The sequence below is a fragment of the Anastrepha obliqua genome, chromosome 6 (assembly GCF_027943255.1).
Source record: "Anastrepha obliqua isolate idAnaObli1 chromosome 6, idAnaObli1_1.0, whole genome shotgun sequence".
Taxonomy (NCBI): Eukaryota; Metazoa; Arthropoda; class Insecta; order Diptera; family Tephritidae; genus Anastrepha; species Anastrepha obliqua.
Window position 1 is genome coordinate 65,061,158 of NC_072897.1, and position 72,089 is coordinate 65,133,246.

General features: G+C 40.9%; 1 protein-coding gene across 2 annotated transcripts; it reads right to left on the minus strand.

Moving 5' to 3' along the window:
• Positions 1-5,569: 5,569 nt before the first annotated feature.
• LOC129249850 (slo-interacting protein 1) lies at positions 5,570-45,564 on the minus strand. Of its 2 annotated transcripts, XM_054889520.1 has the most exons (8): positions 45,437-45,564; positions 45,197-45,314; positions 44,688-45,140; positions 44,303-44,617; positions 40,484-40,649; positions 39,641-40,405; positions 39,237-39,469; positions 5,570-6,554 (listed from the first exon to the last, which is right to left on the minus strand). In XM_054889520.1, the coding sequence occupies exons 2-8, from the start codon at positions 45,245-45,247 to the stop codon at positions 5,688-5,690; spliced, it is 2,850 nt and encodes a 949-aa protein (XP_054745495.1). In that variant the 5' UTR covers positions 45,248-45,314; positions 45,437-45,564; the 3' UTR covers positions 5,570-5,687. The 2 variants fall into 2 exon arrangements, with proteins under 2 accessions (XP_054745495.1, XP_054745494.1); XM_054889519.1 differs by having other exon boundaries at positions 39,641-40,649.
• Between the last annotated feature and the right edge of the window lie 26,525 nt (positions 45,565-72,089).

The window sequence follows — 72,089 nt, forward strand, 5'->3', positions numbered from 1 at the left end:
TCATGAAAGATATGTTCAATTTCGATTGTGCATCAGACGTTAATAAGTCAACAACACTAAGAGGCAACATCACCGATTTGCCTTTTTCAAGACACATTACACTCGAAACGCCCCCTTTTATATACTGCTTTTCCTATCATCGTCCTATTCTTAACAGAGAAATGGTTCATTACCATGCACACAGGAAGGAGGCATATGCAAATGCAAATATGTGAATTTATATACATACTATATGCGCATATATATATAATATATATAATTGGCGCGTACATCCTTTTTGGGTGTTTCGCCGAGCTCCTCCCTATTTGTGGTGTGTGTCTTGATGTTGTTCCACAAATGGAGGGACCTACAGTTTCAAGCCGACTCCGATACACGGCAGATATTTTTATGAGGAGCTTTTTCATGGCAGAAATATACTCGGAGGTTTGCCATTACCTGCCGAGGGGCGACCGCTATCAGAAAAATGTTTTACTTAATTTTGGTGTTTCACCGAGATTCGAACCAACGTTCTCTCTGTGAATTCCGTATAGTAATCACCCACCAACCCATTCAGCTACGGCGGCCGGACATATGCGCATACTCGTATACATACATATGCTTATATGCTCACTCAAGTAGGAGAGAGCCAGATGTCGTTCGTTCCGCGCTCTCGCTTGCAGTTCAAGCAACGTCCATTAGCTTACATTTGCTTACGAACAGAATAGATTCGTAGGAACATTTGATTAGAGGTGTAAAAGTAACGAAAAAAAGCAAACCCGCATATGTTCGTTACTATAACGATGAGTACCCGTTACTTTCGTATCGTTACGTTACTCGTTCCTTTGATACCTTATCCATAACGCAATGAATCGAATATGTTGTATCGGTATGGTACGCGTACAGTGTGACGTTGCGATGTCACAAATGAAGAATTGGCAGAATCTCCTAAATTATAATTGAAAAGCAACAAATAGGTGTCAAAAATTATTTATTGACAATAACATTTAAACAACAAAAATCTTTCATTCCTGAACTGAATTTAAACATTAAATAAAAACATATTTCAGGCAAAACAAAAAATATTTTTGATAAACTAAATTATTAATATATTAAATAAAATTATTGCTAGAATCTTTGGTTCATATTTAAAAATAAAATTTTTTCCATTCTCTTTGGCTGAATAGAGCTGCGCTCCTCGCTTAATATTTGGCCCGATTTCGAAAAAGTCCTTTCAGATGGTACACAAGAAGCCATAACTGATAAATATTTATCAGCCAAGTTCGAGAGCTCCGGGTATAGAATTGCCCGTGCTTGCCACCATTTCAAAGGGCACTCATTTCGAGATATAATTCTTTCCTCTAAATATTGCCTCATAGTTATAATACTGCTGCTAACTACAGAGTTTGAAGCTGACACTGACGTCGCCACAGCGTTATCACGTGAAAACCTGAAAATACTCAAGATATGGTCTCAATGGTTAACATAATATTTTGCCGCTGATACCAGCAATGGAAATATATATAAATTCATCGCCACGAGTCGACTTCGTGCTAGTTTCGTCACACTACTGTGGTTGTACCCATTCGCATAAATTAGTCTATTTTTCACAGCAAACATTCGCGACAAAAAATACGCCGTTCATCGTGCTTATATATGTATATACACTTTGTCAAGAATATCTTTGCATAGTGGAGAAAAATTTAAAATTTTAGCTTTGATCGAGAATTCTAACAACAAATAAAAAAGCAAACCAAAAATTTATACACACATTCCATTACTGTACTTGTCTTCACCTATTAGGCGCCAACAGTTATTAAATAAACACACACATTACAAAAACAACAACAAAAAAAGATGTTTACTCTATTTAAAAAGTGTCAAAAAAATCTTTGCATAACTGATGAAAACAACAAAAAATATAGATATTTTCTACGAATTTCATTCATTTGGGTTTTTTTTACAAATGGTATGGATTGAGAAAGGGGTAAGAATTTATTTAGTTATAAAGTGATTGTCTTCAGTGCTACAAGTGATCTCAGATTTATAAAAAAAGTGCCAGAAAAACGAGTTTCAAAAAATATTTTTCAATTAGTGTATTTCAATCACTACAAAGGCAAATCAGCCAGAGAAATTGTCGATAGGTTCTCCCTCAAAATTAGAACTGTATATAATATAATAAACCGTGCTGAAAATAAAGAAAGGCTCGAGTTGAAAGGATCTACAGGTGGACCAAAAAAAATTACACAGCGAATTGAACGTAAAATTATTAAAACTATTTATAATAGCTCGCAAAGCAGTACAAGAGGATTAGCTCTTGAAGTGGAAAAAGACTACGGGTTAAGAGTTTCTCATGAAACTGTTCGAAGTGTTGCAAAAACACAAAATTCTTCAAGAGTGGTTAGGAAAAAAACCCCGATGTCAGCACAAAACGTTGATAAAAGATGGCGATTTGCCACCGAGCACATATCACTTCCCACAGAGTACTGCGATGACGTTTTTTTTCAGATGAGACGAAAATGATGACCCCAGAGTTTGGCGTAAACCTCTCACAGCACTACAAAACAAAAATATTATCCCTACCGTAAAGTTTGGAAATGTAATGGTTTGGGGTTGTTTTTCAACAATGGGAGTGGGTAAAATCAAATTTTTGGTCGAAATAATGACCAAGGAAGCATATCATGATATTTAAAATAAAATATAGCTTAAAAAAACTAAAAAAAACGCTTTTATTGCTAATCGAACTAAAAAGTAGAAAATAAATTTTAATGACAAAGGGACCTATAATGAAGTAATAGCAAATCGAAGGATCAGTCATAGTCAACTACCTCAGAACAGAATTGTAACAAAAATTAAGATACAAATAGAGTAATTCAAATTAGAGTTAAAAGCGTGGGGTGCTTGATATAGTAAATATTACAATCATTCTATTGGCAACTACCAATGTACAGAGGGTTATGAAAGTGAAGCAAAATGCATCCCACGCTTTTAACTCTAATTTGAATTACTCTATTTGTATCTTAATTTTGTTATAATTCTGTTCTGAGGTAGTAGACTATGACTGATCCTTCGCTTTGCTATTACTTCATTATAGGTCCCTTTGTCATTAAAATTTATTTTCTACTTTTTAGTTCGATTAGCAATAAAAGCGTGTTTTTTAGTTTTTTTAAGCTATATTTTATTTTCTACTTTTTAGTTCGATTAGCAATAAAAGCGTGTTTTTTAGTTTTTTTTTAACTATTTTTTATTTTTAGTAATATATATGTAGGTGTTTACGAGTAATATACTATTACACAACCGCACACTAAATACTAACCTCAATGGTGGTGTGGAAACTAAAAATTCCCAATTTTTGTTTAAAAAAATACGCAATTCATGTTTCTACCGGTATGGCAATATTGGCAAATGTTAATATATATTATAAAAAATGCACATTTTTCAGCGCTCTCACGAGAAAAAGAGTTTCCCATCTAGACATCTATGTTGTGTGTTCCGAGTCGATCAGATTTTTAGAAGCCAGTGAAAATTAAGCTCAAAGATTCCGTTACAGTCATTCATATATACAACCCGAGCTAATAAAAGTGTGTTAAAAAAATAAAATATTAATCCTGGCAATCCTAATAAGGATAATGGAAAATTTATCTCGCATGTCTCACACTGCACTCGTTCTTCGTGACTACTTCGCCAAAAATTCCACGCATATCGTTCCGTAACCACCGTATTCGCCTGATTTGGCTCCGTGTGACTTCTGGCTATTCCCAAAACTCAAGAGACCACTACCGGAAATGGACTATTTGGCATGTTTCGGGGATTGGAAATCTCGTTGGCATAAGTGTATTTCATCGAGAGGGCATTATTTTGAAGGGGATGAAATTGATTTACAAGAATAAATGACGATGTTTCATTTTACAACCAAATTCACCTTTTGCCCACAGGTAAAAAAAGAAAATATTAATCCTGGCAATCCCAATAAGGATAATGGAAATTTTTTATCAAATTATTGCATTGTCATCGGTCCTTGATAGGTGAGCAAAATTTCAAGTCGATCAGATGTTTAGAAGCCAGTGAAAATTAAGCTCAAAGATTCCGTTACATACATACATACATACAACCCGTCCTAATAAAAGTGTGTTAAAAACGAATTGACTTCCAGTATTAGAAAATTCGGCTTTGTTGACCCGGAAAATTCGAACAAATTTAAATACAAATACTGTCAAGATAATGATCCCAAACATAAATCTTATATGTATATGCAGGTCCTGGTTACTCTACAACTGCACCAAAGTTATTGATACTCCCGCCGAAAGTCCCGACATTAACCCAATCCAAAATTTGTGGGTTCATTTAAAAATAAAAGTAAGAAAAAGATCGCCAACTTATAAAAGTGAATTAATAAGATTCGTCTGAGAAGAGTGGGAAAAATTCCAATGGAATATGATATTCCGAAACTAATTAAATCAATGCAAAATCGTCTTCAAGCAGTAATTGATGCCCAAGGAGGACATACAAAATATTAATCCCCAAAAGACTGAATTTTTTGTTGTTTTCATCAGTTATGCAAAAATTTTTTTGACACTTTTTAAATAGAGTAAACATCTTTTTTGTTGTTGTTTTTGTAATGTGTGTGTTTATTTAATAACTAATGGCGCCTAATAGGCGTAGACAAGTACAGTAATGAAATGTGTATATAAATTTTTTGTTTGCTTTTTTATTTGTTGTTAGAATTCTCGATCAATCTAAAATTTTAAATTTTTCTGCACTATGCAAAGATATTCTTGACAAACGTATATATAGATGGAGCGTACACCCTTTTTGGGTATTTGGCCGAGTTACTCCTCCTATTTATGGCGAACGCCTTGATGTTGTTCCAAAAATGGGGGGACCTACAGTTTTAAATCGACTCCGAACGGCGGAAATATTTTTATGAGGAGCTTTTTCATGGCAGAAATGCACTCGGAGGATTGTCATTGGCTGCCGAGGGACGGCCACTATTATAAACAAATTTTCCTTCATTTTGGAGATTCGAACCTACGTCCTCCAAATGGTAAGTACGCACCAACCCGTTCAACTACGGCGGCCATTCGTCGTATTTAGAATGGTACGTTTTTCAGCTGTAAAAAGGCAAAAAAAAAAAGAATTTCTTTTCGACTTACAAGTTTTAAATATTATTACTCACCAAGTTTGTACTAGCCGCTCTATATACGATATGTTCGAATAATAAGGCGAGTTTTCAAATTTTTCGGGATACGTACATTCAACTTTCGATTAATATTATTTTTATGTTTGTACACTCGTCTCGAAGATATGTTAACGGTTTTAGCAATATAGCATGTTTAGTTTGTTTGTGAGAGGCATAAATAAGACAAGTGTTTGGGGTGTTCGGCGATTTTCTGCTAATAGAAAGTCGAATGCACGTAGCCCGCGAAATTTGAATATTCCCCTCGTATTTCCCTCTCATTTTCATAATTGCCTAATATTTAGCGGAAGATTACAAGCACTTACATACCTTTCAGAATCCTAGGAACATCTCCATCCTCGCGCTTACCAAATTTGTTGCAAGATTTAGGCCAGAAAAATATATAACCAATATGACTTCAGAATAGTATATTATTTATTTTTTTCATCATTTCGTTTTAAATGATGTAAAAACAACAGATTTAAATAAAAATGGAATGAAAGACCTCTGTCTCGCAAAATATATCAATAATACTCTAGATGGTTGTAATAGAGAGACAGTTTTGCAATTCACACCCTTCAGCGGAAACTGGGAATGTGGAAGTATTTTTAACAGAAGCAGCAGCTTGTAGTTCCGACACAACTAATGAGCTAGGAAGTCCACCGCAGCTAGATTTGTCAATCATTGGTATGATCTCCTCTATTTGAGTTGATATTCCACATGGTTCAATTTCACTAGCTTCAAGCGTTGGCTCTTTCGTTAATATTAACTGCTTTTCATTGTATAAAACACCAGAAACGCAGCTAGTTCCATTATAATCACATCGTCCGACTATTCTAGTTTGTTTTTGTTGCTGTATCTTTGATGAGTTGAATTGCAGTTGGTAATGTTGTTGCAAAGATGTAGAGATGTTTCGCTGTTGAATTTGGTTACCCGAATACTCTGTGAACCTTTGCTGACTCGACCGCTGTTGTTGTGTTAACCCATATTTTTGTTGAGGCAGTTTTAAAGAAAATTGTTCTTTCACACACATTTTAGATGCATTAGTAACGTCAATAATTTGCTGTTGTTGCTGATGTTGTTGTTTTCGTTCTCGGGCCCGCTCAAGGTGCTTTCTTCGATCCTCTTTTGACCAATACCGCCCAACTTTGATTTCTGATATATTATCCTCTTCAGTGGTAGTTGAAATGTCTCTATTACGAACTGTTGCGGTATTAATGCATATAGAGCGGTCTCGTAGAAGACAGCGATTACGAGCAGGGCGCCGTACAATATATCTAGTGCCATCTTGACGACGTTTTACTTTCCACACCATATTTTCTTCTTTCGAGAGCGTTTTGTGATTAGCAACTTCAGCAGCGCGAGGAGATACAGCCATTACTTGCTGAGTTCCTGTTCTTACCTAATGCGCACCAAAATATAATAAGTTCACAAAACATTATAATCGTATTGGTAACATAAAACATTAAAACGCACTATACTAAAGATCACAAAACTTCACATGCAATCGTTCCATCTATTTACTCATGCTCGTGAAAAAAGTATGTACAATGCCATACAATATGGAGTTTTGAAAAAAGTTCCGTTACGCATTACATAAGTTTGGCAAAAGAGCAAGTTGAAAAAATTTAGTATTCCGAAAAAGTTTTTTAACCACACGATATCGTCGTTTTTCCCAAACGTCTGAAGTGACAGATAGAAAAAGAAATGGTCGTCCTCGCGTGGTTCGAACCAGTGCACCCATAAAAGCCGTTCGGGGAAATTCGCAGAAATTCCCTTAGAAAGCAGAAAATCATGTCCAGGGAAATAAATGTATCGACCAGACCCATATTAAGACTAACTAGAAATGATTTCCACATGAAAGCCTTCCGTTGTTCAACTAGTCATCTTTTGACATCGCGCTTGAAGAAAATTGGCGTTTTACTAGCAGCCTATACCGCCTCCACTTCGGACACTGCGCCGGCACCTTCGTTAAGAGCCACCTATTGGTACTTGGTGACTTTAGCATTCACACTTACCACATGATTAGCAAAGCAGATAGAGGATTTGATATTCAGCATAGTAAACGACGACGCATCCACGGCAATAGGTTCTACCTCACTCCAGCAACGCGCCCGGTACATGAATGGGGAACGTTTCCGCTGCCACAACAACAACGCCCCTACAAGGATAGTGTGTAACTGCAGCAGCTCACCAGACCAAACAATTATTGACTGACGCTGATCTAATAGCATAATTATTGCGTGTAGCCTTCTATAGTTTGCTCTTCTTCGGGGCTGAGTAGGTGGCTAGTGTCGTGTTGGAAGAAGTTTAACATTCTACATTATCCTGAACGTAATGGAAATTCTGGAATGAACGGATTGTGGCCAATGAAATAGCTACGACAATAAGATTGAAGTGGCGATGAACAGCTTCGATCCACTTAAACCGGATACTGGATGATGGTGTCTACTATGCATTACTCAAAAAAGGCATAGCCGTACTTCTAAATCACACTTGAATACCAAAGATATGGAGAAGGGCAAAAGTACACTGAACATTAAAAGTGATAGAAAACATAGTATGAACCTCTGAAGCAAAATAAAGCCTATCGACAGGGAAATAAAAGCCGTTAGAATAATAAGAGTGAGAGCGATATTGGTCGAGCTAGTTAAAGATATCACATTAAGCCCACGTTCTGTGAGACTTTAAAAACCACACTACAGATATGAGACTTAGATTTCTTTACTACCAAGCCGGAAGGGGTAGAAAATTTAAAAACGATTCTCACCATAGCCGGGGTGTAGGGCAGATCGCCTCCGCGTGGTGCACCTTGGGTAACGCCAAATGATCTGCGGCCTTAACGGCCTTAAACCTGAACGGTGACGACCCTGCATTCTTTTGGCATTCTCTATACTCTCTGGACTTGAGCTTCGTTTCCTGAGCTGGTGGTTGCGGCATTCTGCCACCTGAGTACGCTGGGGTGAAACTCAACCGAAACGGCTGGTGGGCAAATGTCGTGACTGCCCCCGTCCCGTTAAAACCCTGGCAGGCCTCGGAGTACGTTCCAAACTCGTCGTCATTGGGTTGGTGGTGTAGGTGCGCTTGAGATGACTCTCGCTTTGCGTCCGATCTGGCTCTGAACGCATGCCTCATAAGGGTATGCGTCAACCCTAGCACGGCCTCCCTGCTTCGGCACAGATAACCGTGGGATGACGACTGCACTTTCGAGTCATGGATAGCGGCTCCGAGTGGGGACCCAATAAAATAAACATGAATAACAACAACAACAACAAAAACAAAACCAAAAGCAAAAACCCGAAGAATTTAGGCGGCAGTGGGGATTCGAAGCCGAACCCCGAGGTCTCCTCACTTAAGGAAAGAGGGGCGGAACCACCTTCTCTAACCAGCCCTCACCGAGTGGCAGCCCCGGGGGACAAAACCAGTAGGGGCAGAAGGGTGTCGGAGTCGACGCTCGAAGCGTTATCTGGGTGGGGCTCTGGGGGGAAGTCGGAATCGACTTCGAGCACCATCCCAGGGGGGGTGACCGGGAACCCGCTTCACGTAGGTAGACGGTCGCTTGACGAACCGCCTGCGACCCGTAGTGAGGTAGGACTGGAGGAGATGGCCAGTACCAGTAAGGGGTTTTCCCCAAGCTTTCCGGGGTTTCTGGGATTTCTTTTCAGGGGTCCCTTGCTAGGCCTTAACGGCAGCCAGGACAGAGCAGGAAAGCCTTCTCTGACCAACGCATAGCCGCTAAAATCCTGGAACGCTACGGCGTCCAAAATGCTTCGCAGGTACCTGAGAAGTATTTAAGGACGCTTGAGTGGGCCAGGATGGTACTTAGTGGGGCAGAGAAAGGCCGAGTGGAAAGGGTGAGTGCGGTAGCACCACCAGTAGAATCGGCAGTGAAGCGGCTACGCTCTCAAAAGGAGGAAATTCTCCGGCCGAAGAAACCGAGGACTGGGGGCGGTCCGCCGAAATCTTTTAGCGAAGTCGCTAAGCAGGCGGGATCCATCACTCTGGGGGTGGTTGACAACAGCAGGGAAGATGGCGCCATATCCAGGGACGAGTGGAAAATAGTGGCATCGGCCATCTCTCCGGTGTTTATGAAGGTGGTAAGGGAAAACCCTGGACCTCCACCGTGCTGGGTGGCACCACGGCCCCTTTAAGCGAATTGTGTATGCCGATGAGCGGTCGGCCACAATGTACAGGGCAGCAGTAGCTCTGGTGGGGGAGATCTGGAAGGGAGCCAAGCTGGAAGCTGTGGACAAAAAGGACCTACCTCTTCGTCCGCGCGCCCAGGTCTGGCTTCCCTCAGAGCCCTCTGCTCCAGAGGATATGGAGGAAATCCTCCGTTGCTGTAACCCCAAACTTCCCACGCACAACTGGAAGGTAGTCAAGGTGGAGAAGTCCGAAGGACATTTTCGGCAAGCGCTGATTCTGCTAAATGCAGAGTCCCTCGGGCCTCTCGCTGAAACTAAAGGGATCATCACCTATAGTTTCGAGAAGGTAGTCATGAAGGTTTACCAGACCGATGCCAGGGGTGATGTCTCTGCAACTCCGGTAATGCTGGGAGGGGATAGGCCTACGGTAGAGGAAGCTCCCGTGGAGATGGATGTGGAATCTGTCATGTCGGATGGGGGCAGTGCTGACGACGCCCGCTCTCTAGCGGGGTCAGTCTTCAGTATCGGGCAACTGTTCGACAGGGCGGAGGAGGAGGGGCGTCTGGCCTCGGATAGTGGGGAGGCTGACCTCAGCATGTTGGAGAAGATTATCGAAGATGAAGATTCTTCAAATAAATCTCCAGCACTCTAAGGCAGCTTCCGCTAACTTACTAATGCACCTTGAGCAAGGTGGAGCTGACGTAGTCCTGATCCAGGAGCCGTGGCTGAGCAGTAGCGGTATCTCTGGAATTAGGTTGAAAAACTATTTACTGATGGTTCACAGTGGTGCAGGTAAACCAAGATCCTGCATACTCATCAGAAAAGAACTAAAAGCATTCATTTTGCCTAATTTCAGCAATGAGGACATTGTCTCTATAAGCCTGGAGAGCACCACCGAGAGACTCTGGCTGATCTCAGCCTATGTGGCGCACGATGACGAGGTGGAGCCACCTCCGTTGCTGCCTAGCCGAGGCGAGGCGGAGAGAAATCGACGCCATTATTAGAACCGATGCAAATTCCCATCACACTAGCTGGGGAAGATGGGATATCAACTCAACTTTTTGATTTTATTTTAAGTGAAGACTTGGTTATTTACAATAGAGGTAAGGATCCAACCTTCATTACGGCAGTTAGCGAAGAGGTGCTTGACCTCACCTTAGCCTCTTCTACACTAAGGTATCGGATATCTGATTGGAGGGTGCTCTGCGCTCATTCCTTTTCGGATCACAGATACATCCAGTTTTCTCTGAATGAAACCAAACCGAATAGATCCTCCTACAGGAACCTTAGGAGCAAGGACTGGGACCTATACTGCGGAAACCTGCAGGTTTTCCTTTCGGAAGCACTGCAAGAAAACACGGATCTCTCGGAAGAATCTATAGATGTATTGGTGGAGACATTCACCGCTGCGTGCAACAGAGCCCTCGAGAGCGCTTGTTCACTAAGACCGCCCCCCAAAAAGGAAAAGCCGCCTTGGTGGACAACCGAGCTCACAGAAATCAGGGCTTCATGTAGGCTGCTCTTTAATAGAGCCAGAAGACTTAAGTCTCCCTCGGGATTGGAACTGTACAAAGTAGGACTGGGAATTTACAAGTCCGAAATCAGGAAAGCGAAGCGAGACTCATGGCGGAGATTCTGCGAAAGCGTGGAGGGCTGTCATGAGTCCGCGAGATTCAGACGTATTCTCTCGAGCAATTCCACACCTATGGGGTACCTGAAAGACAGCTCGGGGTGCTGGACCATGAGCAGCGAGGAGTCACTCCGGTTACTCCTTGACGCCCCTTCTTCCGACAAATCCGGACTCGCTTAATATCGGCTGGGATAAGACGCATAGCACTCCACGCACCCACCACCGCTGGCTGAATAAGCGACGCCTGGTTTGGGCGATTGACTCTTTCAAGCCCTTCAAGTCACCTGGGCCCGATGGCATTATACCGGCTCAACTGCAGAAATCTGCTGAGGTATCTTGTCATTGGCTTCTTCCTATCTACGTGAGCTGCATAGATAGGGGCTACATACCCAGATCTTGGAGGGCTGTGAGAGTAACTTTCATACCCAAGGCAGGTAAGATTTCACATGTATCCCCTAAGGATTTCAGACCAATCAGTCTCTCCTCGTTCTTCCTAAAAACCCTGGAGAGGCTGATTGATCTGCACATAAGGAGTGAAATTCCTCGGGGGCGTTTATCGTACGCTCAACATGCTTACTGTAAAGGCAGATCGGTAGAGTCTGCTTTGCATACAATTGTTAAGGACATCGAGGTGTCCCTCCACCAGAAGGAGTTCACTGTGGGGCCTTCCTCGACATTGAGGGGGCTTTTAATAATGTCCTCCCGGAGGCAATCACCAGGTCGCTAGGTAAACTAGGAGTCGAAACCGAACTTATAAGGCTTATCCACACGATGCTTACCGATAGAACGGTCGTGGCAGAATGGGATGACACCTCTCTCCGCCGGCAAGTGAACAGAGGCACTCCGCAAGGCGGTGTTCTCTCGCCACTACTCTGGGTTGCCGTACTTAACGGTCTGTTGGAGGAGCTGGAGGGGAGAGGCTGTAAGGTGATTGCCTACGCAGATGACGTGGCACTTATTGTCAGAGGCAAGTTTCTAGATACTCTGATGGAACTGATGCAGGGTTATCTGAATCTAGTTATAAATTGGACCGCAAATTACGGCCTATCGATAAATCCTCTGAAGACGGAGCTCGTCTTATTTACGAGGAAATACAAAATACCAAAAGTGTTTCTCCCCTCAATATCGGGCGCTCGGTTGGTGCTCTCTGGCAAGGTGAAGTACCTGGGACCTTTTTCTACTCACATTCCCTCAAGGGATGAGTGGGCGGGGTGCAACATTCGGCGGCAAGGCATGGCAAACATGTTCACGGATGGCTCGAAGTTGGACGGAAGGGTTGGTGGGGGAGTATTCTGTAAGGAGCCCCCCATCAAACTTAAATTTAGGCTCCCGGACCACTGTAGTGTTTTCCAAGCGGAGGTATCCGCAATTAAGGAAGCGGTGGACTGGCTGCTCAATTCGGTAATTACCGTTAAGGAAGTAAATATCTACTCCGATAGCCAATCGGCAATTAGGGCTTTGGGCTCGCTGTTTGTGCGCTCGAGATTGGTCGGGGAATGTCTGACTTCTCTCTCGATTGCATCCGAATACTTCATCATCAGGCTCATTTGGGTTCCCGGGCACAGCGGCATAGAAGGAAACTGCTGGGCTGATAAGCTGGCTAGACAGGGAACTTTGGAGACGGTCTCGTCGCGAAATGAGAGAATTGGGGTTCCCCTGAGAACCTGTGGTCTGCTCCTGGAAAGATGGGCCTCGAGTCAACTCAGCGAGCGCTGGGCTAGTGCGCAAACGTGCAAGGTCGCGAGATCCTTCTGGCCACGGGTAGATCGGAGACGCTCAAGGGAACTCCTAAGGCTAACAAAGCCCCAGCTCTCAAATTTGGTGGGCATCCTTATCGGACATTGTCCGTTAGGTGTTCACGCCGTAAGACTTGGGATTGCCTCAAGTCCATTCTGCAGAAACTGTCTGGAGGACGAGGTGGAATCATCTCAACACCTTCTTCTCGTCTGGCAAAGACTTAGAAATCTGGGCTCTCACTTTCTCGCTACGCCTGCGGATATAGCCGGTGTAGATATCATAAATTTGGTGAAGTTCATTAGTAGTTTGTTACGGCTAACTACGAACGCAAATCAGCCCCCGTCGGCGCCGTCGTAAAAATGTGTGGTCATCATCGTTTCTAATCCCAAGGCTCCTTATTCCTTCCCATCTCCTTCCTCCTCTCCCATGTATGGCACCACAACGGACGAATTTAATAACATTTGTCCAAGTGAGCCCTTTAGCTAGGGCAGCCATTTAACCTAAGCTCACCATAGCAACGGAAGAAATAGGCGTAAACATGTCAGCAGAGAGCAGGTACATGCTTACGTGACACTAACACAGGAGAAAGCTGGAACTCCTCTCGATAATTCACGCATTATTATCGGCTGCTAAATGCGATTTCAGCTAAATATCAAGCGCTGCTATAAGTGCTTGGATCCACCAAGCTGCTTTCATTGCCTCCACTGGCCGCAGGTGTACATAACCCTGAAGAATTGTATACAATGCAACTCAGGTGCATACATCTTGTCTCCTTAGATGCAAAGAACGCATTCAATAGTGTAAGATGGCTGGTTATGCTAGCCGCTTTGGAGTATTTATTGCATATAAAAGTAAAATGTACGAAATTTGATAATTACTTATTCTAGCACTAAGAAAAAAAATATTTACAATAATTTAACGACAATGTCAAAAGCCGTTTGTGGATATATTTTCCGTGCAAAACAATTATTCGGTTTACGGGTTTTAAAACCAGTTAAACTCTTTCATTACGTAATCTTTGTATCTAAAGGCATATTTAATTAAACGAAAAAGTTTATCGCAATGATCATTTTCCCCAGAGTTGTGAATTGTTTAATGTAAATTTTCCGGAAGAGTTTTAAATATTCTCTTGATAATGAGCTGCGCGGCAGGAAATGTGTTATGTCACTTCTAGGCCTCATTATCCACATGCTTGATTCTAAGTCATATTTTTTTAAATTAACCAGACTTTTTAACTAATCTAATTCCTTATCTATCCTACTTGTACTTAAGGCTTTTGGTATGTACACATTCATCCTTGCTTGCTTGTGGTTTGTTAAAAGCAATTTTGCATCTTCTTTCCAGATAATGTGGCAGCCGATTTTGTGAACAGTTCTAAAGTGCACAAATGATTTTCTGGCATGGCGCTTTCAAAAATGTATGTATGCATATGTGACCGGAGCTTCAGAATTCGCTTTGCAAAATACTTTTGCAGTACATCTACTTCTTCAAACCACCCACACCTGTACTGCGTATGACTGTATTGAACGACAAACTAGAAGAAAAAGTTGCCATTTAGCTTCAATTGAAATTTCTTTCTTTTTTAAAAGACCCGCCCACGGCAGCATTAATACCATTTTTTGCTGCAGCTTTTCTGTTTTCAACATGTTTTTTAAATTCATCTGAGGTGTTATTTCCACTCTTAAGTAAATACAACGTTTTTCAATAGGTGCGCTTCAACTTTTTTCCGATAGGGAGGGCGAACGACGCAATATTTTTTATTTTTCGCTTGTCATTTGTAAACTTCATTAGTATACATTTCATCATGGAACGCTACACACTTGAGCAACGATTGCAAATCGTGCAAATTTTTTATGAAAATAATCGTTCTGTTGCTGTTGATGTTTTTCCAAAAAATCATCTTCAGTGATGAAGCTCACTTTTGGCTCAATGGCTTTGTCAACAAGCAAAATATGCGTTACTGGGCGATTATTTTTGGCCGCAATTGAATGGTATGGACTTAGACGACATGTGGTTTCAACAGGACGGGGCCACAAGCCACACAGCACACGCTACAATTGATTTGTTGAAGAGTAAGTTCGATGAGCGCATTATTTCCAGAAATGGACCGGTCGAATGGCCGCCGCGCTCGTGTGATTTAACGCCTCTAGACTATTTTCTTTGGGATTATGTGAAGTCATTGGTCTACAGTAACAAGCCGGCGACGATTTGTGAGCTCAGAGCCAATATTGAACGCGAAATTGCTGGAATTTCGGACGATGTATGCAAAAGAGTGGTCGAAAATTTGGTTCAACGATTGGACTTCGTAAAACGTGCACGCGGTGGTCATGCAAACGAAATCGAATTTCATACTTAAATGTATATGTTCAAACTCGATAATAAAAAAAAAATTAGTTTAAAAAGTCAAACCGTTTGTGTTTTATTCAAAAAAAAAGTTGAAGCGCTCTTACTGAAAAACGCTTTACATATATCGAGACACAGTCTGTATTTCGTCCTCAACCTTTCTCCTCTTTACTAAGTTTCCCACCTTTTTTAAACACCATTATAGGTATGTGACTTTGAGCGGGTTACTTCAAGGTTCCATAGGTTGCAGTAACTTTCAAGATTATTAATCATCTCTTGTAGTTTGCCTGGGTAATCCGCTAACAATGTTTAAATCTCCTTCTAAGCCTTCATGTAAGTCGTTTATGAAAAGAGCAGTATAGGCGACAATAAGCATCCCTGTTTGACGCCTGAGTTTGTTTTGAATGTATCTGAAATTTCTAAGCCATTTCATACAACTGTCTTTGTATCGCTGTATATATTCTCTATGAACGTCACTAGTTTCGTTACAAGACCAATATGGTGCAGCTTTTATATCAAAGTATTTCATGATACTCTATTAAACGCCGCTTTCTTCTTTTCTTCGAATTTTAAATGCACAATAGCGGCTGAATTGAATATATTGTCTACTGTGTAGTAATTCCGCTATATTTACAGCACATCATGAGAAACTCCTTGCGAGATCGCAAACTCGTCCATCAAGCCCCAGAGGGCTTTCAATGTATATTAGTCACATCCGGAGCGGCTGCACAAGGATCAATTCTCGGATACACAGGCTATATTGCCATGAAGAAGCTCGCAGAATATTTAACCAAGTTATGATACGGACAAAGACGTGGCTAGATAATGTGGTCTACAATTGGTCAACGAAAAAACGGAACTATAATACTAACTAAGAAGCACATCTCATTAGAAACCAGCATGCAAACCTATTCCAATACGCTACCCACAAAAAAGGATTTGAAGTACCTAGTCGTAAGGCTGGAACCCAGACTAACTCTCTAGGCCCAAATAAAACACGCAGTCGCTAAGATGGATCAATACACTGATGGCAAATTTAACCACTGGGCGTCCCTTGATGACGCCTGTGTACCATCTCATAGCGGAGTGCTTACGCTGAGCAGGTAAAGCAGTAGATGAAATCATCTTACGCCTTCAATTTGGCGAAACGTTGTGGAGCTCAACAGAACGGTGAGACATTAGCTTGCGCACTATTGGACAAGTTAGGGTTTTTTTCCTTGGTCTCTACGTGCTTACTGCGTTTCGAGTAGTGTATTATTTCAATTAATTTGTATTTTAGTGCACATATTTTTATACATAAGTGTGTGCAGTATGACATTCAGCACACTTCGCCTGAAGTAGAAACAGGTTGACCTAAAATGCCAATAAAAACTGAAAGCGGCGATTTGTTTTCCATTAATAGTACATTAAAAATCCGCTTGAATTAAAATCCTAGCTGATCCTTTTTTCGAGATAAGTGGATTTTAGCATTTTCGAAAATTTTTTCATAATTAAGCGATATCTTTCCTCATCATCTAACGAGATAATATCCTGGCGCGTTTTTTTTTTATGTAGTATCCCCTGTAGACCTAATCCACTTCAAAATTACTAACTTCTCACTATAAAATTAATGTAGGAATGAAATTAATAATAACTTGGGCATGTAAATGCTGTGAAGAAAAAGTAACAACCGCTTTTTTTAAACGGCGGGAATATGAAGAATCATTTATTAAATTTATTTTGAATCTTTCCCAAAATTTTAAAAATTCTCTGTGAACAGATTCACCAGCCTGTTGTGACCACAATTCCAGACCATCGTTGTTTAATAATGACATGCCCTCTTTCAAGTGATCAAGAATAATATGCAGTTTTAGAGTCTGAGATGTTCCTGTACTTTCTAGATATTTGCGAAGTTGTTTTAAGTTCTCATCTAAATCGGTAATATTTGCACGTTGCGTGGAGAAACAGTCATGTACAATTTTATTCATTGTCCTAAAAGCAGCGACGTATGGCTGTAATTTCAAAGGACCAACATGCTGGTAAATTTCAGGATCAAGTAGTTTATCCGATTCTTGCAGAAGTTTTCGGCAGGCATTACCCTCGAAAATTTCACCCTGATAATTTTTTGCTACTAACTTCAATTTTGATGGCCAAAGCAACCCTTCTAATGAAATTGGTCATTTTATTCATTTGATTTTGAGATGCTCCAGTAGTCGATTGGAATGTGTATAACCCTTCAGTATTAAAAACAAATTCGTTTTCAATTTTTTTATTCAAAGTTACCCTCATTTTAGACCCTGTTGTATTTAATAAAATATCACCATCGTTCGTACTTGCTTCGGACCTTTTTCGTTAAATCGATGTTACAACTTGGTTTTGTTGCTTTTCTGGTAGTTTTACTACTAAACTCAAGGCGTTTTCACGAGCACGAGATGAAGCAGGACCTGCGCCACAAGAATTACGCACACCTTTGCCAATTTTTTGAAAACATTTACTGCAAATGTTCATGGACGTTCTTTTTTCAGCAGTACTATGTCCACTTGTAGAGGGAAGTTGAGCATTTGAAGCAGCTCCTTAAAGACCACAACTTTCATCTATTATAGTATGAAAAATGCGTACATGACCATTGCCCTTAACTATTTTAGAGTGACCTTTGTATCGTGCCGTTAGACATATAAAACCATTACAATTCTGGTTCTTGTTTCTTTTGCTAACTTCATGTCCTCGTAGTTAGGCATTGTTGGAAGTGGCCTCTTTGCATTACCCTTCTCTCGTTCCATTATAGTTTTTTATCGTTGACATGCTTTTTAATTAAACCAGCAAGATTTTCAGTAATTAAAAATTCTGATCTTTGACGGTTGCCAAAAACGATTTTTTTACCACATGTTGAGTTGAAAGAATATTTTTTTCCATGATCTTGCAGACCATAAATAACGAAATTTCTGAAGAGATTACTTGTTACTGATGAACAAGGTACAAATGAAAATGAGCGGCTATGAAAAGAATAGGCTTCTATTTTTTGTTGCCGGAGTGCCCGGTATACAATGCGCTGCATAGCCGTGAAATAGCGAGTTTAGTGCTTTATCACGTATGTATATGGACACACACACAAACACATACACTTGCACGCTTAAATAATAGCACCGCCAAGATACATTATCGCTTATTTATGAAAAAATTTTCGAAAATGCTAAAATCCACTTATCTCGAAAAAAGGATCAGCTAGGATTTTAATTCAAGCGGATTTTTAATGTACTATTAATGGACAACAAATCGCCGCTTTCAGTTTTTATTGGCATTTTAGGTCAACCTGTTTCTACTTCAGGCGAAGTGTGTCAGATAGACTACAAATATTTTCGATTACATATTTTATAGTTCAACAAAGCCTGAACAAGAACTGAAATAAAATGCCTGCGATTGGATACAAACAGTTTATTAGTTATTCTAGTTTGAAGTATTGAAGTTTTTTAAATTCTCGATAATTTTTTTGACAAAATCATTGAATGATGTTATCAAACTAGGATACTTTGAAATTTGTTTAATATTAAATACTGGAATATCATATTGTGCACAGAATGTTTCCTGTCTCTGTCGTGCATTGTGAAAGCGTGGGCAGTCGTGCAAAAGATGATGCATACTCCGTTTCCACGACAGTCGGTTCTACCGAAACGACCCGGATTTATATCCGGCCAAGGACTGTCACTCCCCGTATGTAAGTATGGGGAATGTTTATGCTGTTACAACAACAACAACATGATACATACTCTGCACAGTGAGTTGATCACACGAGCACCAGTCTTCGTCAATGATTTTGAATCGCTTCAAGTATGTCTTATTGAAACCATGGCCAGTAAAGAGCTGTGTCAATTCGAATGATATCCCAAAGAGTTGTCGGTATAGTTGTGTATCTTCAAGAATTGGGAAGAAAGTCTTCGTAATGGAGCCAGTTGTATCGTCGGCATACTCCTATTGCCATGACTCGAGTATTTTAAGACGTATTTGCCGTATAACTCTTTGATTTGCAGCTTCTTTTGTCTGCTCATCTGCGCGCTTGTTTCCTTCAATACCGATGTGTGATTTGACCCAGTAAAAGTCAATTCTGTATCCCCGGCGAAGAAGATGCAGGTGCTGATGAATTGATGCTATTAAGGGATTAGGATTGCTCCCATTTTGGATAGCTTCCAAACAAGAGCGACTGTCGCTATCTATGACTAGTTTTTTCGTTTTCAATTCTTTCTGAGCCTACTTCAGTGCAGCGTCAATTGCTAAAGCTTCAGCCTGGAAGACAATGCATGTGCGATGTAATTTAAATTTATGTGACGTCCAGTCGTCATCTTGTTTATGAACGACAAAAGCTGCTCCACAAACAAGCGCATGTTTCAAACTTGCTTCCATCGGTATAGATGTGGGTCGCATTTGCGTATATAATATTGTCAGCTTCCTATTGTGATGCTATACTTTCAAAACGTACAGACGGACAATTTGGTTAGGTTAGGTTGACCTCACTGGCTGAAAGCCATCACATTGTAATAAGTTTGCGTCTTTGGCGAGTCTAAGTAAACTCTGAAGCTCTAACCCCGAGATACATTCCAGCTTCCCATTTCGTAGAGCTCCTAAACATTTGATTCGTGTTCTAGCTAATGCAGGGCACGAGCATAGAAGGTGCTTTAAAGTTTCCCTCTCTTCCAATTCATTGCAAAATCTGCAGTTATCGTTGATTGTAATTCCTATCTTGTTTGCAAGTATTGCATTGTGTGCAAGTACCGCTAGCGAATTGGGGGCTGTCAGTATACCTAAGATAGATCTGCTTTCTTTTCTAGATAGAGCTAGTACCAATCTGGCCTATTTATCTGCATTCTGTTTACACATGATTTTCGCGGTTTTGCAAGAGACTAGGTTGTTCCACCTCCTGTCTATCCGTCTTTTCACGTCCGCAACGATGTCATTGTAGATCGTCTTTAAGACTTTCAACATGCCGTTTTCTTGTTCGAATGACATGTAAACTGCGCTCTCGGCAATCTCATCTACAATTTCATTTCCTGCAATGCCCTTATGTTCTGGTACCCAATAGATGTACAGCCGCGTGTCTGCGGCCAATCTTTTTTGGCCTCTCTGCTTTTGAGAACATTTTTAGATGAAATTTCATATGATATAGCGATAAAGATAATATTATCGCTGCTTGACTGTCAACGTATATATTTATTTTTTATATATATATTACACAGGGTTGCCCATATTCGACGGACCCATCTGGCAACCCTCTATCTTTTGACAGAGACGTCAGATCGCTTAATGACATACCGCGTTGGAAGCGCCAGTCCAAGCAGATTTTTACCATGGAACAGTACAAATTGTTGAAATTTACATTCAAAAGCGACGAAAAAGTCACTGCTTGGTGCGGCGTTAGTGCGAAAACGATTATTGGGCCGTTTTTCTTCGAAAATGAAGATGGTCAAGCTGTTACCGTCAATCAGGAGCATTATCGCGATATGATAACCACTTTTGTGATGCCAATTATTCGTCGAAAGCGTATAAGGCAGTTCTGGTTTCAACAAGACGGCGCTCCACCACACACAGCTCGCACCACAATCGATTTTTTGGAGAAATTGTTTCCTCGTCGTTTGATGTCGATAAATGGCGATTTTGACAGGCCACCGCGTTCACCCGATTTAACAGGTGGGGGATATTTAAAATCAAAGGTTTATATTAGTAAGCCAAAGACCATAGAAGAGCTCAAGAACAACATCAGTGAGCAAATAGCCGTTATTCCAGCCAAAATGTTAGCTAAAACTATGGAAAATGCTGCAAAACGCACAATACGCCGTACAGGCTCAAGGCGGCCATCATATTCAAAAAGTGATGTCAACAAATCTACTTGAGCCAAATAAAATGACTATTATCGTCAACATCAAAAAAATTGTGTTTTTCTTTAATAAAAAAAAACACATGGGTCCGTCGAATATGGGCAACCCTGTATACGGAAAATGACATAAAAAATACCTATGCAAAGTATTCAAGGCCTACTACCAGCATCCTTTTGCATGCATATAGTGCGTTATTGGCCTTTTTCCTCATCTCTAATAAAAGATTTTCCAATAACAGGTGTTAGGTGTTAAAGAGGAAAGATGATAAACGATTTTTTATGGCCGGAATTGGATGGTATTGATCTAGGCAACGTGCATTTTCAACAAGAAGGCGCTATGTACCACACAAGCAACGAAATCATTGATATTTTACGGGAAAAATTGAAGAGGTGATCACAATTGGCCAACGAGATCTTGTGATTTAAAACCTTGTGACTTTTTTCTTTGGGGCCACGTGAAAGAGAAGGTCTACGCCAACAGCCCAGGGTCGATTCAAGACCTCAAAGATGGAGTTCGTGAGGCTATCAAGGACATAGAGCAGCCGGATTGTACTGCCTTAGTGGAAAGTGAAATTGCCGTTACAGACTTTTTTGGAGGAGCAATGATTTTACTGCCTGGCGACTTCCGCCAAACACTGCCAGTAATTCTAACATCAACGACTGCTGACGAAATAAACGCTTGCCTCAAATCATCGAATCTATTTCGCTATGTGAAGAAACTTCAGCTGACAACAAACATGAGAGTTACATTACTTGATGATACATCTACTGAAGATTTTTCTGAGCAATTACTGACTATCGATAATGGTCGAGTACCTGTCGACGAATCGAGCGGATTGATTTCATTTCCTCTTATTTCTGTAACTTTGTCTTATCGGAGGACGAACTTCTCAATAAAGTATTCCCAAACATCATTAATAACTACAAAAACAATGAATGGTTGAGTGAGCGAGCAATTTTTGCGGCTAAGAATAAAGATGTAGATGACCTAAACTGCATAATTCAAAATGATATCATTGGAACAATGCATTCATTCAAATCCATTGACTCTGTAACAAATGAAGATGAGGCCACCAACTATCCAATTAAATTTTTAAACTCCTTGGATGTGCCTGGCTTACCATCGCACAATTTACGCCTAAAAGTTGGCTCCGTAGTAATCATGCTTCGAAACATAAGCCCCCAAAACTTTGCAACGGTACGCGTTTGGTGGTGAATAAATTGATGAACAATGTGATTTACGCGACGATACTCAAAGGAAAATTCGAAGGTGAAGAAGTTCTCATTCCGAGGACCCCGATGATCCCAACCGATCTTCCGTTTGAGTTTAAAATAGTTCAATTTCCGATCCGTCTTGCATTCGCCATGACCATTAACAAATCACAAGGCCAATCCTTGAAAGTTTGTGGTCTGATTCTAGAAAATCAATGTTTCGCACATGGTCAATGATTTTCACGGGTCGGAAAACCATCTGCGTTGTTTGTTCTTCCACCTGATAATAAAATAATATATGTCGTGTATCACAAGGTGCTAAACTGAAGAGAGCAATCTATTAAAGCTTCATTGAAATACTTGATTAATACAAAAATTAACTTCATAAAATTAAAAATCTGCTTTTTTATTGCCTCTAGGGCGGAACAAAGTTCGCCGGGTCAGCTAGTTTTTTTTTTTTTTTTTTTTTTTTTTTTTTTTTTTTTTTTTTTTTTTTTTTTTTTTTTTTTTTTTAATATTCATTTTTATTGTAACTAGTTAACAAAAAATAAATAATAAAATAAATAAACTAACGAACAATTTTCTTCGGTTTTTGTATAATACAATTAATATGATGGTGCTTTGCACAAAACTTGCAAAGGAGTTGATGATTACTGCACGAGATGGTGCGGCTTTTTGCGTTTCAGCCTTACAAACCATTTTTGTTGGTCAGTGAGGGCTGAGGCTTCGCTGTTGACATGATGAGATAGCCTATTTATATGAGATAGGGCATTTTTTTTAATTACGACGGCAACTGGTTCTATGCCGAGTTCGCGCGTTAGTAGCGCATCGCAAAATTTTATTCTGGAACCTTTGAATTTGAAGTATGTTGCTGGAGCTTGAGCAACCCCATAGTTGTATCCCATACGTCCAAATTGGTTTTAGTATTTGCTTGTAGAGAAGTACTTTATTGTACATGGATAAAGCAGATGTTTTACCCATAAGCCAATACATGTTTCTGAATTTAATATCGAGTTCTTCTCTTTTCTTCTTTACGTGAGAACTCCATCTCAGTTTAGTGTCAAGAGTCATACCCAGGTATTTAGCCGTGTTATGATATGGGATTTGCACTCCATTTATATATTGTGGGAGATATCTGATTTTATTGTACGTAAAATCAATATGAACGGATTTGGTTTCATTTAGTTTTATTCGCCAAGTAACTGTCCACTCATATATTCTGTTTAAATGTTTTTGAAGATTTGCAGTTGACTCAATTTGTGTATTTGCAACTGACAAGATAGCGGTGTCGTCTGCAAACGTTGCTATGACGCAGTTCTGATTGGTAGGCAAATCGGATGTAAAAACTAGATAAAGGATGGGCCCCAGAACGCTACCCTGTGGGACACCAGCTTTAATTTCTTTCAGGTCAGAATACGTGTCGTCGTATTTAATTCGAAAGAAACGATCGGATAGATAGGATTTTAAAATGTTGTAATATTGAATTGGTAATAGCTCTCTTATTTTGTTGACATCGTGACATACCTTATCGAAAGCCTTAGGTACATCTAGGAAGACAGCCGAGCACACTTTTTTCTTTTCGAAGGCATTTTCTATAACTTGGGTTAGCCTGTGAACTTGATCGATTGTCGAATGTTTTGGGCGAAAGCCAAATTGATGCGCTGGTATCAGATTCCTCTGCTCAATAATATTGTTAAGGCGTTTGGCAAGTAATTTTTCCAATAGTTTTGACAAAATGGGTAGGAGGGATATAGGCCGATATGATGAGACGTCGTGTGCTGGCTTTCCTGGCTTGTTGACCATGATCACCTCGGCAGTTTTCCAGTATATAGGGATGTGTTTCAATCTGAAGATAGCATTCATAATTTTGGTTAATTTAATTAGAGTAATTGGTGGGAGTTGTTTTAAGATTTCCCCGGTGATGAGGTCAAAGCCAGGTGCCTTTTTGGATTTTATTTTTTTTATTTCATCACATAATTCAGAATCCATTAGTAATGAAATAATCATCCGCTCATTTATATTAAAAAATAGCATTTTTCTTTGAATATCAAAATAACATCTCTTATTGGAAAACCCTTTATATTTTACTTCCATGACAGTTTGCTATCCAATATTACTCCGGGGTACTTAGCGTTGAATCCGAGGCACTGAAGGTGAATCGCGCATTAAGGATTTTTCAGCAATGTCGCAGAGCCTTTGGTAAAACCTATGGATATACACTGCACTTATCAGAGCAATCATTATTTACGCTTCTGTGGTCTGGTGGCGACGGAGCATGGTTAAGTCCACAATCCGGGAACTATACAGGCTGCAAAGAAGTGTATGTTTATGCATTACGGGTGCCATGAGTACAACCGCTGGTGATGCCCTAAGTGCTATGCTTGATTTGCTCTTCTTGGATCTTAAGGTACAACAGGAAGGAATAAAAGCAATGTAAAGACTCCATAAATATGGTTTCTGGCACGAAGACGGAACTTCGGGACACAGAGAAATCTTTAAGTTGCTATCTGAGCAGTATCCATTGTTTTTGGCACCTAAAGACGGCCTGATACCCACAGCTTCATTTGGAAGGAAATTTGATGTCAGGTTCCCGCAATGGAGCAATCCAGAATGCATTCAGGGAGGTTTGACGGATATTTTCTTTACCGATGGGTCCAAGAATAATATAGGGTCTGGAGCCGAATGGTACTTAAACAATAGTAATAAGTATCACTATGCTAATGGGGGAAATGGCAACTGTTTTCCAAACGGATCTTTTTGCCATCCTGAAAGTAGTCGAATGGATAATCGAGTGATGGAGCAGGGAGCAGATTAGGGTTTTCAGTGACGGACAGGCTGCACTGAAGGCTCTGGAGAAAGCGAAGCAAACCTCAAAGATTGTTCAAGAATTTAAAACGATGCTTAATTCTGTCGCAAGACAAAACAAGGCTGTACTTACATGGGTTCCAGGACACTCGGGTGTTCAAGGAAACGGAATTGCCGATGAAATGGACAACTGTGGATCAGCAGTTCCCCCACACATGCCGGACATAGGTTTGGTATGTCGGGATCAATTTTGAATAAGTAGGAGTTTAACCTGCTACAATATCCAGAACGTAATTGTGCCAGTGTTACGCGGGTCTTTCGGGCAAGCTGGAGCTTTTCATCTGCAATGGGTGGTGGTTGGACTTCGATTTTGGCATTCACTGGACGGGAGTTCATGAAGGTGGTAACAGTCTCTCGGTGAATGTCGTTTTATGTCTGTCTAAAAATTGTCTGGTCCAGTAAGTGTCTGTCTGTTTTCTCCTGGATCTCGTCAGCGTAGTGTAGTGTCTCCTGACGTGCCTGGGAGGCGGTTCAGGCTCAAGAAGGCTTTTGCAAGGGTGAAACATACAGTAGCACCCTAACAGGAACTGCTTGCTAAGCAGTTAGTTAGGCTCCTAAACAGGTAGCACATTGGCCTCGTTGTGAAGGTTTTGTATTGGGGACATCAGGAGGCAGCCAGTGCAGTCCGAATGGCAGTGTTTTAGCATCTCTGGAGATGTCTGCGTGCCCCTGGTTTCAGGCGACCAGACAGGCGCAGCATAGTTTAGAACCGGCAATCCAATTGCCTTCAATATTGATAGCAACAGTTCTTTGTCTTGGCCCCAAGTGCTGCCGGCAAGCGATTTGAGGACCTTGTTACGATTGTGTGCCCAGAGAAGGAGAGCAAGCTGTCAAAGGCTACACCCAAAATTTTGGGGTTGTTTACCGTCGGAATTAGTGTGTCGTCGACTTTTACCTTAAGGGACAGCTTGACCTACTTTGTCCAGGTGGTAAAGAGGGTCGCCGTGGACTTAGTGGAGGTTGTTGGAGGTAGTTGTTCACTTTGGAGCACAGGCCATCGATGTCATTGCCCGACGCCATTATCGTGCAGTCGTCAGCGTATGTGACCAGGGAGATTCCCTCTGGTGGCTGGGGAAGTTTCGAGAGGTAGAAGTTGAGCAGCAAGGGTGAAAGGAGCACCTGTGGAGTACCTCGCTTAATCTTCCTCTGTTTAGATGTGTGGTCACGAAAAATCACAGACGAGTGACGACCACTGAGATGGTTGGCGGACCACCTCTTCAGCCCTGGCGGGAGTGTCGACTGAGAAATGTCATCTAGTAGAGTCAAATGGCTGATTGTGTCGAAAGCCTTCTTCAAGTCCAACGCTACTAGGACAGTCATCTCGCAGGGGCGAGTGCAGTGGTGGTGCTATGCACTCGTCGGAAGCCGTGCTGATGTGGGACTGGTGCCAGGTGTTTCGTGAAAAGTGGGAGTAGGAGGGCTTCCTACTCCCAATGGTCCCAGGTGCGCAGCATAAGCGCCTTTAGTCCGTCAGGGCAAATGGCTTTTAATGTTTTTGATTTGTTGATGGCCCCCTGAACCTCATCACCGGAGAATGTAAGTGGCGCACTGTCGTTCGTCAGTTTGTGCAGCCTTCTGGTAGCACGACGCTTGGATCTGTCGGCCAGAGGATGCAGTATAAAATAAATCGCGCATCTCATAGGGTCCGATGAGGTGCAACCGTTGTAGGTGATGGCCTCCTTGTCGTTGTGCTTCGTCGGGTTCGAAAATGACCTAACGGTGGACCAGAGCTTACTCACCCCAGAGGTGAGGTTACAGGTCTTCAGGTGCTCAACCGATTTAGTCCGCTTGTGTTGATCTACTAGTTGCCGGATCTCCAAATTGAGATCCCTTATGCGGGGATTCCCGGGATCGGCCTGGCGTAGGTGGTCACGCTCGTTTGCTGAACGGGCTGCTTCGGCTGAGAAATGAGGACGAATGTCCTTATAGCTTCCAGCTGGAATGAAGCGAGCCGCAGCAGCTGTGAGCACCTTGCAGAATGCGCGTTCGCCTACGCGCACAGCGTTGGGGATGGGAAGAGCGTCGAAGGTGTCCTCGGTGAATTCCGTGAAGCCAGCACAATTAGCTTTTTTAAAGTTAAAATAGGACCGGTGATTCGCGGAAACAAAGTCGGCAGGTCTCTCAATCGAGACGATAACGGGCAAGTGGTCTGAAGCAAGCGATAGCATAGGTCGCCACGTTATGCTATTTATCAGACCCGCGCTAGCTATTGTTAGGTCAGGCGAGCTGCTGCAATTGCCAACTACCCTGGTGGGGGCTTCGTCGTTCACAGTGCTGAATGTCGAATCGTCCATTTGCTCTGCCAATTGCTGTCCCCTACGATCATTTGGCAGGCTTGAATGCCAAAGATCGTGATGCGCATTAAAGTCACCTACAACCAATCGGTTTTCACCTCTGATGAGCGCACCTATATCAGGGTGATATCCTGCCGGGCAGCAGGTGACAGGGGGTATATATATGTTAAATATTTCGAGCTCGGAATCGCCTGACCGGACAGCTATGCCTTGACATTCTAAGGTGCTGTCCCTGCGGTCGATTCCTTCATCGATGAGACGATACTGCACAGTGTGGTGGGCTATAAACGCTAGGCCCACCACCATTGTCTCGCTCGCGATCGTGTCTGTGCACGTTATAGCCATCCCTGGTGATCAGAGATGACCTAGCGTGCAGCTTTGTTTCTTGGACCGCAGCTATTTTAATACCGTGCCGGCTCATAAAGTCAACTATCTCGTCGACCTTACTCGTAAGTCCGTTGCAGTTGAATTGGAGAAGCTTGAAGCTTCTCGGTGAGGTCTGTGTGATTCGGGGGGTGAGGGACGCGTGGGGTTGTCTACGTTGGTGGGCGGCCGCGCCTCCGGGGGCGGTAGTGGGTGCAGAACTCTGCAGCAGGGGGAGGGGTTGAGGGGGAGTTGTGTTGCTCCGATAGCCTCCTCACCGTGGAGGTGTGGGTAGTGTTGGCGGTTGGTAGTGCCGGCCTATCAGGGGGTGTAGTAGCCGTGCAGGCATCAGACGCCTGCTGGCGGGAGCAACACGTGGCCACATACCGTGTGGACCACTCCCTATGTGACTTAAGACCTGAGCAGGTCTTAAGGTGGCTCCACCCGTTGCACTTGTTACACCTAACCGAGGTGGAGTTCGGGTGAAGCCGTTTGTGGCAGACGCAGCAGTTGAATACTTCTGGCCCAGGGTTCGATTCGATTCCAGCCCTGAGGAGAAGCATTTGGAGCAGGATTGCTGCGAGAGTTTGCCCCTGTGACGTAAGGGGTGGGGTGATATGCTGTACACTAGACAGGGCTAGTATACTGGGGCAGCAGCCCTTGGTCGGGAAAACCCAGAGTCATTCCGGTAACGTAGAACCGGCTGCCATGGGAATGCTATGCTGTCCCGGTTATGCTATTACGTTTTGTTGATTTAGTGAGTTTAGCTTCATTCCATTCCGTTCTTATTATTCTACAAGCTTATAGGTTTTTATCCACGAATAAACAGCGGGTTCTATATTTGTTTTATCTAAACCTCTTAACACTGGTGTGTATAACGCAGTCTCTGTGGATATGCCTTTAGTATAAGCGTGTTGTTACTTGGACATAAGGTCTGGCATCCAATTTTCTCTAATGTAGGCGTCTAGGTTAAGCGGTTATCGCGCCAATTAAGAAGAAGAAGAGGCGTCTAGGATTTTCTCAAGCATCTTCACGAGGAGTTAGTCTGATGGGCCTGTATTATTTTGAGAGTGAAGGGTTGTTTTTACCTGCTTTCGGTATAAACACAAGCCTTGTCTCTCTCCAAAGTTCAGGACATAGTTAAACCTCAAGCAACCTGTATATATCGCTTTTATCGCAAGAGGTTGCTCATTTTCTGGAGCATGGCTGGAAAAACGCTATATATAAATGGTGGTTTAAATCGGTCAAATGTTTTGATTGCCCATTCTATTTTTTCTTTCCTAACTATGCCTTCCGGGATGTTTAATACATTGTCGCTTACAACTTTATGACCTAAATAGTCCTTACATCATGGAAAATGTGTATTGACAAGATCCTGTAATGATTCTTCACAGTTATTAGTCCAATTTCCGTTTAGTTTGCGTATTGAGGTGGGCGTGGTCGGATTTTTTGATAACAATTTGCTTTCAATACTGCCGCAGGAGTCTTTCCATGACTCTCTGTTGGCCCAACGCACCCCTTTTTTGTATGTTCTTCGTAAATCATCAAGTATTCACTGTCGGCTTCTCTGGCTAACTTATAGAATTCAAATACGTTACGCTTTTGTGATCCCAGCTCCAAAATGCAACATTTGTATCAAAGAAACTCACGCGGAGCTTTTGACGCTTGAAAAGTCGGAGAAAAAATGAGTAGAAAATATTTTTTATTTTGGTGTTTAGAAAGACAATTCCTTAATGCTTAAATTTAAAACAAAAAAAATGTACTTCATATTTTAATGCTGTTTAGCAGAACTCTATCTGCGAATGAAACGAAGGTTCTCATAAGAGTTAGATTCAATATGAAATGGGAATTCGAAGAAAAAGTACATATTATACAGTAAAGTTATACAGGAAATGAAAAAATCAAACAAAGATTTCAAAGTAATTTCTTTGCGGCAGCTTTTAAGTTAAAGTTAAGTGTTTAAGCTTGCTAATGAAATACAAAAGAATAAATAAAGCGTAGTTTCTAGAATTTTTCCTTTTAATGGGGGTATTTTTAAGAATAAAGCGTTTTCTCCATATTTTTCTTTTTCACATCAATAACACGGAACTCGGTCTAAAAGGAAACTACAATGTCAACATTTATATGAGTTGCATCACATGTCGAATCCGTGGAGAAGAGTGTAGAGTAATCTTGCTGCAGACCTGCGGACTTTGATTTCGCGCATCACCCTACACCAGGCCGATTCCGGGGATCCCCGAATAAGGGATCACGATTTGGAGATTTGACAACTGGTCACCCAGCATAAGCAAACAAAATGGGAAAAGCATCTGAAGACCTGCAACTTCACCTTTGGTGTGAGTAAGCTCTGGTCCACCGTGAGGTCCCTGTTAAACCCGACGAAGCACAACAAGGCAGAAATCACCTTCAACGGTTGCACTTCGTCGGACTCGACGATTCCATGGCTAGAGGTCATTTTCAAAAAAAAAAAAAAGCTTCTGCTTGGGCGTATTCCAAAAAGCTGGAGAAGCGTTAAGATGATTTGTATCCCCAAACTGGTAGACGCGGTCACGACACAGCGAAAGATTTCAGACCCATCAGTCTATCCTCTTTTTTCCTCAACGATTGGATGAACAACATGCTTAAAACTAGAATAATCATGGGAGACATGGGCAGTAGCACAGCCAAACGCTCTGTCAACAGGGTGTATGCGTAGGACATAATGCTTATGGTTTCAGGAATGTTTCCAACAATATTCAGCGAGATTATGGAAGGAGCTTTGGGATTTCTCAGCAATTGGGCCACAGACTGCGGTTCTGCTATTCACTATGAAAACCAAGATATCAGACTTTGATCTCTCAAAATTAAACGGAGTTAGTCTAACGCTAACCCAACAAGCAAAATACTTAGGAGTTATCCTTGATCCCAAACTCAGCTGGAGACCCAATGTAGAATACAGGGTAAAGAATGCTAATATGGCACTTTACATGTGTAAGAGAATGATAGATGAAAAAAGGGGGTCTTCAACCAAAGTTATTCAATTGGTCATACACACCCATTGTAAGGCCAATACTAACATGCTAACACATCTCTTACCACTAAACTTATACATAAAAACAATCGCCACATGCAGCGCGGTGAGACTCAGAGATATAGAAAGCTAGATAACAAGATCGTACGGTCACAGCAAGATCTACTAAAGATACCCTCGCTGCTCAAAAACAAATCAGACTTCAGAATTCCCGACCTCAACTTCAAGAAAGACTTTACGGTACGTTTTCCACCGAGAGTCGAATAGAGGGAAGGGAAAGTGATTGTCGATTTTGGACTGCGTTTTATACCGTTAAATTCTTGCCTATACTTGTGATTTAGCTTTCATGAATAACGAAAGTGAACGTCAGCTGGCGCACCCGCGGTGGGTGTGATTGTGTCGAAAAAAAAGTTCTACCATCTCATTTTATACCGGCTGAAATTTTGTTCATGTAATGTTGACATTTAGTAGAATAAAAATAAAAAGTCAGCTGCGCCGTAGAGGGGTGGATATACGTCAGCTGAACGCAGTGTAACATTCTTGCTTCGGCTGACGGTCTTCCCACCGCTATAAACGCAGCTGACCATCATTTTTATATTTTCATGTGTCCAAAATTATGTAAAAAAATTTCAATCGGCGTAAGTAGTTTCAATTTTTAATTTATTTTTCCCCCTTCTAGAGCGCAGCTGACAATTTTTTTTTATTCTACTAAATGTCAACAATGAGGATGGCTCCATATGTAGAAGTCCACGCAAATGGGGAAAGTTACTGATCGCCATTCACTTGGGAGTGACCAGGACGATTCTTCTACATATAGTTCAAGCAGCTCACAACGTCCGGGATTAGCCCACGTATCCTCTGGGTAGCTTCCCAATACCTGTTCGGGAGTGAGCTGAAGTGAGAAGGCGAAACATTCCAGGATAGCTGGTTGTGCGTTGCGTTTGGGACCCGCCACTTAAAAGCCATAAAAGTCGTGCTTGGCGAATTCAACACCAGGGTGGGCAACGAGGGAGTTTTTGATCCCAGTCGGAAAATTCAGCCTGCACAACGAAACATCCGGTAACGGACAGAGGCAGATCGACTTCGCCGGTGCCCGAAACATGGTAGTCTGCAGCACCAGATTCCAGCATAAGAAAATACACCAAGCAACGTGGCTGTCTCCTGTCGGAAAACGCGAAAACAAATCGATGATGTTGTGATAGATGGTAGACACGCTTCTAGTGTTTTAGATGTACGTACGATCCGAGGACCCAACATCGATCCGAGGACCGAACATCGGATCACTACCTTGTTGCAGCAAAACTACGCACACGCCTCTGTGGAGCGAAAAGCGTACATAATAATTCCTAAGAAATGGAAAGCAGCGAGAGTGGTCGAACTACTGAAATCTGGGAAACCCGCCAACCAAGGGGAATCTTATTGTCCAATAACTCTCCTTTCCCCAGTAGTTAAGACATTTGAAGTCCTCCTACTCCCACTCTACACGAAACATCTGACACCAGTCGCATATCAGCATGGATTCCGAGTGTACAGCACCACCACAGCATTAACCGCTCTAAACACCAAAATTAACCACGGCCTTAACCAAAACCGCCCCTGCGAGAGTACTGTCCTAGTAGCACTGGACCTGAAGAAGACTTTCGATACAGTCAAGCACTTCACGCTACTAGATGATATTATAAAGACGACCCTACCGCCGGGCCTGAAGAGATGGTCCGGGAATTATTTGAGTCGACGACACTCGTCAGTCATTTTCCGACACCAAACTCAAAACAGAGGAGGATAAAATAAGGTGTTCCCACGGAGGTCCACGCTCCCTAGGGATCGGACGACTAAGCTGGGCTCTAAGCTACCGCGGGGGTCGGTATGTTGCGGATAACCCGACAGCCTGTAGTAGCAGGTTAGTTGCGAATAAGTTTTGACAAATAAGTAACCCCCGACAATGAGTGGAGGAGATAGAGGGCGCGATATAAAAGCTAGCTGTTCCGATGAGATTTCTGTGTGAAAGGCGAGTCAACACCGCCTTTTACAAATAAGTGTGCCCTTCACCATGTAACTGCATGGTGAACATAAAAAATCCAGGGGCGTCTGACTCATAGTAAGCGGCTACCTGGTCAGCGACTGTTCTCCATGTTAAGAGCGGCTGGTGATAATATGACATTGCGGCCTGCGGGCCATCAGGATTGATTCAGTAGGATCCTGATTATGGCATAGTGGATCGGAAGCAGATTGCGATCGGGCTGGGACAAACCTCTCTAATCTGAGTAGGCGGAGTGAAATCCATTAGTTCCGGTTTAAAGTCTGGCTCTGAACACTGATACCCGTAAGGATCAGAGTCAACCCTAGTATGCCCCCCCCGTTCCATATAAAACCATAAGACTTACGAAAACTACATACACGTGCAGAGATAGCGGGTGTGAGCTTGGGCTCATAAAGCATGGGCAAAATTGAGAATAAAAAAAAAACAAAAGCAAAGAAGAAAACAACAATGATGAAGGAGGAGCCGCAGTCTTTAAGAGGAATTCTGTTTTTAATAGAACTCCACCGCAACCAGCACCTGTTACAAGTAACACACCGGCAGCAAACAAAGCAGCTGAAAGTAACTCAGCTTCCTTGGCAGCGAGCCATCAACGAACCAACGGAGTGGCAGCGCATACAAGCTCCATCCTTGAGTGGATCTCAGGCATCCCAACACACCACATCGAAGACGAGCAACAGCGGCAGCTGAACTCCCCGCGGGTGATGGACAGGCACCAAAAAAATCTGACATCACCATCAAATAACAATGAGCCAAAAGCTTGTTCGTTAACTGATTTGATTGGGCGCCTTAGAAAGGAAATCGACGGTCTTATGCAATATGCCGACACACACCGCAATGTCCACAATGACATAAAGAAAAGGGTTAACAAAATAAAATTTGCACCCACGGAGGTGAGCATGCAGTTGAAGAAAAAACTCATAAGGTGTTAGATCACAAGATCTCGGTGACCAATTGTGATCACCTCTTCGAGAGATAAGCCGGTCCGGAAACTTTTCTCGTAAAAGATCAATAGTTTCGTTGCTTGTGTGGCACGCAGCGCCGTCATTTTGAAAATAAACGTGGTCCAGATCAACACCATCCACTTCCGGCCATAAAAAATAGTTAATCATCTTTCGATAGAGCAATCCATTCACCAATAACACCTGTTATTGGAAAACCCTTTACCTAAACTAATTCGCAACCCTTTGAAGATGAGCAAAACAACAAGAAGGGCTGAAAAAAGCTTTCCTTCGTTAGAAAAAGAGATGAGATCTAAAACCACTCCAGAATCCATACCACACGAAGGATCAGAATCGCCTGACCCCAAGAAAATAAGGTGAAAATCGTCACAGAAATCGACATCTTCTGCGACCACAGAAAAATGGCAGACGGTTCGGAGGAAAAAGAAGCCAACAAATGTAGAGAAAACCCACGGGTCGCTTCGACCTAGATCTGATACGATTATACTCCACAAAATGAGGGAAGGCACATCTTACGCGGACCTGGTACGCGCAGTGAAATTCAGCGTAGAATTGAAAGATGTCAGTGAGAGGGTCTAAACAATGTGGACAACACAAATAGGTGGGTTCCTTACAGAGTTAAAAAAAGGGAAAAAGGTGACTCTACCGATTACCAGAAAGCTTTCGAAAAGATGCTGAAAAGCATTGCAACGGTTAATCTGAAGACCCACACTGTAACACTGCAATGTAAAGGTCTTATATCCGACTTAAACACAACTGAAAAGCTACTTGAGGCGGTCATAGAGCAAGCGCAAGTGAGAAAGCCAAAAACCATAAAAAGTGTCCGCACATCATTTGGAGACACACAATCTGTCTACGTTGAACTCCAGGATGAAGATGCTAAGAAAGTAATGGCGCTTGGATATCTCAACCGGATTAAAATGGGTGAAGCTAGACGGTTCGTACTATGTGAGCTACTATGCACCACCAAAGTGGAGCTTAGAAGATTTTGAACACGTGATGACAGCACTGAAATTTGAGCTATGAGGAAAGCGGCCGATTCTCATCGTACGAGACTTCAGTGCCTGGTCTCCCCAGGAGTAAACACATTCGACTGCGGCAGCGGCCAATCAATAATCGACGTCGCTTTTACAGATTGCACCACAGCAAATCGCGCAACATGGATGGTAGACAAAAATTTGTGCACTCACCGCGATCATTTGGCTATAGTAATTGAGATCAACGATATACAACTGCCAGAAGAACAAAGGACGCTACAAAAATGGAAGAGACTTGCCTTCAACGCCGAGAGCTTCCAATCGATTTGGAGAAATCAATATGGAAGCACCCCGAGCACCACAACCTACATGCCACATGTTGCTCACTCAAGTGGTAATGGAGCTTTCTCAACAACAGGAGGAAACTAGTGACCGACACCAAAATCAGCCTGACATAGACTACATTCCACAGTTACAACAGAAGAAGCCTTAAGGGTGTTGTAGTTGCCCCAACAGTCGGTTCTAGGTTACCAGAAAGGCCCGGATTTATAATACTATATATCCGGCCAAGAACTGTCACTCCAGCAGCACTCTCCGTACATGTATGGGGAATGTTTATGCTGCTACAACAACAAAAACAGCACGTTGACGCGTATAAGAGATAAGAAGGCAGCATACCCAGACGGTGTTCCCAACAACTCCTTTAAGGTAGCAGTGCAGGCGACGCAAGAAATCTTCGCGAATATGTAAAGCGTTTGAACGCATCATTTGTGACCGGCTACCATAACCATCTGGAACGCCCAACCGACCTATCTGACAAACAATTTGGTCATGACCACAGCAGCCGGTTCTACGTTACCGGAATGACTCGGGGTTTTCCCCGACCAAGTTCTACCGCCCCAGTAAACTAGCCGTGTCTAGCGAACCATATATCGCCCCACCTCTAACGTCACAGGAATAGCTCCTTGCAGCAATCTTGCCCCAAATACTTCTCCTCAAGCTAGTATTAAATCCAACCTTAGGCCAGAGATATTCTACTGCTGCGTATGCCATAAATGGCTCCACCCAAGCTCCACCTCGGTTAGGTGCAATACGTGCAACGGGTGGCGCCACCTTAAGACCTGTTCAGGGATCAAGTCACACAGGGAGGGGTCAACAAGGTATGTGGCCACGTGTTACGGGGACAAAGCAGTAGCTCTTGGTCCCTCGCACAGTCTGTTCCATGTGTCAGGCCGTACTACCTCGGAATCTGGCATCAGTCAAATGCAATTCCTGCAATGGCTGGTGCCATTTTCGGAGATGTTCCGGCCTGCGCACCCCCCGTGAGTGAACAACTGACTACGTTGCCCCCTGCTGCAGAGCTCTGCACCCGCAACCGCCCCCCTGGCGCGGCCGCCCACAATCATCAGGCCGCAACAACAACAACGGATTGCACAGCAGGACCAACGTAGGCAATCCCACGCGTCCCTCCCGATTTACAACGACCTTACCTAGAAGCTTCAAGCTTCTACAATTCAACTGTAACAGACTCACGAGTAAGGTCGAAGAGACCGCAGGGACAGCACCTTAGAATGTCAAGGCACAGCTGTCACCTGCTGCCCGGCAGGATATCACCCTGATAGAGGTGCGCTCATCAGAGGTGGAAACCGATTGGTTGTAGGTGACTTCAATGCGCATCACGATATTTGGCATTCAAGCCTGCCAAACGATCGTAGGGGACAGCAATTGGCAGAGCAAATGGACGATTCGACATTCAGCACTGTGAACGACGAAGCCCCCACCAGGGTAGTGGGCAATCGCAGCAGCTCGCCTGACCTAACAATAGCTAGCGCGGGTCTGATAAAAAGCATAACGTGGCCACCTATGCTATCACTTGCATCAGACCACTTGCCCATTATCGTCTCAATTGAGAGAGACCTGCCGACTTTGTTTCCGCGAATCACCGGTCCTATTTTAACTTTAAAAAAGCTTATTGGGCCGGCTTCAAGGAATTCAACGAGGACACCTTCGCCGCTCTTCCCATCCCCACCGCGGTGCACGTAGGCGAACGCGCATTCTGCAAGGTGCTCACAGCTGCTGCGGCCCGCTTCATCCCAGCTGGAGGTTTCAAGGACATCCGTCCTCATTTCCCATCCGAAGAAGCCCGTTTAGCAAACGAGCGTGACCACCTACGCCAGGCCGATCCCGGGGATCCCCGCATAAGAGATCTCAATTTGGAGATCTGGCAGATCCTAGTAGATCAACACAAGCGGACTAAATGGGTTGAGCACTTGAAGGCCTGAAACCTCACCTCAGCGGTGAGTAAGCTCTGGTCCATCGTTAGGTCATTTTCGAACCCGACGAAGCACAACGACAAGGTGACCATCACCTTCAACGGTTGCACTTCGTCGGACCCGAAGAGATGCGAGAGCTATTTTATACTGCATCCTCCGGCCGACAGATTCAAGCGTCGTGCTACCAGCAGGCTGCACAAATTGACGAACGACAGTGCGCCACTTACTTTCTCCGGTGATGAGGTTCAGGGGGCCATCAACAAGTCGAAATCATCGAAAGCCATTGGCCCTGACGGACTAAACGCGCTGATGCTGAAGACCCTGGGACCACTGGCAGTAGGATTTCTCACAAGGGTCTTCTGTCTGTCTTTGGCCACTCTCATCATCCCTGACAAGTGGGCAACAGGGAGAAGGGTCCCACTACTGGAACCTGGGAAACCCGCCAACCAAGGGGAGTCTTATCGGCCGATAACTCTCGTTTCCCTAGTAGTGAAGACACTTGAAGCCCTCCTACTCCCACTCTTCACGAAACACCTGGCCCCAGTCCCACATCAGCACGGCTTCCGACGAGTGCATAGCACCACCACAGCACTCACCGCCTTAAACGCCCAGATAAATCGCGGGCTTAACCAAAACCGCCCCTGCGAGAGGACTGTCCTAGTAGCGTTGGACCTGAAGAAGGGTTTCGATACAGTCAGCCATTCCACGCTACTAGATGATATTTATCAGTCGACACTCCCGCTAGGGCTGAAGAGGTGGACCGCAAACTACCTGAGCGGTCGGCACTCGTCAGTGATTTTTCGAGATCAAACTTCAAAGCAGAGAAAGATTAAACAAGGTGTACGGCAGAGTGGTGTCCTTTCTCACTTGCTTTTCAACTTCTACATCTCGAAGCTCTCCCAACCACCAGCGGGAGCCTCCCTGGTCTCACACGCTGATGATTGTACGATAATGGCGTCGGGCAATGACATCGATGGACTGTGTTCCAAAGTGAACAACTACCTCACCGACCTTTCTCGCTTTTTCACTGCGAGGAATCTCAAACTTTCCCCCACTAAATCCACGGCAACCCTCTTTACCACCTGGAGGTCAAACTGTCCCTTAAGGTAAAAGTCGACGATACACTAATTCCGACGGTAAACAACCCCAAAATTTTGGGTGTAACCTTTGATAGTTTGCTCTCCTTCTCTGCGCACACAACCGCAATTGCCACTAAAGTCCAAAACCGCAACAAGGTCCTCAAATCGCTTGCCGGCAGCACTTGGGGCAGAGGCACACACTGTTGCTTTCGACATTTAAGGCAATTGGTCGGCCGGTTCTGAGCTATGCAGCGCCTGTTTGGTCGCCTGGAACTAGTGACACGCAGTGGATAAAGCTACGCACATGTCAAAATACTGCCATTCGGACAGCGACCGGGTGCCTCCTGATGTCCCTCTTTCAACACCAGCATAACGAGGCACAAATGCTCCCAGTAGTGGAGCATAACAAACTGCTCAGCAAACAGTTCCTTATTGGATGTTACCACAGGTTTCGCCCCTGCAGACACTTGCTTGAGCCTGAGCAGCCCCCCAGGCACGTCAGGGACTACGCTGACGAAATCCAGGACAAAACTGACCGCAACCTACTGGAACGGACAGTATTTAGACAGTCAATAAACGACATTCACCGGGAGACCCTTACCACCTTCATGAACTCCCGTCCTGTGAATGGCGTAATCGGAGTCCAACCACCACCTATTGCATACGAAGAGCTCCAGCTTCCTCGTGAGAGTCGTGTAACACTGGCACAATTACGTTCTGGATATTGTAGCAGGTTAAACTCCTTCTTATCGAGAATCGATCGCGACATATCAAACATATGTCCGGCAAGTGAAGGCACCCCGCACGACACTAACCACCTCTTCACATGCCCCCTAAAACCGACTCATCAAACAACCCTCTCCCTCTGGACCCAACCTGTCGAAACAGCATGTTTCCTGGGCCTACCTTTAGATAAGCTAGACGAAGACAACCCGTGATATGCCCGACACTGGCGGGGCTACTATTACTGTTAACAAACAAACAAATCCCCATCTTGAGACTCGCGTTATACTGACACAATAGCATTCTGAATATTATGCAGATTTATATTGTACTTATGCAAAATATGCCCTGTTCTACCTAACAAGTCCACTCAAACAAACTTATCTGGCCCTAGGGCCCAACCACATCGAAACAGCATGTTTTTGATTTTAGCCTTAGATGGCCTCGATAACAGCAACTGCGTAACGGCTTAGTAAGAATGTATCAACAACGCCCTCTCCATTATTTCTATAGCAGTAGTAATGTAAAACCTATACAACTTATAGACATTAAATGCATAAAAATTAATATATGAAATTAGTATTCACATACCTCTTGACTGCTAACAAATTGATATTGACTTAGATTTGGAGCAATGAACTGGGGACAGCACAAGTTTTGATGATGATGCATTTGGTTTTGTGATAAAACTGGATGTAAGTGATGCTTTTGAATTATTTGGCATTGATTAGAATCGTTGTTATATAGGTGACTTGTGGAAAATTTAATTGGGTCGTCTAAAGCCACGCTCAACGACGGAATCGACCAATCATCTGTTAAGCCATCTTAAATTAAAAGAACAAAAAACGGTATTGTTACAATACACCTACCTATGCTATTTCGCACAGGTTGTGAAAGCTGTGATTTACCATCACAGCCAGTTCTAGTAACTACACAAGATGTTTTGTTCTTTCAAAGTTGTGATTTATGTACTTCAAGTATATCATTGTACTTACTGTTTTGATTAAGCCCTGAAACAAGTGGAATTGTACTATTGTTTGATCCTCCAGTGTTGTAAGCACTGGAAGAGTAATCACGTTCTTCATTTTGTGACACGTCTGCAATATTACTAGCAGCACTATTTACACTACCGCCACTACTGCTTGATCCGTTTGTGATAGTTGTTAAGGTACTACCGAGAGTATTATTTTTTTTACGAAGTATCATTTCACCACTATCATTATGCAGTTGTTTACGGCTACATGCCCTCATGCTATGTACCGCCTCTTTCGATCCACAAACTGTATTTGGGATTACACTTTCTGTCATAGCCGTGGGATTAGAACACATGTCTAGCCAATTTGCAACATTCTTTTTCTGCTGTTGTAGTGAGCCAGTAGCGGGGGATGAATAGGACCCCAGTGACGTTACATACGTTGAGCTTTCATAAGGGGAGCAGTAAAATGGCTCTGATTCTGAATCCTCCGGTATGGTTTCGTATATATGTTCCGTGTCATAGTTGATATGCTGCTGATCATTTAAAACGTTTTTTAGGGAACGAGATGGTGACGGTAGTGTCCATGATGGTTGTTCCATTTTATATGAACGTACATTCCTTTTCACAAGATTATGATGAAGGTTGCCAATGCTTCGAAGACATTCAGGCTGGCTAGATAACTGATTCAAACTTTTCTCATTTCTAACAGTCGAGGTTACATCCTTTGGTTGGTAAGAAGAAACACACGTTGATTTCTGTTCTAAACTGCTGACGGTATCTACACCTAATATTGTGTCGACATTAATAACCGTTACTGGTGGTTGATTCTCAATCGACATATCTTGGTGTTTTTTGACCTTACTCTCACTATGCATTGCTAAAACTTTCTCTAATTCATTTGCGGATTGATCTTGAACAAGGCGATTTTCGTAAGCTATTTTACTTTCCACGTAATACTCCTCCTCAAGATCATCCTCGTCATCAGCTTCAAGATCCACTAACAAAGGATCGTTAAAATCGTCTTCATCCTGAAACAGTGAAGGATTTTCATTTTTGTGCCATAAACAATTAAAATTCATTTTAGTCTAATAAATATTAGAGAGATTATACTATGAAGAAGTGTACAAAGAGATAAATATGGTATCAAAAATATTTCACAAAATGTTTTTAACTTTTCATTAAGCCAAATATTTACAAGTAGATATGAAAACACGCTAACACCACAACAGTCGACGTTACGTTGCCGGAACGACCTGGATTTATATTCGGCTAAGGACTCCAGCAGCATTTCCAAAAATTCATTGGGTTTGTTTATCCTGTAACAGCAACAGCAACCCAATAATACCTAAGAAATTTTAAGATGAGTACCTATATGCTCGGTATGAAAAATATCGACCACATGTATGCAAAAAGTATAGTAGAGCACCAACTCTGACTCTTGACATTTCTCACTCACATAATCATCCCAAGTGATAGAAAGTTTTTTCAAATAGCGGTGGACCCTCGGCAGGCAAGAAGTCCTCCGAGAGTATTTCTGCCATGAAAAAGCTGCTCATAAAAATCCTCGGCCGTACGGAGGCGGCGTGGCACTATAGGTCCCTCCATTTGTGGAACAACACGTAGGAAGACGGGCTCGGCAAGGTGTACCGCAGGGTGGTGTCCTTTCTCCCTTGCTTTTTAGCTTTTACATCTCGAAGCTCCCCCAACCACCAGCGGGAGTTTCCCTGATCTCATACGCTGACGACTGTACGATAATGGCGTCGGGCAAGGACATCGATGGACTGTGTTCCAAAGTGAACAACTACCTCACCGACCTTTCTCGCTTTTTCACTGCGAGGAATCTCCAACTCTCCCCCACCAAGTCCACGGCGACCCTTTTCACCACTTGGACAAAGGAGGTCAAGCTGTCCCTTAAGGTAAAAGGTGACGACACACCAATTCCGACGGTCAACAACCCCAAAATTTTGGGTGTAACCTTTGACAGCTTGCTCTCCTTCTCTGCGCACACAACCGCAATTGCCACTAAAGTCCAAAACCGCAACAAAGTCCTCAAATCGCTTGCCGGTAGCACTTGGGGCAAAGACAAAGAACTGATGCTTTCGACATTTAAGGCAATTGGTCGGCCGGTTCTAAACTATGCTGGGCCTGTCTGGTCGGCTGGAACTAGTGATTCGCAGTGGACAAAGCTACAGACATGTCAAAATACCGCCATTCGGACAGCGACCGGTTGCCTCCTGATGTCCCCCATTCAACACCTACATAACGAGGCACAAATGCTCCCAGTAGTGGAGCATAACAAACTGCTCAGCAAGCAGTTCCTGCTTGGATGTTACCGCAGATTTCACCCCTGCAGACACCTGCTTGAGCCTGGGCCGCCTCCCAGGCACGTCAGAAGACACCTCTTAGACTACGCTGACGAAATCCAGGACAAAACTGACCGCAACCTACTGGACCGGACGGTATTTAGACAGTCAATAAACGACATTCACCGGGAGACCCTTACCACCTTCATGAACTCCCGTCCTGTGAATGGCGTAATCGGAGTCCAACCACCACCTATTGCAGATGAAGAGCTCCAACTTCCCCGTGAGACTCGTGTAACATTGGCACAATTACGTTCTGGATACTGTAGCAGGTTAAACTCCTACATATCCAGAATCGACCCCGACATACCAAACACATGTCCCGCATGTGAAGGTACCCCGCACGACACTAATCACCTCTTCACATGCCCCCTCAAACCGACTCATCTAACCCCCCTCTCCCTCTGGACCCAACCTGTCGAAACAGCATGTTTCCTGGGCCTACCCTTAGATGAGCTAGACGAAGACGACCGATGATATACTTACACAGACAGGGCTACCTATGCTGTTAAAACAACAACAACAACAACAACACGGGCTCGGCTTTATACCCAGCAACGGAAAAGTTACGCCAATAAATCTACCTCTAAACATGTTTTCGTTATTTTTTTTTTCAGTTTTAAAAGCGGATTTGGATTTGCGACCTCAAAATTGTATTAAATTTTGCGTTAAAAATGGATTCAACGGTGTATGACGAAATTTTTCCCAGAAGATGAGACAGTTCAGACGGACTATTATTTGGGAGTTATAAGACGGTTCCGATAAGGAATTCGCCAAAAAAGAAAGGATTTGTGGTCGAAAGGAAGTAATGGAAAAACCGAAAACGGTTCTGATGGCTATACCGAAAATAGAGTTCGAGAAATGTTTCAAGTGCCGGATCAAATACTCGCAATTGATGTGAATATATTCTGCGTATTTTTTTGATGACGGTGGTATATACCTTTATAAATATAAGTAATTATATATTAATTAAAGATAGCTCCTTTCAAATTGACTTTAGAAGTACTAGTGGACGTTTTTTCTTAGATTTTAATGTGGAATCCGCACAGCTGGTAACGGTGATAAAAATAAAAATTTAACAGCGCTAATATATTGTTACAAACACGAAGTTTCGTAAATCGACTGCAGGTAGCGAGACAGTACAAGCTTTCTGCGTCTACCGTTAAATGAGTTATGCTACAAACAGTGAACACCGTAAACGCAATCCCGACTCAGCTGTTACGATCAAACCAATGAGAACCCCATGTAAACGAAAAGTTCCTTCCTTCCTTATCGTAGTACCGTAGATTTTATTTCACGATTATTAAAAAAATCCCGTAATACCGACTCATCTGATTGCTCTCTCACCACACAGTGTTGCAAAGCAGCACATTTCGAAATCATTTACAAAATAGACTTAGAAAAATGATAATTTTTGTTAAAATAGCTTTAAAATACTGTTAAATAATGTTAAATATAGATAAATGAACTATTTTCATTTCTTGGTTTTTGGCTTTGGTTTGGTTGGTTGGTTAGAGTGGTGATTCATCCAGAATCCAACTAGCGCTTCCGCACCATTTTGTTGCCACATCCTCGTTACCAAATTGTTTAACAGTTATTTGCAGCAGTTATTTGCTTTGGTTTATTAAACAATGAAAAATTGTAACTGATAACGCGGATGTGTAAAAAAGTGTGTAAGCAAAAATATCAATGGCAACATTGTGTAGATACAACCAAACACATACACACACAAACCGATGTATTGTGTAAATATGTAATTAAAAGAACGCAGTTGTTCTCGGGGGTGAGTTTTTGTGCACGGTAAGGGACTGCGGTAAAGGATTCCGTGCGGTATGCACTGTTTTCAGCATTACACGAAGACAACAGGTGACTAGGAAGCTGCTACTACAACAGAACGAGTCAGAAGATACAAGCTGTCAGATCTAGAAATTACGATAGTTATTAAACACATGTATATAAGGGTATTCAGTTGGAAATTAAACTTGTGAGCGAATAAACGAAAAGTATTAGAGTGATGTAGTCTTAAGCTTAACATGTACATTTAGAAGTAAAGTGTTGGAAATAAAGTAAAGCAAGTGTGTTGCCAGTAATTTTTGTGTTTTATTCAACAATCCAGTGATCGAACTCAGAGAGTTATTGTAAGAGATTTATTTGAATTTAATCGTAAGAAAATTCGTAACAATATATACTTATCTTAGGGTTTTGTACGTCGTCGTAAGTAAATATGTATTTGGCGTAAAAGCGCTAAAGCGTAAGCAAATAACAATGCTGAGTTTGCACAAGGAAAATTAAAAAAATACTAATATGAAATACTTTACCGTGAAAAGATATCGACTAACTAGTAGAGTTACGGCGTTATTATTCTCAGCAATAAGCAGCTCGGTCTCTTCCTTGTTCTTAATATATTTCCCATTAATTTGTAGTATTTGATCTCCTTGACGCAAGCGACCATCGCGTCCGGCTACACTGCCTGGCTGAACGCCGCTGATATATACTTCAATGCACGCGTCGTTATCATCAGAACTAGATAAGGCACCATTATTTTCGCTACCATTACCATTGCTGATATAACCATTATAGCAAACAATTAGTCCCAGGCGTTCATTGCTGTCGGATTTTCGTAAAGTTATTTCCTATTAAAATTATATTAGAACATGCATTTAGGGTAAGAAACGTTATTCTATCAAAACAGTATAAACTTACTTCGATATCAATTTCTGGTGCTAAGCATTGCTCAAGTAAGTTATGCTCATGCTCAATAAAATGCTCAGATGTCTCTTTAGAGTTATCATAGATGAAATAACTATTTTCAGTTTGAGTTGATTTACTAGCCCGTGAAACGGCATTTTCTGTCATCGCGGTAAGCACCGATGAATTTATGGCCACAATCAATTTTATTGTGGAAGTTAAGTCTGCATTGTCAACTTTTATTGATTGTTCTGTATTTGATTTAACAGAAGGGTTAATTTTTAGATTCGCCATTTTGGCGCTGACACCATCGAAGTCCCTTTCATTGTAATTTGGATTTGTAGAGGTGCTACAGGTTGGAGTAGTGCTGGACTTCCGATACATTTCCACAAGCAATGGCTCACCCGTAGTAAGGAACATTTGAACCACTTTATCTTCCGGTAGCTGACTTATATCGGCACCATTGATCTAAGAGTAAACAATATTTTGAATGTATATCAATAAACGTATAACTTAAAACTTACCTTTAAAGCGACAAAATTAATCTCAGTCATCATGGTACATGAAGTTATCATTCATGTGTTAACGTAAGATATCTCTCATTATTCTTATTTATTTACGTTAAAATGTGTCTTTTTAATACTGAAATTAATAAGTTTAAGATTATTTCATTTATCGTAAGTAATATACTATAAGCTTAAGATATATTTGCAACTTACATTGCCAACAATGTGAATTAAATAGTTAGAAAAACTTAAACTAACCGTAAGGCTTACGTTCTATTTGGTTTGCTATGATTTGAAGTCTTCTGTTGAAAAATGGAAGCTTTGTCAGAGGCCGACAAAGCCCTCTCCACTGGTGCATCTAATAGTTTTAACCACGAGCTATAGTAGCAAGTCCCTCAGACTCATTAAAGCTACAATCAAATATTGACAGCGTGTTTGCTTGTTATCATAAAAATAAACTAAATTTAAATTTAAAGAAGTATTTTCAAATCTCGTTCTCTTATCTCTACTACCTATCATACATTCTGTCAAAAAAATATCGGGAATTGTTCAATAAAACGCAAAATAATTGTTTAATCATCGCCTTCAAAATAGGTTTCATTCGAAGCAATGCGCATATGCCAACGATTAGTTAAGTCATCATAGCACCTATTCAACGCGTTTGAAGAGATCTTCAGCTCCTTCAGCAAATTCTCCTTAATGGCCTCTATCAATGCAGCAATATTGCTCCAAATACTTCTCCTCAGGGCTGGTATTGAAAACAACCCTGGACCAGAGGTATTTTATTGATGCGATTGCCATAAACCGCTTCACCCGAACTCTACCTCGGTTAGGTGCAAACGGTAAAGTCACATAAGGAGTGGCCCACACGGTACGTGGTCACGTCTTGCTCCCGCCGCCAGGCGTCTCATGCCTCAACGGCGACCACATCCCCTGATAGCCCGGCATTACCAACCGCCACCACAACCCATACCTGTGGTAAGGAGCTTATCAGCATAACACAATTCTCCAAACATAGCCCATCACCTTCCCTCCTGCTCCAACCCCAATGCGGGGATAAGCCAGGTGCTCTTGCTCTCCCGCACAGTCTGTTCCTTGTGTCAGACCAGGGTTCCTCGGAAACTGACATCAGTCAACTGCAATTCTCGCAAAGGCTGATGCCTCTTTCGAAGGGGCTCTGGCCTGCGCACCTACCGTGAGTAGAAAATTAACTACGTTGCCTCTTGCTGCAGAGCTCTGCACCCGCAACCGCCTCCCGTATCGCGGCCGACCACCACCATCAGGCCACAACAAAAACAGCGAAACGCACAGCAGGACCAACGTAGACAACCACACGCGTCCCTAACACCTCGAATTATAATTATTACCGAGAAGCTTCAAGCTTCTGATAGTTGACTTTGTGAGCCGACACAGAATCCGAATAGCTGCGGTCCAAGAAACCAAGCTGCACGCTAGCTCTTCTCTGATAAGAAGGGCTGGCTATAACGTGAACAGAGAAGATCGCAAGCGAGACAACGGTGGTGGTCTAGCTTTCATAGTCCACAACACAGTACTGTATCGTCTGATCAACGAAGGCATCGACAACAGGGACAGTACCTTAGAATGCAAAGCTATAGCTGTCCGGTCAGGCGATGCCGAGCTCGAAATTTTTAATATATGCATACCCCCTGTCAGCTGCTGCCCGGCTGGATATCACCATGATATTGGTACGTTCATCAGAGGAGAAAACCGATCGGTTATAGGTGACTTGAAAACGCATGATGATCTTTGGCATTCAAGCCTGCCAAACGATCGTAGGCAGAGTAGGTAGACGATTCGACATTCAGCACTGTGAACGACGACGCTATCAAACGAAGTTGTGGGCGATTGTAGCAGCTCGCCTAATATAACAATAGATAGCGCTGGTATGATAAAGAGCATAACTTGGCGACCTATGCTATCGCTTGTATCAGACCACTTACCCAGTATCATCTCGATCGAGAAGCCTGCCGACTTTGTTTCCGCGGATCATCGGGCATACATCAACTTTAATAAAGCTGATTGGACCAGATTCGCGGAATTTACTGAGGGCACCTTCGCCGCTCTCCCCATTCCCACTTATGTGCGCGCAGTCGGACGCGCATTCCGCAAGGTGATTACAGCTGCAGCGTCTCGCTTCATACCCGCTGAAAGGATCCGAAAAGTGCACAGCAGCACCACAGCACTCACCGTCATTAACACTCAGAAAAAACTGCGGGCTCAACCAAAACCGCCCCTGCGAGAGGACTACCCTAGTAGCGTTGGATCTAAAAAACTCTTTTTATAACATGATATTTTACAGTCGATACTCCCGCCAGGGCTGAAGAGGTGGACCGCGAACAACCTGAGTGGACGTCATTCGCCGGTGCTATTTCGAGACCAAATCTCAAAACAGAGGAAAATAAAGCAATGTATGTCTTATGGACTTTCAGCCTTGTCCAATGACAACCGCTAAATTAAATCCACGGCGACCCTCTTTACGTCGGTCGTCATTCGTCGGTGCTATGTCGAGACGAAATCTCAAAACAGAGGAAAATAAAGCAATGTATGTCGCAGGGTGGACTTTCAGTCTTGTTCAATGACCCCCAGTAAATCCACGGCGACCCTCTTTACCACCTGGACGAAGGAGCCCAAGCTGCAGCTAACGGTGAAAGCTGACGACACACCAATTTGTGTTTTTTTTTCCTTGTTCACTCCACTCGGGAGCCAAGGGCCTCGACAAGACTCAGTCTTGCGTTGGTTTCGTTAATCTCTTTAACTTTCTTAAGGGGCAGGTGATTAGCCTGCCGCTACCACTTCTAAGTGGTGGGAATGCCCACCTGTCGTTTCATAAGAGCAACACCTTCTTATTGCTTGAAGCGCCATCTGTGTGTCACATTTTTCTGGCAGAAGGATCACACGAAGTCCTCAACCCTTCGTTAAATTTAGTGAGTCTGCGCTATTACCGCGATTGCCCGCTTCCTCTTGCTGGCGCCACTGATGCAATATGTAACTGTGTATTTTTTCTTCGTTATTTTGCTTGTTTTGGGAGCCACAATGCAAGTATAGCGCTGACTTTTGTACGGGAGTTACGATTGGAAGGATAAGGTTGTTGTGGTTGTGGAATGAACCTTTTTTTTATTCAAACTAGGAAAGTAGATAAGTTTGGAAAAGTGCGAGGACTATGCTTTACGTGGGATTCGAACCCACAACCTCTGGGATGGCAGGCTAGTGCACTTACGCTAGACTACCGAGGCCGTCAAACACACCAATATTGACCGTTAACAACTTTAAAATTTCGCGAGTCACCTTCGACAGTTTGCTCGCTCTCCTTCTCTGCGCACACAACCGGAATTGCGACTACAGTCCAAAATCACAACAAAGTCCTCAAATCGCTTGCCGGCAGCACTTGGGATAAACACAAAGAAATGTTGCTATCGAACTATGCTGCGCTTGTCTGGTCGGCTGGAACTCGTGACACGCAGTGGATAAAGCTCCAGACTTGCCAAAACACTTCGGACAGCGATGGGTTGCCTTAAGAACGAGGCATAGTAAAGAAGCACAATAAACTACGACAAATCGGACAGACATGTACTGGACTAGACAATGTTTAGACAGATAACAAAAACGACATTCATCGGGAGACCATCACCACCTTCTTAAGCTCCCAACCACCGAATGCCGCAATCGGAATCCAACCACCACCTACAGCAGATGAAGACCTCCAACTTTTCCGTGAGACCCTTGTAAACTGGCACAATTACGTTCTGAATATTGTGGCAGGTTAAATTCCTACTTATCCAGAATTGAACCCGACATATTACCATATGTCCGGCATGTGAAGGCACCCCGTACGATACTAACCACCTTTTGACACGCCCCTTAACACCAGGATGTTTCCTGGGCCTACCTTTAGATGAGTTAGACGAAGACGACCGGTGATATACACTACACTAACAGGGATTGTATTGCTGCTACAACAGCAACAACAACAGTTTTTTTTCTAATAGTGGTAGCGTCTGGCAGTCAATGACACTACTCCGAGTGTATTTTTACCATGAAAAAGCTTATAAAAAACATTTGCCGTTCGAAGTCGGCTTAAAACAGTAGGATCCTCAATTTGTGGAACAACACCAAGACGCACGCCACAAATAGAAGGAGGAGCTCGGCCGAACAACTAACACAAGTGTACGCGCCAATTATTCATTGATTTTTTAATATATAATATTATTCAAAGCTCGCTTTCATTCGTTGATTCAACTCAGAATGTTCCACACACTTTCTTCTTACCTCATTTGTGCACTCTAAGTTGAGATATGAAGTATTAGGTTGACGAATAAGTTCGTAGTGCTTCTACCGAAGGCTTATTTAAACAAAAAACAATGATTGTATCAATAAGTTAATTCATTGTATATTCGCTGTCGCTGTTTACAACTTCTTCCCACCTCTCGACCAATTTATTGATGCCGTTTCACAAAAAATCGCCTGATCTGGTGTCAAAGAAGTTGTTGAGCCAGTTTTTAAGGACCTCTTTGTTAATTAAGGTAACGCTCTTCATATGGAGCGGCAGAGATGATAATCGGTCGGTGCAAGGTCCGGAGAATATGGCGGATGCTGAAGGACATCCCATTGCATCTCTTGGAGTGCGGCTTTTACAACTTCTGTACATGGAGCCCAGGTTTGCCGTGAAGAAGTATGGCTTGACCATGCCGATCAGTTCTTTTCATACGAATAGTCTCCTTCACGCATTTCCCAGTACACCATGCCCTCCTAATCCCACCAAACTCATCTTCTTTCGGTGAAGATCCGGCTTGACTCTCGGCTTTGCCGTATTTCCTGGAGTCAACCACTCCTTTCTTTGCTTCATATTGATGTATACGCACAATTTCTCATCTTCCGTGAAGATTCGGTATTTATGACCGTGTGTTACTCGGCACGATGCTGAAAAGCAATTTGAAGGCGACTTTCTTTGTTTTTTTGGTTTACCTCGCGAGGCACCCATGCTTTTTGGTAAATCCCAGTGAATTAAGGTGATTGAGAATCGTTTAATGATCGCAGTTCATTTTTTTCCGAAAATTCACAATTGGTTTGGCGACCGTTCTCCTTAAAAACTGATTTGAGACGCTCTTCGTCAAATTCAGAAGGCCTTCCGCTGAAGGACGTGTCATCGCCGCAAAGGCGCCATTTTTGAACTTTGCAAACAATTTCCGTGCTATAGACTCGCCTTTGACACCTTCTCCATACACGTCGCAAATGTAACGGGCTACTCCGGCGGCTTTTTGACCTCGATGAAAAGGAAAGAAGAGTAGGTGCCGAAAATGTTGATTTTTGCCACCTGGTTATTAAATTTCTAAGCCTCAAAATTAATAAAAAAATTAAATAACTCAGAAATACAATTAAGATAGTTTTGTTGATTTGAAAGAGTTCTATCGAATGAATAATTATCCTTTGCCAAACAGGAAGCAAATCGTTGCAAAACAAAAGGAAATATAGACACGCTATGATATTATTCACAGACCCAATATTTATTTGGATATAGATAATACAGTATAACATCCAGAGACTTGAAAGAGTTCACTGTCTTGCTCCTCACTGGTAAGCAGCGAACAAGCAGTTTTGTTTCTTGGACCAGAGTTATCAATATTCTGCGCGGGTTCATAAAAATGGCTATATCGGCAATCTTGCTACTGCTGTTGTTGTGGCCCGATGGTGGGAGATGGCGGCGAGAAACGAGGCGATTTCAGATGCCGATCTTTACAACAGGGAGTAACGCACTCACTAGTCCTATCTCTAGTGGTGCGTATGTCAGAGCATCTCCGAGGAAGGCACCACTACAAAAATTGCAATTAACGCACGTCAGGTTCCAAGCTACTCCGGTCCAGCACACAGAAGAGACGATAATTGGAGTAGAGATGAGTGGAATGAAAGAAGGGGAATAGATGCTGCTCTGATGAGCTCCGAAATCCGTAGATGTTCCGATTGTGGTGCATCCCGGTGCGCACAACTGGCTGTCATGTGAATGAAGAAAATACTCTGTAGCGTCCTGATACGTTAGTTGTCATAGTAGGATTGAAATCGTATAACGTAAATTTATTCGTTTTGCTCTTCAGTTAATTAACTTTTCAAAACCTTTCCGAGGAGTAATAGATTTAAAATCGACTTAAAGTAAAAGGAACGTTCAATCATTTATGTTTGTCTATGATTTAACTCGTGGTTATATTGACTGTTCTGATCGATGTATTTACTTACACAGATATGCTTCAATGTTCCCAATAGCCTTGTGGTTTCATCTGCATTCTATAAAAGCAAACTATTTCGCCCTTTAACCGATCTGCCTTCAATAAAACATAAAAATAAGTCGAATATTGAACCATTGCACTTGTTTATTCTAAACAAATATATCCCTGCATTGTCCTCCTTAATTCTGAAAAGCGAAAGAAGAACAATGTAGGAATGAAAACCGCACCAACATCGCTATAAGGTGTTCAGTTGTTTTTCCCCTACGAGCGCAAAAGGGCACATCCAAGTGACAAATACAACACAAAACAAAATATTTTTCAACAACCTAAGATGATAAACAGGTTAATATAAATACATTTATATTCATATAATTCTTAGTAAATTTATGAAAAATACACACCCATACACCCTATTATATATCATAATATTATAAAATTATAACGAATTGAAAGTAACCCTATTTTTCCTTATTTCGGAATCGGCGACATATCGTCGACATACCCCGACAGTACACTTAGTCTATTTGGTTTTAGTTTATTTCTACTCTGCAATATTGTTAAACAGACTAAAAAAATATTAAATTGAATGAAGTTTCGTTAACTTCCTATCATGTGACTTCTTTAGCCTGAAGCTGGAAAGATTATTCGCAGAATACCTTTGGACTAGGTCGGCATTGGGTAGTAAGGGTTTTGCTTTCTATTACTACCACGAAAAAGTTGCTTATAATGTCGAATTAATGAATTTAAAAATTATAACACATATGTAGTCACTATATCAGCCTTGTGATTTATAGTACCCTTTATAAAACTATATATTAATATGAAGAGCAAAATTTTGTCGAACCTTTTTTTAGTATTTATAATCAGAGAAAAAAGTTGAAACATATACCAATGGATAGCATACATATGTGGAGACGGTTTGCACAATGTATTAAAATAGATGCATAAGTGAATAGGTGCAGGTAAAATTAATCATCATTGTTTGGCAACTCTGTCGAATAAAGACTGCTTTTGTGCAGTGTGAATCAAATATTTTTAAATATTCGAAGTTTTCTGTCGAAACAAAACATATAAGCAAGGAAATTCAAAACACCTATTGGAAGAGAAAGCTGGAAGCTGAAGTTCAGTAAGTTGGCCAGTGAAATGCAACCAAAAGTGCTGAAATACAAGTTTTGCTACGTGGGACTCCTACTCAGCTGTCAACGACGATTGGACTTTGACCCGAGCTGGTGTTGCTGTATTTATTGAAATTTATATTTTAGTACTAAAAAGCTCCTTCTGGTTCTAAAACATAATAAATAGCAGTTGTATTAAATAGCTCCTAAAAGTATGCAAAAATTTTTGGTGAAGAGCAATTGATATAAATTGTCTGGTACAATATATTTATATTGTATTATAATACCAGAGAATGTTAATGCAATGAGAAGGTGCAAATGTTACTGTAAGCTTTTTTTAGTACAATTGAGATCTGAAAGATTTGTAATAAGGTCATTTAGCACACCGAGTTTATAGACACCTCACTGACTTTTGCCCACACAAAAATTAGAAACACCACACATCTTTCACCTCAACACACAACACATTTCTCACCTCGACATTAAACCAATTAAATTTGTACTATTTTCGTATTTTTGAAATAATAAGCGAATACGTAAAATTTATTACATGATTTTTTTTTCAATTACATTAAAAAAAAAAAAACGATTTTAAAAAATAAAATTTATAAAAAAAAGTTTGCACCGGGAATTGAACTCGAGTCTAACATGTGGCGAGGAAAAATAGGCGGTGCGTTTATTTCTTCGACTGTTTATTTTTTGGCCATTTTGTTACTTTTGAAATGATAAGCGGATACATAAAATTTATTACAAATTTTTTTACGATTACATTAAAAAAATAAAAATTAAAAACGAAAAAAAAAATTTCCACCGAGAATTGATGGCGAGTCACGTGGGGAGGATAAATACATTAAACTAATTAAATTTTTACTATTTTCGTATTTTTTTAAATAATAAGCGAATACGTAAAATTTATTACATAATTTTTTTTAATTACATAAAAAAAAAAACGAATTTAAAAAAAAAAATTAATAAAAAAAGGTTTGCACTGGGAATTGAAATCGAGTCTAACATGTGGCGAGGAAAAATAGGCGGTGCATTTATTTCTTCGACTGCTTATTTTTTTACCATTTTGTTACTTTTGAAATGATAAGCGGATACATAAAATTTATTAAAAAAATTTTTACGATTACATTAAAAAAATAAAAATTAAAAACGAAAAAAAAAATTTCCACCGAGAATTGATGGCGAGTCACGTGGGGAGGATAAATACATTAAACTAATTAAATTTTTACTATTTTCGTATTTTTTTAAATAATAAGCGAATACGTAAAATTTATTACATAATTTTTTTTAATTACATAAAAAAAAACGAATTTAAAAAAAAAAAATTAATAAAAAAAGGTTTGCACTGGGAATTGAAATCGAGTCTAACATGTGGCGAGGAAAAATAGGCGGTGCATTTATTTCTTCGACTGCTTATTTTTTTACCATTTTGTTACTTTTGAAATGATAAGCGGATACATAAAATTTATTAAAAAATTTTTACGATTACATTAAAAAAAACACATTTAAAAAAAAAAAAAAAAATTGGCGCCGAGAATTGATGCCGAGTCACATGGGGAGGATAAATACACAGTGCGTTTATTTCTGCGCCTGCGTTGTGAACCAAGGTTTTGTGCATGCGCGCGACGCGAATTAATTTTAATAAAGTTCTGAAAGTAATTCATGAAGTTTTTCATTACATACATTCATAAATGAACGTATACTTTATATGTACATAAATGATGGTATATGACAATATACATACATAATATGTATGTACATGTCAATAGGAGGTATTTGCATTAAGAAAAAAAAAAACGGTTTAAGATAAATCAACACTTATTTTATATTGTATGTCAATTTATAGTTTATGTATTCGACAGCATTTACATACATATGTAGGTATGTACATTTGTATATGAAAAACAATAATGCACAAGCGCAAGAACATCATCTTCCTTTCATACATATGTACATATGCATGTATGCCCAAATAACCTTGACTTATGTATGTACACAAGTCACAGCACATCACATTCTTACAAGACAAATACACATACGCACTAGCGAGTTTCTTCCTAACAAGTGCAAAAACAATTCTGCTCTATGTATGTATTATGTCCTAGCATATATACATACATATATACCTACTTGCCTTCTAAACTTCCTACAAAATAATTGTATTCATATGTTACTACATCCATGCACGTTCATACATTCATGCATATATGCGCGAGCACAGCGCTCCCTTCTTGCTTCCGTGTACTTTTGTCTTTCACCAGTCGATATTCCTAATATTGTACTTACAAAAACACGATATGTACTTTGATAGACGCAAAAGCAACAGCAAGCGCAACGCCATGGCCGCTTTGCCACCGCACATTCTAAAATGTTCTAGAACACAACAAAAACACATACCTCACATGCGCATGTCGCCCAAAGCTAAAATCTAAGCCTAGCGACTACAAAAACAAAATACATTCGTAGACGCAGTCGCAGCGGCCATGATTCTATCAGCGACGGCGCTGAACAATTTAGAACAAAACAAAAAGTTCATTCATAAGTTAGAGCTCATATTTCAATTTCATTCATAAAACGAGTCGCCCATATGCCAATTTTCGCGACTATTCGAAAATAGTCAATATTGGAATATTTCGCGTCGAATTATTTGCCAATATTTGATAAATCTTGAATTTTTGTCATGTCGAGTGGCCGCGGCTCCGTATGTGTATGTATGCACCCTTATATGTATGTAAATATGTCTTCTAACTGTGCGACAGTCGCGAGTTAATGCGACTTCCAGCGAATCACACATTGCTGTCCGCAAAGCCGCATATATGTACCTTATGATCAGAAAGTACCGGGAATGTTTAAATTAAACAAAACAGAGTTAAATTTAAGGCAAATTTATATTATCTCCTTCAAAATATGACCCGTCTGAAGCTACACACATGTGCCAACGTTTAACCCAGTCCTCCAAACACCCCGGGCAGGCCGATTTGTATTCTCTTTGATCAGTGCGATGGCGCGTTATCATCATACAAGATCTGAGAATTGTTTGCTCACATTTCTGGCGGTTTGCAACACACAGCATCTCTGTAAGGTTTCAAAACGGATAAATAATATTCTCTATTGACTGTCTGGCCCGATGGAAGGTACTCATGGTGGACTATGCCTTGGCAATCGAAGGAAGCAGTCAACATCACCTTCCCGGTTCTTTTTGCTCATAGGGTATACATATCCCATGTGTCAAGTGTGCGCAGAAGCTTGTGTTCTGGGTTTGTTAGAATGGTGGTAGTTTGTACATACATATATTTATACACATATGTGAGTATGCGCGTTAGGCTTCCTGGATGGATATTAGAATATTTTCTCATCAATATGTGTATGTAAGTAGTTCAGATTTGACTGAAGAGATTAAATACACACATGCATATATGAATGCATATTCATATGCATTGCCTTTATGGCTGTTTTACATATAAATCAATTCAAAAGAAGTATGAATAATTTTATATAGAAAATAAATTTATAAATAACTGGTATTAGAAAAACCTGAATACACTATTTTAAATCAATTTCAATTAAACCAAATATAAAAAATGAAATAAAAATATCGAACAAAAAACTGTGCACAGGATTTGAACCTGAGTCAAATATGAGACGATGTACTGCATACACGACACGTCTTTCACGATTGCGTCAATCTACAATTATTAATGATCTTTTCTAAATCACTCATTTATTCGATTCCCAGTTTTATATGCACATATTCTGCGTTAGTTGAAAGTTTGTATGCGTAATTATATGAATATGCATCTGTGTATGCGCGTTTGGCTTTCTGGACGGATATTAGAATGATATTTTCTCATCAATATAATTTGGATTTGATGAAATAGATTATAGATATATGTACATATTTTCTGTTTTGATTGATTTATATAAAAGTCAGGTCATATCCAGTATGAACTATTTTATACCGAAAAGAAATTTCCATTTATAAAATACAAAAAAAAAACAGTATTTCAAAGAAATTTTAATTAAAATAAACTCAAAAATTTTACCAAACTTTCCTGATTTGAATTGTAAAAAAAAAATGTGCAAGAAAAAAAATATGACTTCAGGACTTGAACCTGAATTAAATACGTGCCAAAAAACAAAACGAATAATTCCGCCGACTTTAGCTTCTGCACCACAAATTAACTGCCGCGCGGCCTTCTCAATCGCAAATTTATTCGCTTCGCTGTGGGCATGAAATAAGTCGATTTCCTTAGTAGTGTGCCGAAAAATCTTATGAAATTCCTTAGTAGAGGGGTAAACGCAGAAAAAATCTGAATTCCTGTCCTAGCGTGGTGGGTAAATATAGAAACCCTCCACTTGCGTGGTAAATATCTGCAATCCCCCACTAGTGAGGAAAGTTGAATTTGAAAATTCCTTAATATGAATCTACAAATTAGTACTCGAAAAAAGCTCATTTAATATTTGCTCCTTCTCATTGCATTAACATTCTCTGATCATACTACATCATTAAGTGTTGAGTTTATGTTGAAAAAGCCCTAAAATCATTCTCTAAATTTATGTATGTATTTATTGCTTAAATATATGTATGTATTTATTGCTTAATTGATACAAACAAAGTTGATCCGGATGCATTTGAAGATATCTCTCAATTTACGATCACAACAAACACCATACTTAGATTAAACTTATTTTGCTTCTAAGAAAATCGCATAAACTAAACTCTGCGTTATTATGGGAGACGATCGTGCGCCTCCACCGGGAGGTGGCGGAAATCAGGCAAAGCCAATTGCAACTAAAAATAACCAATATGAAACAATAATAAATCAATTATCAGAGAAATTAAAAAAATTGGAAAAGTTATGCGCCGATCTTAAAAAAGAAGTAGTACACCTTAAATCAGAAAATTGCCAATTAAAATCCAATGCTGGAAAAAATGCACTTCAAATAGAAAATGCAAATGATAAAATATATGAAAGCGATGAAGAAGAGCTAACCCGTGAAACAGAATGGATACTCAAAAAGAGATCCCGCAAATTCTTCCCCCGATTCTTCCCCCAAACTATTGATTTCTTCACCAATCATTCAAAATCCTCAAGAAACCAAGGAAGTAAAAAAAAGAAGACTCATCGACCTCCACCCATAATGGTCTCGGTAGAGTGTAATTATCAACATAGCGAAAGTTGAGGCGAGCGAAGAGTTTCGAACTAAACTGCTTAGCAACAAATATTACGAAATAGCTACCAAGGACCCAAATGATTGTAGGAAAATTACGAAAGCACTGAAAAACAAAAATATTTCATGGTACACTTATGAAGATTAGCAATCAAGACCAATTAAGGTCATAGCCAAAAATTTACACCACTCATGTGACCCCAAGGATATAATTTCCGAGTTGAATAAACAGGGATTAAAAATAATCAACGCGATAAACAAATTAAAATGGAAAACTAAACAACCGCTTGATATGTTCCTTCTTACATTTGAAACTTCGGAAGACATAAATAAAATATATAATATAAAAACCATACTGCATTCAGTAGTCAATATTGAACCAGTTAGACAACCAACGTTTATACCTCAAATAACCAGAAAATAAACAGCAAACTCTGCTATCATCAGATACGGCACCAAAGGTTCTTACATTTGTACAAATATTGAAGGCTAACAAAATTGAGGAAGATAACATTTTGAAACTGATGAGAAACTAACAAAATAACATGAATTCAATTTGGTACTCGAAAAAAAACTGCAAAACGTCGAAAAATATCTGCAAAATAAGTCATAATAGCAAACTTTCTGAAAGTAATGCTCTGAAACGCAAACAAGCTTTTAAAGCATCAAAAAGAGCTGAAATTTATTTTAGATTCTCAAAAATTGGATGTATGTTTTATTGCAGAGACACACTTCACAAAGGAGTCTTCAATAAAAAATAAACATTACAATGTTTATCACACTAACCACCCTAGCAACCGTGCAAGAGGACGGAGTGCAGGGAGCGAATCCAACCCTGGGCCAGGAAGTATTCTAACAAGTGCAACGGGTGGAGCCACCTTAAGACCTGCTCAGGTCTTAAGTCACATAGGGAGTGGTCCACACGGTATGTGGCCACGTGTTGCTCCCGCCAGCAGGCGTCAGATGCGCACCACCCGTGAGTGGATAACTGCCTACGTTGCCCCCTGCTGCAGAGCTCTGCACCCACTCCACCCGCGGAGGCGCGGCCGCCCACCAACATCAGGCCGCAACAACCACAGTGGATTGCGCAGCAGGTCTAACGTAGACAACCCCACGCGTCCCTCACTCCCCGAATCACACAGACCTCACCGAGAAGCTTCAAACTTCTCCAATTCAACTGCAACGGACTTACGAGTAAGGTCGACGAGATAGTTGACTTTATGAGCCGGCACAGTATTAAAATAGCTGCGGTCCAAGAAACAAAGCTACACGCTAGGTTATCTCTGATCACCAGGGATGACTATAACGTGCACAGACACGATCGCGAGCGAGACAATGGTGGTAGGCCTAGCGTTTATAGTCCACCACACTGTGCAGTATCGTCTCATCGATGAAGGAATCGACCGCAGGGACAGCACCTTAGAATGTCAAGGTATAGCTGTCCGGTCAGGCGATTCCGAGCTCGAAATATCAGGATATCACCCTGATATAGGTGCGCTCATCAGAGGTGAAAACCGATTGGTTGTAGGTGACTTTAATGCGCATCACGATCTTTGGCATTCAAGCCTGCCAAATGATCGTAGGGGACAGCAACTGGCAGAGCAGATAGACGATACGACATTCAGCACAGTGAACGACGACGCCCTCACCAGGGTAGTGGGCAATTGCAGCAGCTCGCCTGACCTAACAATAGCTAGCGCGGGTCTGATAAATAGCATAACGTGGCGACCTATGCTATCGCTTGCATCAGACCACTTGCCCATTATCGTCTCGACTTTGTTTCCGCGAATCACCGGTCCTATTTTAACTTTAAAAAAGCTAATTGTGCTGGCTTCACGGAATTCACCGAGGACACCTTCGCCGCTCTTCCCATCCCCACCGCTGTGCGCGTAGGCGAACGCACATTCCGCAAGGTGCTCACAGCTGCTGCGGCTCGCTTCATTGCAGCTGGAAGCTATAAGGACATTCATCCTCATTTCCCAGCCGAAGGATCTCAATTTGGAGATCCGGCAACTGGTAGATCAACACAAGCGGACTAAATGGGTGGAGCACTTGAAGGCCTGTAACCTCACCTCAGCGGTGAGTAAGCTCTGGTCCACCGTTAGGTCATTTTCGAACCCGACGAAGCACAACGACAAGGTGACTATCACCTTCAACGGTTGCACTTCGTCGGACCCGAAGAGATGCGCGAGCTATTTTAGCCGGCTTTTCATACTGCATTCTTCGGGCGACAGAACCAAACGTCGAGCTACCAGAAGGCTGCACAAACTGACGAACGACAGTGCGCCACTTACTTTCTCCGGTGATGAGGTTCAGGGGGCCATCAACAAGTCGAAATCATCGAAAGCCATTGACCCTGACGGACTAAAAGCGCTGATGCTGAAGCATCTGGGACCCCTGGGAGTAGGATTCCTCACAAGCGTCTTCAATTTGTCCCTGGCCACTATCATCATCCCTGACAAGTGGAAAGCAGGGAGAGTGGTCTCACTACTCAAACCTGGGAAACCCGCCAACCAAGGGGAGTCTTATCGGCCGATAACTCTCCTTTCCACAGTAGTGAAGACACTTGAAACCCTCCTACTACCACTCTTCACGAAACACCTGGCCCCAGCCCCACATCAGCACGGATTCCGACGATTGCACAGCACCACCACGGCACTCACCGCCATAAACGCCCAGATAAATCGCGGGCTTAACCAAAACCGCCCCTGCGAGAGGACTGTCCTAGTGGCGTTGGACCTGAAGAAGGCTTTATAATGGGTGGCGATTTTTATGTCAAGCATACTCACTGGGGATCGCGACTCACAACAACCAAAGGAAGAGAACTTTACGATGCACTTAAGAAGACAGGATGCATTGCTATATCGACGAGCAGCCCAACGTACTGGCCAACAGATCCACATAAAACACCGGACTTAATTGATTTTTTCAACGCTAAAAAAGTATCCACCGCTTATGTAACCATTGAGAATGGCATGGATATGTCATCAAATCGCTCTCTTATTTATCTAACACTACACGAAAATGTAACGACAATACAACATCCATTTAAACTGACTAACCACCTTACAGAGTGGGATTACTTTAAACACATTTTGGAAGGCCCAGATGAACACCTGCCAATAATCAACACAAATGGTCATCTCGATGACGAAGTACTTCGATTGACAAATAACATCCAACGCGCAGCTTGGCAGAGTGCACCAACTATAAGGAAACCCATCTCAGGTCACAAGTATACCAAAGAAATAAGGGAAATGGTATTGAAGAAACGGAAAATACGAAGAAGATGGCATCAAACAAGATCACGTCTAACTAAAAAACTTAGCGACGAAATTAAAGCGTACAAAAACAGTTCATTCACAAAATACCTGCAAGAATTAACAAATGAACGGAAGACAAATTATTCACTGTGGAAATGTTCAAAAAAATTAAAACAACCGTTATCTCAGAACACACCCATCAAGATACATGGCAATAAGTGGGCCAAAACAAATAAACAAAAAGGAGATACATTCGCAAACTACCTCGAGGAGACGTTCACACCATATGGAGCGGTAATGGCTGATCAAATGGATCACGACGGCGATAGCAATGCTATAAATGAGATCCCTCCGGCTTCACAAGACGAAATAATAGAAGAAATGTCATATCTAAAGATTAAAAAATCGCCAGGCTACGACCTTATTAAGGGGGGAAGCTGGTCTAGAGCGCAAAAAATGGGCATACTTTATGAATTTATTTTGACTCAACAAAGGAATCAATCGAAAATCTGTGAAATAGGTTTAATAATATAGCTTTCATGGTACAAATACAAAATTTTTCGTCTGAATTAATTTCAAAATGGCCGCTGTCCAGCAGTTCTCCTAAGGCGCCTTTTTTTCTAGTGGGTCCATTGCCGAAGACGTAAACTCCTTAATTTTTGTCCTGGATCAAAAAATAAAATTTTTTTAGTTTCTATATAACAACAGAAAGAGACGTACGTAGGATTTTTTCGATATTTTGTTTTTTCGCGAAATGGTGCACGTTTGAACAAAAAGTTACAATTTTCACTATAAAGAACGACATAAAATTGTTGATTAAAAAAAAACTATGTAATATAAATAAAAAATCCTACGTACGTCTCCGGAGAAAGGTATTTCGAATGTATTGTCAAAATTTCGTAAGAATCGGTAAAGATTTGTTCGAGTTATGTCTTCGGCCAGTTTAAAAAAAGTGATTTCGAGAAAAACGCGTTTAAAGTTGTAAATAGCGTTCGGGGCATACCTGCGAGGCACTGGCGTCGAATGAAAAATTTGGGCATTTAGACATTTTTGCTGGCATCCCTCATTTGGTATATTATTTCTAAGACCCTAAAGCACCTTTTAAGACAAAAAAAAATTTTTCGATTTTTTCAAAATTCTAGACCAGCTTCCCCCCTTAATGCTTAAATATTGTAACAGCTCCCGAACAATATTATTGCTGTATTGACGAATATCGTCAACACCACATTTAAGCTAAAATATTTTCCAATATATTGGAAAACAGCGGAAGTCGTTATGTTCAATAAGCCAGGTAAAGATACTCACGATGTAACATCATACAGGCCTATCTCGCTTCTTCCAATACTATCGAAAATGGTGGAAAAATTGTTAGTCAAAAGGATCAACATAATAATAAAAAACAAGAAAATTATACCGACGCACCAATTTGGATTCCGCACGAAGCGTTCGACTATCGATCAAGTACATAGGATAGTGCAAATAATAGAAAATGCTTTTGAAGAAAGAAAAACCTGCGCTGCGGCATTCCTTGATATATCCAAGGAGTTCTATAAAGTATGCCACTATGGACTACAGAAGAAAATAAATGCGTTGCTACCCAAGCAGTACATCACCATCCTACATTCGTATTTATCCGACCGTTACTTCAGAGTAAAACAAGAAGATTCATATTCATGTCTCAAACCAATAAAAGCAGGGGTTCCCCAGGGAAACGTACTTGGCCCTTTATTGTTTTTGCTCTTTACATGCGATCTGCCAAGCAATTCAAACTGCGTAACAGCTACTTTTGCCGACGATACAGCTATTCTTTCGATAGGAAACACGGAAAACACATCGACATCACAATTACAATTAGCCATAAATGAAATATATGACTGGATCAATAAATGGCATATTAAATTAAATGAATGCAAATCTGTGCATATAAATTTCACCCAAAGCAAAATCAAATATGTTCCAATATATTTAAATGGTAGACAGGTTCCATACTCAAATACTGCAAAGTATCTGGGCATGACTCTAGACGCCAAGCTAAGATGGAACGCCCGTGTAAAGAAAAAGAAAGAAGAAATGGAATTAAAATACAGAAATATGTATTAGCTTATGGGAAAGGAATCAGCACTATCAGCGGGAGAAATATATTTTTACATATAAAGCATTTTTCAGTAAGAGCGCTTCAACTTTTTTTTTGAATAAAACACAAACGGTTTGACTTTTTTAACTATTTTTTTTTTTTATTATCGAGTTTAATCATATACATTTAAGTATGAAATTCGATTTCTTTTGCATGACCACCGCGTGCACGTTTTACGAAGTCCAATCGTTGAACCCAATTTTCGACCACTCTTTTGCATAAATCGGCCGAAATTCCAGCGATTTCGCGTTCAATATTGGCTCTGAGCTCACAAATCGTCGCCGGCTTGTTACTGTAGACCAATGACTTCACATAACCCTAAAGAAAATAGTCTAGAGGCGTCAAATCACACGAGCTCGGCGGCCATTCGACCGGTCCATTTCTGGAAATAATGCGCTCATCGAACTTACTCCTCAACAAATCAATTGTAGCGTGTGCTGTGTGGCTTGTGGCCCCGTCCTGTTGAAACCACATGTCGTCTAAGTCCATACCATTCAATTGCGGCCAAAAATAATCGTTTATCATGTCGCGGTGTCGATTTCCATTCACAGTAACGTGGCGATCGTTCTCGTCAACGAAAAAATATGGGCCAATTACGCCGCCGGCATGCAAACCGCACCACACAGTGATTTTTTCGGGATGCAACGGTGCCTCATGAATCACGTGTGGATTGCTTTCTGCCCAGTAACGCATATTTTGCTTGTTGACAAAGCCATTGAGCCAAAAGTGAGCTTCATCACTGAAGATGATTTTTTGGATAAAATCTGGATCAAGTAGCAGCAACAGAACGATTATTTTCATAAAAAATTTGCACGATTTGCAATCGTTGCTCAAGTGTGTAGCGTTCCATGATGAAATATATACTAATGAAGTTTACAAATGACAAGCGAAAAGTAAAAAATATTGCGTCGTTCGCCCTCCCTATCGGAAAAAAGTTGAAGCGCACCTATTGAAAAACGCTTTATATACATAGTCGCACTGTAATGGCAACAGAGTTGTTTGTTTGAAAATTGCTATATATATTATGTATATAATCGCATAATAGAATAGTGCGAAGATGAAATTCAAAAATATATTGCTATTTATATACATACTATATAGCCGTTCCGTTGCTAAGTTTTTGTTACAAGCAGCTCTGTTGCCATACGCATATAAATGTTGAAACGAATAAACGAATAGTGTGGAGACGGAATAAGAAACATAGCTATATAAATATGTATTTACTATAGCTGCACTGTTTCTCATTTCGTTTTCACACTATTCGTTTACATCTATTCACATATATCATGTTACAAGTTTCAACATATTTATATATGTTTCAACTTTTTTCTATGACAATAAATACTAAAAAAGGGTATATTAAATTTTGCTCTCCGTATTTATATATTATAACGTCGAATAACGTACGGGCGATCCCAGTTACCATTAATAATTAATAGCAATATTTAACGGTTATTTTTTTCATAAATTAAAACAATGTCCTATTACAAAAGCTTATTTTACTTAAATACAAATACAGAAAAGTAACAATATTCACTAATAAAAACTTTTTATTAATCCAAGATTTGATTTAAAGCTATTTTTACCCAATAATTTTATTAAAATTCTATTATTACAAATGTTCTTCTAAACGTTTGTAATACCGTGCAAAATAAATGTGCGGGATGACCTGTCAAACGAACGATAGTAAGAAAAGAATAAAGCGAAACAAGAAAAAACCAGTCCACCAACAATGAGGTTCGATAGAACTTTTGTAGGTTTTCAAAGAGTTAAATTGACCTTTGGCCTTCGATAAATCATTATTTTCAAAAATAGTGAAAATTTGGACTAGAAAATCGCGATAAAATAATATTTTCTTAAAAAGTATTCTCCGGACCTTGCACCGACCGATTATCATATTTTCCACTCCTTGTCAAACCATGTGAAGAACGTTACCTTCGATAACAAAGAAAGCTGTCTCAACAACTTCTTTGACACCAGACAAGGCGATTTTTGGGGAAACGGCATCAATAAATTGCTCGAGAGATGGGAAAAGGTTGTAAACAGCCACAGCGAATATATAATGGATTCACTTATTGATATAATTATTGTTTTTTGTTTAAATAAGTCGTTGGTAAAAACGCTACGAACTTATTCCCTAGCCCAATATATTTTCAGGTTCATGTAAATTACAGATTGGACAGGCTTTGGATATTGCATTCTTAAAAGCTCTTGCGTTTAGATTTAAGATGCAACCTCTTGAACGAAATATGAGGCTTATATTTATTAATATGCAGAAAGGTTGCCACCAAAATAGTCTATATCTGACAGATTTAAAATTGTATATGGTTCACACCATGTGGATTTGCGAGCACGCCGGGTCTAAAAGATTTTAGCTATGCGGACGAAGACGACCGATGATATGCCTACACTGGCAGGGCTACCTATGCTGTTAAAACAACAACAACAACAGGGAGTGCAATTATCATCAAAAGAAACTTGAAACATCACGAAGACCAAAAACATTCACGGAGGAATTCCAGGTAACAACTGTTACGATATACGCCAAAACTGAAATATCAATTTCCGCGGTATATAGCCCTCCACGACATACAATCAAATACGCCCAATATATTGAACTGATAAACAGCCACAAGAATAGATTTATAATGGGTGGCGATTTTTATGTCAAGCATACTCACTGGGGATCGCGACTCACAACAACCAAAGGAAGAGAACTTTACGATGCACTTAAGAAGACAGGATGCATTGCTATATCGACGAGCAGCCCAACGTACTGGCCAACAGATCCACATAAAACACCGGACTTAATTGATTTTTTCAACGCTAAAAAAGTATCCACCGCTTATGTAACCATTGAGAATGGCATGGATATGTCATCAAATCGCTCTCTTATTTATCTAACACTACACGAAAATGTAACGACAATACAACATCCATTTAAACTGACTAACCACCTTACAGAGTGGGATTACTTTAAACACATTTTGGAAGGCCCAGATGAACACCTGCCGATAATCAACACAAATGGTCATCTCGATGACGAAGTACTTCGATTGACAAATAACATCCAACGCGCAGCTTGGCAGAGTGCACCAACTATAAGGAAACCCATCTCAGGTCACAAGTATACCAAAGAAATAAGGGAAATGGTATTGAAGAAACGGAAAATACGAAGAAGATGGCATCAAACAAGATCACGTCTTGACAAAGCTCAGCTAAATAAAATAACTAAAAAACTTAGCGACGAAATTAAAGCGTACAAAAACAGTTCATTCACAAAATACCTGCAAGAATTAACAAATGAACGGAAGACAAATTATTCACTGTGGAAATGTTCAAAAAAATTAAAACAACCGTTATCTCAGAACACACCCATCAAGATACATGGCAATAAGTGGGCCAAAACAAATAAACAAAAAGGAGATACATTCGCAAACTACCTCGAGGAGACGTTCACACCATATGGAGCGGTAATGGCTGATCAAATGGATCACGACGGCGATAGCAATGCTATAAATGAGATCCCTCCGGCTTCACAAGACGAAATAATAGAAGAAATGTCATATCTAAAGATTAAAAAATCGCCAGGCTACGACCTTATTAAGGGGGGAAGCTGGTCTAGAGCGCAAAAAATGGGCATACTTTATGAATTTATTTTGACTCAACAAAGGAATCAATCGAAAATCTGTGAAATAGGTTTAATAATATAGCTTTCATGGTACAAATACAAAATTTTTCGTCTGAATTAATTTCAAAATGGCCGCTGTCCAGCAGTTCTCCTAAGGCGCCTTTTTTTCTAGTGGGTCCATTGCCGAAGACGTAAACTCCTTAATTTTTGTCCTGGATCAAAAAATAAAATTTTTTTAGTTTCTATATAACAACAGAAAGAGACGTACGTAGGATTTTTTCGATATTTTGTTTTTTCGCGAAATGGTGCACGTTTGAACAAAAAGTTACAATTTTCACTATAAAGAACGACATAAAATTGTTGATTAAAAAAAAACTATGTAATATAAATAAAAAATCCTACGTACGTCTCCGGAGAAAGGTATTTCGAATGTATTGTCAAAATTTCGTAAGAATCGGTAAAGATTTGTTCGAGTTATGTCTTCGGCCAGTTTAAAAAAAGTGATTTCGAGAAAAACGCGTTTAAAGTTGTAAATAGCGTTCGGGGCATACCTGCGAGGCACTGGCGTCGAATGAAAAATTTGGGCATTTAGACATTTTTGCTGGCATCCCTCATTTGGTATATTATTTCTAAGACCCTAAAGCACCTTTTAAGACAAAAAAAAATTTTTCGATTTTTTCAAAATTCTAGACCAGCTTCCCCCCTTAATGCTTAAATATTGTAACAGCTCCCGAACAATATTATTGCTGTATTGACGAATATCGTCAACACCACATTTAAGCTAAAATATTTTCCAATATATTGGAAAACAGCGGAAGTCGTTATGTTCAATAAGCCAGGTAAAGATACTCACGATGTAACATCATACAGGCCTATCTCGCTTCTTCCAATACTATCGAAAATGGTGGAAAAATTGTTAGTCAAAAGGATCAACATAATAATAAAAAACAAGAAAATTATACCGACGCACCAATTTGGATTCCGCACGAAGCGTTCGACTATCGATCAAGTACATAGGATAGTGCAAATAATAGAAAATGCTTTTGAAGAAAGAAAAACCTGCGCTGCGGCATTCCTTGATATATCCAAGGAGTTCTATAAAGTATGCCACTATGGACTACAGAAGAAAATAAATGCGTTGCTACCCAAGCAGTACATCACCATCCTACATTCGTATTTATCCGACCGTTACTTCAGAGTAAAACAAGAAGATTCATATTCATGTCTCAAACCAATAAAAGCAGGGGTTCCCCAGGGAAACGTACTTGGCCCTTTATTGTTTTTGCTCTTTACATGCGATCTGCCAAGCAATTCAAACTGCGTAACAGCTACTTTTGCCGACGATACAGCTATTCTTTCGATAGGAAACACGGAAAACACATCGACATCACAATTACAATTAGCCATAAATGAAATATATGACTGGATCAATAAATGGCATATTAAATTAAATGAATGCAAATCTGTGCATATAAATTTCACCCAAAGCAAAATCAAATATGTTCCAATATATTTAAATGGTAGACAGGTTCCATACTCAAATACTGCAAAGTATCTGGGCATGACTCTAGACGCCAAGCTAAGATGGAACGCCCGTGTAAAGAAAAAGAAAGAAGAAATGGAATTAAAATACAGAAATATGTATTAGCTTATGGGAAAGGAATCAGCACTATCAGCGGGAGAAATATATTTTTACATATAAAGCATTTTTCAGTAAGAGCGCTTCAACTTTTTTTTTGAATAAAACACAAACGGTTTGACTTTTTTAACTATTTTTTTTTTTATTATCGAGTTTAATCATATACATTTAAGTATGAAATTCGATTTCTTTTGCATGACCACCGCGTGCACGTTTTACGAAGTCCAATCGTTGAACCCAATTTTCGACCACTCTTTTGCATAAATCGGCCGAAATTCCAGCGATTTCGCGTTCAATATTGGCTCTGAGCTCACAAATCGTCGCCGGCTTGTTACTGTAGACCAATGACTTCACATAACCACAAAGAAAATAGTCTAGAGGCGTCAAATCACACGAGCTCGGCGGCCATTCGACCGGTCCATTTCTGGAAATAATGCGCTCATCGAACTTACTCCTCAACAAATCAATTGTAGCGTGTGCTGTGTGGCTTGTGGCCCCGTCCTGTTGAAACCACATGTCGTCTAAGTCCATACCATTCAATTGCGGCCAAAAATAATCGTTTATCATGTCGCGGTGTCGATTTCCATTCACAGTAACGTGGCGATCGTTCTCGTCAACGAAAAAATATGGGCCAATTACGCCGCCGGCATGCAAACCGCACCAAACAGTGCTTTTTTCGGGATGCAACGGTGCCTCATGAATCACGTGTGGATTGCTTTCTGCCCAGTAACGCATATTTTGCTTGTTGACAAAGCCATTGAGCCAAAAGTGAGCTTCATCACTGAAGATGATTTTTTGGATAAAATCTGGATCAAGTAGCAGCAACAGAACGATTATTTTCATAAAAAATTTGCACGATTTGCAATCGTTGCTCAAGTGTGTAGCGTTCCATGATGAAATATATACTAATGAAGTTTACAAATGACAAGCGAAAAGTAAAAAATATTGCGTCGTTCGCCCTCCCTATCGGAAAAAAGTTGAAGCGCACCTATTGAAAAACGCTTTATATACATAGTCGCACTGTAATGGCAACAGAGTTGTTTGTTTGAAAATTGCTATATATATTATGTATATAATCGCATAATAGAAAAGTGCGAAGATGAAATTCAAAAATATATTGCTATTTATATACATACTATATAGCCGTTCCGTTGCTAAGTTTTTGTTACAAGCAGCTCTGTTGCCATACGCATATAAATGTTGAAACGAATAAACGAATAGTGTGGAGACGGAATAAGAAACATAGCTATATAAATATGTATTTACTATAGCTGCACTGTTTCTCATTTCGTTTTCACACTATTCGTTTACATCTATTCACATATATCATGTTACAAGTTTCAACATATTTATATATGTTTCAACTTTTTTCTATGACAATAAATACTAAAAAAGGGTATGATTAAATTTTGCTCTCCGTGTTTATATATTATAACGTCGAATAACGTACGGGCGATCCCAGTTACCATTAATAATTAATAGCAATATTTAACGGTTATTTTTTTCATAAATTAAAACAATGTCCTATTACAAAAGCTTATTTTACTTAAATACAAATACAGAAAAGTAACAATATTCACTAATAAAAACTTTTTATTAATCCAAGATTTGATTTAAAGCTATTTTTACCCAATAATTTTATTAAAATTCTATTATTACAAATGTTCTTCTAAACGTTTGTAATACCGTGCAAAATAAATGTGCGGGATGACCTGTCAAACGAACGATAGTAAGAAAAGAATAAAGCGAAACAAGAAAAAACCAGTCCACCAACAATGAGGTTCGATAGAACTTTTGTGGGTTTTCAAAGAGTTAAATTGACCTTTGGCCTTCGATAAATCATTATTTTCAAAAATAGTGAAAATTTGGACTAGAAAATCGCGATAAAATAATATTTTCTTAAAAAGTATTCTCCGGACCTTGCACCGACCGATTATCATATTTTCCACTCCTTGTCAAACCATGTGAAGAACGTTACCTTCGATAACAAAGAAAACTGTCTCAACAACTTCTTTGACACCAGACAAGGCGATTTTTGGGGAAACGGCATCAATAAATTGCTCGAGAGATGGGAAAAGGTTGTAAACAGCCACAGCGAATATATAATGGATTCACTTATTGATATAATTATTGTTTTTTGTTTAAATAAGTCGTTGGTAAAAACGCTACGAACTTATTCCCTAGCCCAATATATTTTCAGGTTCATGTAAATTACAGATTGGACAGGCTTTGGATATTGCATTCTTAAAAGCTCTTGCGTTTAGATTTAAGATACAACCTCTTGAACGAAATATGAGGCTTATATTTATTAATATGCAGAAAGGTTGTCACCAAAATAGTCTATATCTGACAGATTTAAAATTGTATATGGTTCACACCATGTGGATTTGCGAGCACGCCGGGTCTAAAAGATTTTAGCTATGCGGGATAAAACTCAGTTATTGCGTCCATATTAGTGCTTTTTGCGAAATTAAGCCACTTTTTAACCCAGTTAGAATTTTTAGGCACCGTTTCCTCAGCAAGTTTACGTGGTAGTCTATTAGACGGTAAACCTAGGCAACACGAAACAAATAGCATATAGGCACGAAAAGTGTGGTTAAAAAATGGTAACATATTTGTTTCAATATAATTCATATAGTTAGGGGCGTTGGGTGGTACAAAAATAAATAATATTTTATAAAGAAATACAGAAGTTGCTCGACTGTCTCGTATTTATCTATACCCCACAATTGAGTTCCATATATCATTATAGACTTTGAGGCAGCATCGAAGATCTTGAATGGCTTTCTTTGGCTTTAAATTTTTAAGCTCAAGTGCTTTTTATATGACAGTGTATATGTATTCATTTACAATTACCACCGGCTCATCCCCATACATCCAACTATAGCAACCTGATATTCTATTACATTCTCTGAAATCTACGACTTTTGATTTGACTAGATTAACTTTCAAACCCCGTTTTAAACTGTAGTCCCGCATTGCGTTAATCATTGTTTGCAAGCTCGTCGGTGACTCGGCTAACTGCACAAAGTCGTCAGCATACATCAATGATTTAATTATTGTATTGCCTACTTTGGCCCCTTCTGGGAGAACATCAATTAGATATAAAGAGAAAAGTGTAGGACTTAATAGACAAACGAACGATTTTGAAAGCTTCACACCTGGTTTGCAGTTTCTGCATATAACAATTGTAAAACGCTAACAATATGACTTGACTACGTGACGGTAGTTTGTAAAAAAGCATGTTCGAAGAAATGGGGTCAAAAGCGCAAAATATATCTACAAAGAATGCGATGTTGTTGTTTTTGTTGTAGCAGCAATATTAAACCCTGTCAGTGAAGAGAAAATCACCGGTCGTCTTCGTCTAACTCATCTAAAGGTATGCCCAGCAAACTTGCTGTTTCGACAGGTTGGGGTTTAGTGGGGCATGTGAAAAGGTGGTTTATGTCGTGCGGGGTGCCTTCATATGCAGGAAGTGAACCTAGGCTGAAACTAGTTTATTATTTCATTGCAATCTATCCATGCACTAATACGGCACAGGAGTAGACCAGTGAAAACTTTATAAGATGTATCTAATAAGGAGAGTCCTCGGTAGTTAGAAACAAGGTTAGGCTCACCCTTCCTGAAAACACTAACAGTGACAGATATATTTATACAATGATAAAAGTTCACTCAAAAAACATGGTGCAGCAAATTTATAAAATTCATAGCTAAT

Coding starts and splice junctions, on each gene's coding strand:
- LOC129249850 (XM_054889519.1), bottom strand. CDS start 45,247: ATGATAACTTCATGTACCATGATGACTGAGATTAATTTTGTCGCTTTA. Junction 44,618..44,687: donor CACCAGAAATTGATATCGAA/GTAAGTTTATAC, acceptor TAATTTTAATAG/GAAATAACTTTACGAAAATC. Junction 6,555..39,236: donor AATTTGTTAGCAGTCAAGAG/GTATGTGAATAC, acceptor GGTGCGCATTAG/GTAAGAACAGGAACTCAGCA.